Genomic DNA, 62607 nt, shown 5'->3' on the forward strand with positions numbered 1-62607 from the left:
GAATTATATATAAGGCATTTTGTGTCAGAGGACTGATTAGCTTGTTTCTATCAGCAGGAAACATCGAATGCTGAAATCAGTTATTTGACTTGTATTACAATTTTTAGGGAACGGTATTCATATCACAGCGTAAAATCACCCCATCTTAACTTATGTCTGCTTAATATGACGGTGAATCTGAAGATGGAAATGCAGAGGTTGGCAAAAAATTTTCATTTTCATTTCAATTACAAGAAACCATAAGGCGTATTGCCTTTCGATCAATTTTAAAAATAGCGGATTAGACTGATTTGTATTAACCAAATTTTAAATAATGATTTCAAAACAAAAGTCATTGGACTTTCATTTTTGGTGCCTATTCAAAAGTTTCACCTGATAAAGCTCAACTATTCATAAAAATTAGAAATGTGAATGGGAATACTGAGGATTTTAAACACATTATTTGTAATTATAATTATAGGGTTGTGGAGATTGTTATTTTTTTATTGAGATCGTGAACCAATAAAGTTTAGATATGAGACTTCTCAGACGTACTCATCCACTATCGCGCATGCGTGACTTAGACCCCAGACTTTCGGTAAACTTGTGACATATGTGCCAGTAATCACCGACACTCATTAAAAATAAAGAATACTTTTAAAATACAACATTTGAAAAGCCTGTTCTAAATACTATTTACTCTACAGTCGAAAGAATAAATTTATAACATGGTATTCAGTTTTCTCCAAGTTAAAATTGTCCATTGTTTTGTATATCACATTCGTTGACATTCTACCGTCATTATATAAGTAACTTTTATTTCATCTGATATGTTATTACATTTCTTGTATGAGACTGTATCGAAAACTCGACATTTCCAGTTACACAGTGTAATACAATACTCGACAATAAAACAATGTAGCGTGTCATGTATTGGGATTATAAATCGTCAAGCATTTGCACAATATGTAAGATCATAAATCAATTTACATGGTTAAAATGTTTGTGTTTTCACTGTATTTAAACGGAGGATGAATTAATAATTTTTTAAAAATTTCATTTGCAGAATATAGTCTTTGGTTAACCAATAATAGCTTATTTTAATTTATAATGTCATAGGGGTTTTAAAAACCAAGACTTACTGTACTGAAACAGTGACATTCCACTATTTAATCAATTTTATTTATGAGGAGGAAAAAAGCTGTAGGAGATTTGTAAACACAAGAGTAATTATACTAGACAAATCAATGGAAATTCTCGTAAGGAACATGCAAACTTCTATGGCGTATTCTTGATAATGTGTATAGTAATAATGCTTGAAATACTGGATCAAAACAGCATTAAAGAAGTGAGATTCAATGGTCTAGTGTACTAAGAATCGAAAAATACTTTTAAGTAAAATTGAAAATTAAAAAATCCTTTGAACAATAATAAAAAAGAGAAATAGAAAAACATAGTGCAATCGAATAAATTGCTTTTCGATGACCGATTGAAAGTTGACATTAAGGCTTCAAAATATTTGTTGAACTTAAATGGTTTAAATTGTTTATCTGGTTAGTTTTTTTTTCAACAAGATTGTTTTCTACGGGATGGAGATACTGATCCCATGCTGAACTCTCCTCTTTTACCAAGAGAGTTGTAACCAAGTATGTAGGTCAGAGCATATATTTAAAATCAAAAATGATATATCAGCAAAGTCAATGCAACACTAAAAATTGATATCGTTCCGTACATATAAATTTGAATTGAGAGTTACAATGAATATCAGTTTTACTAATGAATTCAATTCACTGATGCTTTGTCTGTTAACAACTCAATATGATTAAAGTAAATTGCATAACTCATATTATTATTATATGTCCGTTACAATGAAGGATTATTACATTTTTACCTGAAATTATATTGACTTTATGATTTAATATTGTGCTTGTTAACATGTTTAGTTATTTTGTTTTATATTTCAGTTTGATAATAATATTAAGCCAGTTTGAAAATTATATTGTTTATAGAATTTGAACAGTACGCTGAGATCAATATCAATTCTATGTCATTTCATAGTTTAATACTTTCCTTTTCTACCATTTTACCAGTATTACTTTATCTATCAACTTAATTAGAATAGCTTTTTTATCATGATAATTTGTTGAATTCTTTCAAGTCAAACATAATTTTACAAATTATAATAATTATGAAGCGAATTCATGAGGTACCGATGTAAATCAACAATTTAATCGGTTTTGCCAGTTAAAGCAAAAAAATATAAAAACAAAACGAACAAACAATACTATGTGAATTTAAACTTTACCTCAATGCACAATCTAGTGGCTATCAGAAATCAGTAGCTAAGTGGATAACGCAATAGCTTTTGGAGAGAATGGTACTAGGTTCGATTTTCAGATTAAACATCAACTCTGAGATGCAGGTACATCCAGCTGATGAGTCCAAAAAAGGACGAGACGTGCGTCCTGGATTCCACTGCTAGCCATTATCCATCTTTGCTTAAAACGAAAAAATCTCTGAAATGAATTAATTACATGATCTTTCAAATATGACTATAAAGTTACTATGCATAGTAAACCATTCATAATACTTTGAGATATATCGCTTGGTGATGGGTAATACTTGTAATTTTTTCTACATATAAATTAGCAAAGTAAAGTGAATTCTTTGTTGACCATATCTTTATTTTGTGCATGGAATACATAGTGAAGATTTAAAATTTCTTTATACAAACATAATCATGGAAGCAAAGATGGATAACGGCTAGCAGAGGAATCGAGGACGCACGTCTCGTCCTATTTCGGACTCGTCAGCTGGATGTGCCTGCATCTCAGAGTTGATGTTCACTCTGAAAATCGAACCCAGTACCATTCTCTTCAAAAGCCATCGCGTTATCCACTTAGCTACTGATTTCTGATAGCCACTTGCTTGTGCAATGGGGTGGAGTTTTAAATTCACATGGTATCGTTTAGTTGAAACATAGAAATAACATGAATCATCTATTTGCGTGTCTATAATCGAGAAAGTAGAAGAGACTAATAAAATGTAGGCGGTTGTTGTAAAAACGTCGTTACTTTTACCATTATCATAAATAGTTTTTTTAATTGCCGACAGTTGATCATATAACAACTAATTATTGCTCAATAGTATGTGAATAACTTATATATATGTAACATTGAACTTGAAAAAATGTTCAAATGTAACTAATTTTTTTCATGCTAGTTTCATACATCAGAATATATTTATCTAGAAAATGGATAACATTATCAATATTGTTCAATATATTGAATGCCAATGAATAATTAGTATAGTTCTTACCTTTTTTCTAATGCTAGAAAGTCTCATGCTTTGAGTATTTTTGTTATATCGAGTCAGTGCGTTCTTGCTCAGTTGATATATATGACGTTATAAGACCACCAATTAGAGAGGAGTAAATATGTTGATCGGATTAATGATACACAAAAGCCACATGAGCAGTCTTGAGTATTTATCAGTCCTGCTTTCTGCCTAGCCCAGACAGTTAAGTACAGAACACCAATAACAGCCTCTACAATATGAATCATTATTCTCAAACATACTGAGTTTATATATCAATCAAACAGACCACGTCGCACCATAAAGTAGAAAATAATATTTCCACAAGATTTGGCCAAATGTGGCTGTGAATTGAGGGAACAGTCATTAATAGACTGGGAATAACTCAGGAATGACAAATCGTACCGTAGTAGTCTATGGGTCAAAATAAAGCTCATGATAAAAAGAATACGAATATGAATAATTGAGTCACTTAACAATTATACAACAGGAAATGTACATGTCATATTTGTCCATAAATAGTTCTCAAACTTCCCATTCATAAATCTCCATGGGATATAACAGTTATATTTATTTATGCAATTATATACTTTAATAATAACAAATAAGTTACTTTTAAAAAGCACAGTATAATAAATAATATGTTTTTGAAGTTTTGTTCTCTGAGCTGGATAGTTTGGTCGTGAAGCTTTCATCGTCCATCTGAACGACATTTCCACCATCTCAAAAATAATATGTCTTTGATCTACACTTTCTATTCAACCTTCTTCAAAGTTTCTAGAATTTTCATAGTTGAATTTATGAATCAATTGAAGCTAGACCACAATGGAAAACCTGCAAGCACTAGACGGCCGTTTCGTCCTATTATGGGACTCCTCAGCAGTGCGCTTCCACAATCCAACACTCGCGAGATTCGAACTCAGGACTTATCGTTCTCGCGCGCGAGCACATAACCGATAGACCACTGAGCCGGCATCTGATGGTGTTAATGTCTAACTTCAACCAATCCACGATGTTTGAGCAATTAGAATGATCTTATTGATTTTGATAATCTTTCACAAATGAAAGTCAATCGTTTTCCGACGAAACTCTTGGATATAAATATATAATTTGTATTACAAAACCCAATAGATGTATGGTTTATTTTATTTATGTTGTTCATTGTGAAACAAAAAACGATGACTAATGATTTTAATTCTTTGACAGACTTTACATTCAATAGACACTTTCACTTTTTTTTCACTATTTATCCGGTAATTGTTTTGACAAAACAAAAAAGAAAAATAACATTTATTGACACTTTAATGAGTCAGCAGTCAATATTGAAAAGAACTAATTAAATTTACCACTCAACATTTTATATTATGTTACATAGTAACAATTAAACATGTTTTTGAAAGAAAAACAAAAAAAACGTTTATATATATATATATTACACTGTATAGTTTAACATTTAATTTTCACTAATGAGAACCATGATTAACATTGTTAAAGATAAGTCATTATTTGAAGTCGGTTATTATGGGTTATACATAATTCGGGAATCAATTTGTCTAAGTAAAGAACAAATCAATCAGATAGAAATAATATCAAAAAAGAATTTATGCTATAAATATTTTATTTTTATCTGTGAAGTATGGAAGTGTTTTTTTGCCTAAAGTTATCATATTACTATCATGAATACAAAGTAATCATTGAACTATTAGTAAGAAACGAATGATGTATAAGAGGGGAATAATTTAAATTCAAAGGTAAAATACTGATCATCCTGTATAGAAAAAACATCTCTTATTTATATAACTTGTTGAACAGCAACTTTAGAATAGTAATATTATGTTTGGGGAAAATAAGATGTGTTGTATGAACTCTTTCTTCATGAAAAGCAATCTATACGTTATCTAACAATCCTGTGACTAATATTTCCACAAACTATTAATATCCAATAAACAACTAAAACACTTCAGCCTAACACTATGTAGCATCTATCACTCTTTTGAAGTCTTTTTGTTCATTGTCTGTTGAATACTTTCATATTTATAATCATCAAAGTACTTTACTGAATAACTAATATTATACTATACAAATGTAGATTCGATTGATGAACTCTTTTTATTAGTTAGAACATAAAAAATTGATTTTTCGGCGCAGAATTATTTCCTCATCGTCAATGTGCAAAATCATAGATAGTTGAGAAAGGTATGATCGTTGGCTTACAGGACAAAATATCACGATAAGAAATTATTGAAGAGAAGCAGTTGACCAAGTTGAATGGAAATTCAAATAACAGTTATAATTACCAAGCTTCAGTACTAATTTAACTGATTAAATAGCGAAATTAGTTTCATTGAATTTTTTTAAACAGATTGTTTGCAACTCATATACCTCAAATTATCGCGAGACCATAAAGTCTTAAATTTGTTTACTTCAGACATCATAAATAGTTCGGATTAGGTTTCTCAGATAATGTCAAAAAGCCAACACTTTCAGCTTATCAATATTATATGTGTAAGCAAAGATGGATGGTGGCTGACAATGGAATCCAGGATGCGCGTTTCGTCCCATTTAGGACTCGTCAGCCGGAGTTGATGATCACTCGGGGACTTCATCTTTGCTTATAAGGCAAGTGAATTAAGGCAGTATCGAGGCAGTCTGCACAGGATGCACATTTGCCAACAACAGACCGATCGATTGCAGTCCTACACAACAATGGGAAGATACAAGCAAACAATACCAAGTGAATTAAATGTGTAATTTTCGTCACATTTTACTTACCTACATTATATGCTATTCGTTTTAACAGCTAGTCACCTAAGATTTGAATTTACAGGGTAATTTCATTAAATTGTATTACTTACTCACGCCTGTTAACCGCAATGGAGCATAGCCCGCCGACCAGCATTATCCAAACCACTCTATACACCGTGTTCATCAATGATGCTCTCCAGATATGTAAAGGTTTTCACATCCCCCAAAGCTTCTCCGTCAAGCGTAATTCGATTGGTGCATGTTGTATTGTATCGGAGAGTTTTGCTTTCCCTTTTGTTCATATTGAGACCTACTGCTACTAAGGCTGCTGCTACACTGGTCGTCTTCTCCTGCATTTGTTGTTGCGTGTGTGATATAAGAGCCATATCATCTCCGAAGTCTGGATAGTCCAGCTGCGTCTTAGCTGTCCACTGTATCTCGTGCTTTCCTCCAGATGTTGACGTCTTCATGATCCAGTCGATCACCAGGAGAAAGAGAAAGGATGAGAGTAAGCAACCTTGCCTAACACCGGTCTTTACTTTGAACGAGTCAGTGAGCTGTCCTCCATGTACGATTTTGAGGTTTAATCCATCATAGGAATTCCGTATGATATTGACTATCTTCTCAAATACGCCGTAGTGTCGAAGAAGCCTCTATAGAATCCACCGGATCTTTGTGTATATGAGGTGGTCTTTACTGAATCAGTTTGATCATAAATCACACACAAAAATAAGTAGATTCAATGGTCTTCATTTAGTTCATCTAAAGTTAATTTTAAGGTCTTATGAAAAACTACTGAAGATAGATAATTGCTTATGCTATTTTGTTCTATTTTTAGAATTCTTGTGTTTTATCGTGTGATTCAGGCACTAATACACGCTCCTATAAACTAATCAACAACTAGCTATGAAGACAGGGAACAAAAAATCTATGAAACAAGTTCTACTGAAAATGACCGAGCAATACTGTGTATGATTTATGTACACGTTACGGGATTATTTAAGTCAGGTAAACTTGTATGGTACACTTGTATAGGAGAATGATCCGTTTAGAAACAATAGCCCTCTCACCTGTTTTATTTTAAACCCAATTTGTAACCATATGAAAAGATTTAATCCTTTCAATTCTGTTCAGGATGTTAAGAATCAGGATATTTGGCCGATTAGGCACATTCGAAAAGAACCATAAATAAACATAGTAAAAGTTCGATCATAATTCATTAAGGATTGTGATCCGGGAAATAATAATTTTAATTTACTACTGAATATAATGATACAAGGGGCTATGTGACAAATCATTTATTGTTCTGTCAACTTAATTTAGAATTTATAAAAAAACTCTATGTTGTATGACATTTCTTGTATCTAAATTAATGCTGGCTGTGGTTGTCAGAAGGGCCATCAGCCTCATGACTTCCGAAGGAACCCGGCTTTCATCATGAGACGTTATAACTCTTCTAAATGAAGACCTTTTAACTCCCAGGGTAGAGTTTAAATGGTTCAAACTATTTTTTCTGGTTCGCGTTTTTTTGGCGAGTTAATTTTCCGCGGGATTAGGTAGCTAACTCTATGTACAACCCTCCTCCTTCATCCGGGCTTGCGACCAGCATTAGCCCCAGAGAAGCCCTAGGCTATTTATATGTCATTAATATTTTGGTTTATGTCAATCAATCATGACAATTAACTTCTAAATGTGCTTTTTTCTCCCTAATTTGTTTCATTTGATAATTACCAAAGAATAGATTAGAACAAGATATCATTTTGAAGTCAATATTTATGTGTATCACATTACTACAACTTATCCTAATACTGATCGAATGAATTGTACTGTACGTTAAACATCCGGTATGTCTAAAATCAACAGAACAATTTACAATATTACTAACTTTGCTACATTTTGTATTGTTAACTCGTCAGAAAGACAAATCCATAATATATATATATATATATCAGGTATTATCATCATAAGATGTAACTGACAATCAGTGACTCAGTCAAATTGACAAAGCATTCAGTAATGAGTAGATAAATCATTAAACAAAAATTTATATTCATGCTCTTAGCAAATTGATCAATAAGTTTAAATTAGTGTTAGCTGACTTATTCACTTAGACCTGTTGCCACTTGTGGAAGAGCATAGGTTGCTCATCATCATTCTCCATTGAACTCTATCCTGAACAATCCATTACAGTTGTTTCTCCATCTGTAGCTCTTCTAGGGTCACTGTCGGTCTCAATCCCGGGTAAAAGAGGATGATTGAACATGGGGCCAGTAACCCCATTCCGTAGAAAATGACCTTGCTAAAATAAACGCTAAGCGTTAGTTGAAGTACTATTAAAAATTATATAATTATTTAATCTTTATAATCGGATAGTCGATAATGCAAAGTTATATGAAAACTTCAAATATCTTGAACACGATGATACTGTTGAATTAGTGTGCTATTTCCAAAGACATCTATTTCACAATTTACTGTCAACTTTGCATTAAATAGCGGTAATAAATCTGCTTCATATACCTATATATTTATTTGTATTCATATTTTGCATTTCAGGTGATCTATAATTTGTGATATGAATTTAAGTTAATCCCTAATAACTATTTCATTAAATAGTATCGTTTCTTATTGCTTATTTACAGTTCCTAACTTATAAGACAATTTTTCAGAAATATAACATCTGTGCTTTTAGACTCTGTAGGACTTTGTAAGTTTTATAAACTGAGTGATAATGACCTCTGGAATATGGACGATGCCAACAAATTTAGCTGGTTGAAATATTTATTAAACAATAAGCTAGACAAAGGAGCTTAAAATTTCCCAAAATTTATTTCAAAACCTTTAGTAATCGAGCTAGTAGTCTAACGATATGTATTCGTGATCGATCAGTATGTCAAAACATTTTTTAAGTGCGAGTTTATGGAAATGGTTAATTTTTTTCATTGAGACAATGAACCGATGGATGTTAGACCATCATTGAAAACCTCGAAGCACTGGACTGCCCTTTCGTCATAGTGTGGGACCACTCAACAGTGAACACCTGAGATCCCGAACACAGAATTCAAATCCAGGACCCAAAGGTCTCGCGCGCGAACTCAACCTCAAACATTGTTGTATGCCGGTTCTTAGCACAAATTTTTATTCACCCTAATCTTTCCACATGTATAGAAGATTTACTTCAACAAATTATAAACAATTTGATCTCATTATAATCAGGAATTAATATCACTCAGTATCATTGTAGGTAATCGTCTAAAAACTACAGAAACTCAGAAATCACAAAACATTCATTTCTTGATTTATATTAGTATCTAGCATTTACTACAATTTAACCCTAAGTAAATACACTCTGTTTTTGTTCAAAGATCTGGATAATTTTAAGTTATACTGTATAAGTCCTATAGTACTATAGCCCCTAAATGCCCTGGTACGGCCGAGAATGGGAAGAGTCCACCCTCTCTCTAGAAATGCTCTCACATGACCACGTGCATACAACCACTGCCAAGGAAGTCCTACTCACTGCCTTCTCGTGGAGGGGATTTGTTTACGAAATTGAGAGGACGAAAAGCGAATATCCGATGCTTTAACTGGGTTGGTGGACACGGAAAATCCACCTAGGGGAGTTGGAAGACCCTGATTCCAAACCAATGGTGTACATGGGCTCCAGTATCCTGAGAGAACAAATGGCGTATGAATCAATCGTTGGTCACCGGCTACCGTAGAACTGCATCTCTTCACGATGCTCCACTGTCTTGTGGATCAGATCTTTAGGTCAAAGGCTTCGGGTGTGACCCCCTAAGAAAATCACCTGCTTCAGTTTGGGCACCTTGGCAGTATCACAGCCTTCACACAAATCAAATGAGATTTGTGCGGCGCATATATATCTGGTACCCCTTTGTACCATGTTTATATGTTTAAATAAATAAATCAATATCAAATTTTCGGCTTTTATTGAGTAAATAGTACTAAACTTACAATACGCTCTCATCATTAAAAGAAAGAATAGCTGACCAAAACAACCATAGTCCAAAATACAACTATGTACATAATATCTTACTATACATCTTATCTTTTATACCATTCAAATTATCATCAAAACATACCTAAATAAGACTCAATTTACTACTTTCATAAATATTCACTAAATAACAGACAACTACACTATGGTAAAGCTAAAAAAATAAACAGTTATAGAATGCTTGAAAACAATTTTTTTAAAACAAAAAAAACAAAAAAAAGGGAACGTTTTATTTAAACAAATAAATTATAATTATTATTCGATTTTAATTACCAAACAAATTTCTTTTTTTTTCTAATCAACGAAAAACAAAATAAAAATTTTTAAATTATTTTACTGCTATTATTTTGTTGAGTCATAATAGATCCATTATATATATATATATACAACGAGAATTCTAGTTTAAAAATAAAAATAAATAAATAAAAAAGAGAAGGCAAATATTTTTGTAAAACAATGAAAAGGGGAAAAGAATAAAAAATGGCAATTCGTAATTGTTGAAGCCTTTCTTTTTCTCTCTTTTTTTATTTCTCTTGCAAAAACAAAAAAAACGAATGAAAATGAACAATCTATTAAATTTTCTCTATCATCAAAATAGAAATATTGTAATGAAACTTGAATAGATTAAAAAAATAAAGCAAATCAAAATTCACAAATAAGAACAAAATTTGAAATTGTTTTAATGTAGATAAAATAAAATAAAATATTTATCTTATAAGCAAAGATGGATAATGGCTAGCAGTGGAATCCAGGATGCGCGTTTCGTCCATTTGGGACTCGTCAGCTGGATGTACCTATACCTCAGAGTTGATGTTCACGCTGGGACTCGAACTCAGTACCTTTCGCTTTAAACACCTTCGTGTTATCCACTTAGCTACTGAGTCTTGATAGTTACTTTCTTTTTATTGGTACTGTTTGTTCGAATATTTCCAGTAGCTGAGTAGATAAAGCGTTGGCGTTTGAAGAGAATGGTACTGGGTTTGATTCCCAGAGTAAACACCAGCTAGCCATTATCCATCTTTGCTTATAACACATGTGAATTAAGGTTATATCGAGGCAATACGCATAGTATGCACATATACCAATAAGAGGTTGATCAATTACAGTCCTAAACATCAGTGGGAATATTCAAACAAACAATACCAAGTGAATTTAAATATTTATATTAGCGAAAAATATTTTCCATTCAAAATGAATCAAACAACCAGAAAACACGAAAAAAACAGTCGGAATAACTTTATAGAATTTCAAACAAATTAAAAAACGCCGATCATTCAGTATGTCATATAGTTCTCAATAATGTTTCATTGAAAAAACTCAAAAAATTTGATACCGTTACAATATAGGTTATCATGCTAGTAATTACATACACAAACAGTGTGTATAGAAAAAAATGTTGTGGTTTCAATAAATAAACCGGATTAGTATGATATGATAAGTTATGAACTAAAAAGTAGATTTCTAATAGATTCAATTTTTGTTGGGTTCTTTTTTTAACCTTTTTTCAGTTATTTATATCTATTCGTTTACTAGGTACAATAGTGAACAACGATTTTATGATAAGAATTTTTGTGAGGTTTTCCAATTGAAATATAAAACTTATATAGAACTGACTTATTATGGAGAACAGTTGTGTGAACTGATGTGTGAAAAGTGGCCATCTGTGGGCACAAATCACTGCACTGTCTACACTTTTGACTTTCTATCTGTATCAGGATACAACTATTTTTATTTAATTGGTACCACTGATATTAACATTTTAACTGATTATTCAATGTATTGTGTTTCGTCACTGAGCGTCTAAATATCGACGGAGAATTAACCATTAGGTGCGAACGACATCCAATGCGTATGCGCTAACAATTACATCCATCGTCAAGAAGGTACAAGTATTTATAAACAGTTGTCTACGCAAAATACTCAACATTCACTGTCCGGATACTATCAGCAACAGCGTTTTATGGGAGAGCGCAAACCAGCTTCTAGCTGAAGAGGAAATTAGGTAAAGACGTTGGAAGTGGATAGGATATACATTAAGGAAATCACCAATGTGCATTACAAGGGAAGCCCTAACTTGAAATCCGGAAAGAAAGTTGAAAAGAGAAGGCCAAAGAACACATTACGCCGGGAAATAGAAGCAGATATGAAAAGGATGAATAACAACTGGACAGAACTGGAAAGGATTGCCCAGGACAGAGTTGGATTGAGGATACTAGTGGGGGGCCGATGCTTCTCTACGACGGATAACAGGTGTAAGTAAGTAAGTATGCGCTAACCAAAAGTATCTTGAGAGAATCAGATTAAACTCAATAGTTTTAATAAACCATCCTCCTTGAAAGTTAAGGTTATTGAAAATATATTTTAAATCTAACAGTTTTTAGGATTTAGATTAGACAATGATTTTATCAATACAGTTAATAAAATCAATACATTTGCTTTTGTTTACTTTGTCAAACATACTATACACTTGAGTTTCATTCATCTTTTGTATACATTTTCTAAAGAGAGGAATATAACAGTTGACTGAAAATCTATATAATATAACTATGCATATAAACGAAATAAATTTGATAAATAAATGATGATAACAAGTGAGATACTTAAGTATTTCTTTTACTTAAAAAAAAACTAATTACTATTACTTTCTAGATTGGGAATCTGTTTTCTATGGTTAAAAGAGAATAATGCACAACACTAAGTACATACAAGTGTACTGCTCTATTAGCCTATAGTATACTTAATCATATTTCCATAATCTACGATTTGTATGCCTAATAATAAGTAGAATCAATCGGTGGAAAAACGAAATTGATTATTGTTTCTTCTTAACTCTGGAAGGAACCATATTTTTCGAATAAATATTATTTATTTTCTCAATAAAGAAACATGATGCATTGATAATTGTACTTCACAAGATTGTCCATCTCTCTCTAAAGCTTCGTGTTGAAACGAAAGTCAGTTCGAAAACTGTGATAAATATTATTCACTTTAGATAATTTGTATAAATCAGATCAAGTTTAGAGATAATTTCTGTCAAAAAAGAAAACTGATATCAGCCTGAATACCAATATAAAATCATTAGAGCACTAGAGTAGTTTCATATTCTTTAAAAGCATATACTTAGGATGTAATAAGTGACTGAACAAATAATCTTTATGTCAAATGTTGAACATGATACTAACCAATAAGAGAGTTGAAATTTAATGTCCATCAGTGATGACTGACTTACTACAATCAAAACCAAACTTAATTATTTTCTGTTACTCTAAAATTTCTCACCTTTAAATCACTTTAATAATATACTTGACCTAAAACATACACAACACACGTATTCATATATTCATCTGCCATGCAATATCGTAGAAGGTAAACAGTTAAATATTAGTTTTACGTTTCATAACTAACCATCCTCTGTCACTGCTTGTCTGTCATGTTAATATTCTACTAAACATCCCTTTTTATACTGTTTGTTTATAGGTTCCTAGTAAATGTAATGATAAAACTCGAAATTTAAAAAGATTAAAAATATTAGCTACATTTAATAAGAAGACTTAAATGTATTCAGATTAAACAAACAAATCCATTAGAACTGGTTAGTGAATAAACTACAATTTATTCAATAAGAAGAGTGTGATGCTGTTGTTTTCAACACTTTTATCTTTTATAATTAAACTTGATTTTCAGCAGACATTTAGAAAAATTTAGTGTCAAAAAAACTAATTAAACATGCTTTAATTCTGATATATACTAAAGAGATTAAAATTCACCTGATCAAATTGACTGTTCATTGGTTCTGTTAGTATTCTATCGAGTAATGATTCCAGAAAATGTCAAGGTCAGTAATAAAGAAATACTATAACACAAAGCTTATGAAGTTCATGTAATGAACTAAACCAAAATATTAAGGAATTCATAGTGACTGGCTCCATGAGGTATTTCCTGGAGTTCTAGTGAGAAGCAGTAACCAGTAGAGTTAAACCAGGTCTGTTGGGAGATATCAACTCACTGAAGACAATGGTGAATGGTTGCTCAACTTCAAGGATTGGTTGAAGTTAGATATTAACACCATCGGATGCCGGCTCAGTGGTCTATCTGTTAAGTGCTAGCGCGCGAAACTGGTAGGTCCTGAGTTCGAATCTCGGGGGGGGATCATAAATGCGCACTGCTGAGGAGCCCTACAATAGAACGAAACGGCCATCTAGTGCTCTCAGGTTCCCCATGGTGGTCTAGCTTCAATTGACTTATCATCTCAACTATGTACAAAATTCATAGAAAACTTCGAATAATGAAATCTGTGGTTACTGATTTTAAAAAGTTCCCTTAAATAATCTGAACACCTTTTATCTAATTATTTCAGCATACCTTTGAATATCATAGATATACCATATTATCAAATGTATTAAAACATAATTTTGGTTCGATAAATAATCATGTTTATAGCTAAAAGAAAAGCATTTTAATATTTTGCAGACTGTACAAGAACATTCATTTAACTTGAGACAGAAATTCACATAAACAATTTATGGGTAAACTACTCATCTATAAGGTATATAATCATAAATACAATTTGATAATACCCTTTTTAATATCTTTAGTCAAATAGATTTAACTTTATATAAAGTAACATTTTATATTTTGTATATTTCTTTATTAGACCTAATAACTAGAATATAAAAATTAATCATAAGGAATTTAATGAATAAATTAATCTATATTATAAATATATCACTGAATGTCTCTAATGAATAACCCTTCTGTTTATTCTTTATGTAATTAAGCTGAAAATTAATAATGGTAATAATAACAATAATAATTGTAATTAAGTAGACTTGTTGTTCAATAAATCTTCTTTCAAATTTATTTCTCCTTCTTTTTTCTATCTTATTTATGCAGAGAAAGTTCTCTGTAATAATAATGAATTGTGGTTGTGATATATACCGTTTTTTTCTTATACTATTGCTATCTCCCCTATCTCTGCCTAACTATTATCTGATATATTGCCAAATGTTAAAGGCGAATTCTAATCTATGATAATGTTGTAAATCATTTGAAGATAGAAAAAAAAACATTTTCTCTAAGAATCTTTAGTATAATTACTCATCTAATCGAGATAGATAAAAACTTTATGCAATAAATAAAGTAAACATTATTATATATAGTGACCAATGAAGCATTGTATGAAGAAAAATTTACATATCTAAAAGCATTTCTTCGAAACATTTGTTCATTAACTAATAATTGAATATATACACTCAATGTCTATAGCACATGAATATTATCGGATTTAAGGTAAACTTTAGTCAGTAGATAAATAATATATTCCAATGAGTAGAAAAATTAGAGTTTCTGACGTTTCGTGACTCCATGTAAGCCACTTCTTCAGAGGATATTAGATTTTAAAATGCACAAAAATGAATGATCAACAATTGATTATTGATATAACGGGATGAAAAGGCAAAATTACATTCTTTTACTCAATGTAATTTATTGATCAACATTAGTTTCGTTTCTAATTCAATATGCTGATTATTTAACGTAATATTTGTTTTGTTTTTCCAGTGTGATATTTTATTCGTTATAAAATTAATTTATTTGAATGTGATGTTTATTTAAGATACACTTTTTTGTAACAAAAATAATGTGGACTATGCTAAACACATATTTGGGTCTGTTCTAATTAATATATATATATATATATATATACGAAGTGTATCTTCGACTAGGGTCGTTGTCTTTAGGGTTCAATAAACCCTCATATGTATCGGTCTTGATGTTCACACTACGCATCGTGGAAATTGCAGTGGTCCCTCGTTCTCTCAAGTATAAGAACAATTGATGCGGTTACAAGAATTTCCTAATATAATAATTAGATTTGAGTCATACATTAGTTACTGGAAATAAATGACATTTTAATAGAATACCTACAAGTAGAGTAAACTAAGTAACTATTACTTTAAGTATTGATAAGTAAAACTAATGAATACCCTTCTCTGTATCACAGACTGAACTCGATTTCTATGAGAAACAATTTTAATTTTGAAATATTGTCAAGATTTATACTTATGGTGGGTATCATTATTCGAATGTGGTACTATTTATTTTAACGTCAACCTAAATGTAAATTCTTAGTATGCCGTAGGAAACCTTTTTGGATTTCACTGAAATCCCGAATCAATCTAAGTCAAGCAACCTATAAGCACTGGACAGGTGCTTCATCCCAGTATGAGACCCCCCAACAACGTGCCTCACCATTCTTCGTGGACGGGATAATAGTTTGTCAATCACTTAATAAAATAAACTACAAGCTAATTCATTATCAGCTCTTCAGGTTTCATAATTTTCTTGTGTCACCTAATGTCCAAAACGTATTTTCATAAATTGCATTTCATCAAGTCATTCAGCATTAAAAATAGACTGTAATTTTGTGACTTTAATCTTTCAATTCAATGGATTAAAATACTAAATTTATTCTAATCAATAATTTAAACTTCCTCTTTCCTATTTTCCTTACATTTTCTCATTTTTAAAATGACCTCCCTTAATAATAAAACACGTTTAAACTCTCCAAATAGTTATCTACATAAGTGTTCTTGTGTTTATATCTATTTACCCAGTTATTTATACTTCATCTATCATACAAAAGCAGAGGACTCAAGTCGTTATGGTTACAAGATTTATTCAGAATGAAGAGTTCATTCTATATAAAATGTAATATCTAGGACCATATATATATAATGATGATTTTTCGGGAAGGGGAATAAAACATATCATATTGTGTATACATTCTGTAGTTACAATATAATTATCTAATCTAAGAATTTATGTAAATAGAAACATAGATATATATTGATATTCATAAATAATAGAATATAAATAATCCTATTGATAATACTATCAACATAATAGATGTACATGTCAATTTGATTATCTTATGAATATAACGACAAATGTAACTGACAAATCATTTTATTTGTATCATTTATTCATATACTATGTAAACACTTGAAACAAGTAAGATAGTTAAACAAAATTATCAGAAGGGGTTTTGTGAAGATTTCCATAGTTCATCCATAGTTGAAATCATGAGTCAATTGAAGCTAGACCAACATGTAAAATCTGAAAGCACTAGATGACCGTTTCGTCCTGTTGTGGGACTCCTCAGCATTGCGTATCCACGATACCGCCTCGCGAGATTCGAACTCAGGATAGAAATATGTCTCACTTTACTTAAAGTTTCAGTTAAATATGAATTAAATGAATAACAATTGGGTTATAATATATTTTCCGGCTTATATATTGATTAGCAAAGCAAGGACTGATCTGATTTAAGTAAGGAGCTACTACCAAACATGGTTACAACAGGATCAGCAAAGCAAGGACCGCATTCCTACAATTGTAGAACATATGGAACTCACAACAACTCTCAACTAATTTCAAAGTGAGAATATTCAATGAAAACGTCAAAACAGTCCTACTTACGGAGCTGAAACTTGAAGAACTACTACAACCATCGTCAAGGAAGTACAAGTATTTACAAACAGTTGTCTATGCAAAATACTCAACATTTACTGACCAAATACTATCAGCAACAGCCTTCTGTGGGAGAGGACAAACCAGCTTCTAGCTGAAGAAAAAATCAGGAAGAGAAGTTGGAATTGGATTGGACACACATTAAGGAAATCATCAAACTGCATCATGAGGCAAACCCTTACTCGGAATCCTGATAGGAAGTGAAAAAGAGGAAGGCCAAAAAACACATTACGCTAGGAAATAAAAGCATATATGAAAAGGATGAATAACAACTGGAGAGAACTGGGAAGAAATACCCAGGACAGGGTTGGATGTCGAATGCTGTTGAGCGGCTTATGCTCGTCCATGAGGGGTAATAGACGTAAGTAAGTAAGTAAGTATATATTGACTTTCTCAAACATGTGAAAATAATTTCATTTATTTATAGAGTAACTATTTAGTCAAGTAATAAATTAAATGCAGATTTTGTAAAGAACAAATATTATCTGAATAACTATTTAAATTGTGAGGATATTGTTAAACATTTCATTAGAATTCAGATTTACTTAATAGTGAACGACCTATGCACCTCCATGAGGGATAACAGGTGTACGTAAGTAAGAATGACCGTGACTATTTACGAAAGAAGGGTTTTCAATAATTGTAAATAATTACACACATTTTTATCTAGTTCGCAATAAGTAGGTCACAAAACACTATGAACTAGCTGTTTGTTGCTTTCCGGTCTCAAAAACTTTTCAAATCAATTTGTAGTGAAAAATATACTTCAATAATACAATCTTTACAAAATCGAATATATCAATCACTACTACTTCTATTTAAATTTATTATATTAGAAGAATATTTGCAAATCATACAAATTCTTTTCGTTCTATCACAGTTGACTATGCTGATGAAAATAAACTTGTATTACATTAGATTTCCATCTCATTAGTTAATTATACCTAGATAGTGGAGGATCTCAATAAGAGGATCTTATAGGTATTATATTCTCTGAGCTTAGCGATGAAGCTTTAATTATCCTACTAGCCAGCATCATCAATACATACTTCGATAAGAAGTAAGCTGTTATAATTTATGCACATATAACTAACAGATTGTTCTGTTGACTCGTATTTGGCGAGTTGTTTTCACAACTAAATGATTGTTGCTTATATGTCTATTTGGATTGCCTTCAACCCTGGCCCGGTCTCTGACATTGTTATTGTACATCCTTTTCCATATTTGCCGATAGATCAAGCTGTTTTAAGAATGTGTATTGGTTGATGTATGAACGGAGTACCAGGCTTCTGAAACTTTTTTGTATTCCTTTGTTTTGCCTTTGATCCAGCCAAAATAAAGTTCAAGGTCGTCCACAAAAATTGATTTGTTCAAAATATGTAGTAGCGTTTAACAATTACCTCGTGTTCAAGTAGACTAGGGAGAAGGCCATCACTTAGTCTTATGCAGCATTCCCTGACGTTTTATGGGATTTAACATGTAGATGATGTTTGTTTTGACTTTTTTGTGCTTAACTCCTTACGCATGCATAGCACCAATTTTAAATACTTTGTACGCTTGTGGTCTGAACCTCATCCTGGCGATAATAGCAATTTTTATATAATTTAGGAGATATTCTTCATGTAGACTACGATTATCTGTTTGATAAATTCTTCCGTTAATGTTGGACTTAGTGATTACTTTGATAAACACTTATTGATGCTGTTTCGCGGGTAGTTTTTTGTCAGAAACACATTCATGTAATTCCTCTTCACTTCTCCGTATATTGACAAGGCTGCAATTTGTCTTCATTCATTTGAACAGGATTTGCATGTACCTTGATTTCTGCCGCATTAAGTAGTTGCTATTGTATATGAGTATTTGGTTACTATAGGTTACTTTCCAACAAACTTGAGTCTCGATTTCGCCCGTATCAGGTTTCGTGAATAATACATTTGAGAATCCCAACTTAACAGAACAAGCTGCTAGTCAATTGTGAATGACTTATAGTATCTTCCTTTTGCAATATATCCAGATATTTTTTTCTGGAAAGACAATGGAAGCTTTACAATCAGGGCTTGATTGTGATCAGCGGTTTTCGAACTGGGTTCGACACATGATTTAAAATAAGCATCAGTTTATTCTTGAGATGCTTTTCCACTTCAGTGCGATTCAATGTTTCCACTTATTTAATGTCAATTAAAATTCATTACAATTAGAAAATCATCCTGACTTATAATTATGTAAATAATTAAATTTATCATTTCGACTGCTTCAGTGAATTCCTAGACCTAAGTAGAATAAAGTATGCCTGACTTTTGGTGATTGCTCAGACTTAATGTTTTAATGCCATTGATTTCCATGCTAATCATAATAGGTAGGATGACATTGACACCTGTATGACGAATACGGTATTTTATAAAAAATGAGTTTCACTGCTACATTTTAAAGAAACTCTTAAATATTTGCAGACACGTGACAGATCATTGAACTAAAAGTCAAATAATCTTTGGTTCAATTTAATTATGCTTATGTTGTTATTAATGATTTTTGGCTTATTACTTGCATTGTCAATATCCGTTATGTCATCATTGTTAACAAAACAAAATATTGTAAATTTGGTGTTATTCAGGTTTTACAGTAAATTATTTAGTGTGAGTACCTAATAGATCAACACTAACACTTTTCAAGTAACCATTCTTTGAAATCTTAATGAACAGTATGCTTTGCTATATCCTACTAGAAACAGAATACTTGAATATCGAAAAGCAACAATGGACACAAAGCACATTTAATTAATTTATCCTTTCAAAATCATAATTAATTTAATAATAAGTTAGCTAAAACAAAAACAACAGTAAACTTGCATATTTCAAATTACATAGTAATCTAATTGTATTTTTAGTCTGGATTAAAAAAAGAACTTTTTATTTAGCAGTCTCACATTCATATGAATTTATCGGTCTCATTTTGTTGTGATATAACACATGAGCTGTTTCAGTCTTATTTCAGTTATCCATACAAGCAACAATTTTTTAAAGATTTATTTCGGTATAAGTGCAGTCGGTATTTCTAAGATGAAAGTAAATAATTGACTCACTTATCTTAGTTTCTAGAATTTCAAGCTTTTATCAACTTCCTTTTAAAAAAATATTTGCGGATTGTCTCTATTTTTTCCTCACTCATGCCCATTTTAAAGAATTTTAATATCGTTTATTGTACGAAATCAATATTCAACATAAAAATAACATATAGTATAAAGGCGGTCTATTTTTTTTAGTGACATTGTGGGTGCATTCCCTTTTTCTTCATCCCTTTGATTACTCTATCTTGCAAAACAGATTTTAGTCAATTTATAAATCCGATTAATATGAATTTTCTCGTACAAAAACAATTCGCATAAAGCAAATGAAAAACTAATTAAATTTAGCAAGCTACTGAATATAAATTCAGTAGCTAAACTAAACAAACAAAATATACTAAAATGTCAAGGATCAGGACATAAGTAACAGACAGTTATTAAAAAGCTGAAAGGATAGTTGTTGAGGAGTGTAACTTAGTCCAGACAGAAATTAGTTTGCGGTCAAATATGAAACAACTAAATATATCGTAAAAAATTGACTCTTTTCGGTTAGAAGCAGATTATTAAACTTCCCACCCAACAACGATTTCGAAAGCTTCGAATATAAATTTAGACGACGATCACCGTGGATTTTCCTTACAATAAAGGCGATGATATGGCTAAACACACTGCTGAAGCAAGGTCAAGTAAAATAGCACAACATACTGTCAAAATATGGACGTGATCAAAAGAACAGAAAGCCCGTATTATTATTTCGTAAATCAAGTTAGAAATCCTTTTTTTATTGGTTATTTGAATCTTTTCACTGATGTTTAGGACCTAACTAATTAGTTTCTTTTGGGATATGTGTATCTTCTTTAGATTTACTCGAAATTGCCATTCACTTATGAGCACTATAACTAGAATTAGATGGTGACATAATGGAATCCAAGATGCGTGTTCTCTCCCTTTTGAGAATCGACAGCTGGAGCTATAAAGTTTGTAATCTAATTGCAATATCAAGGCAATCCGTTCGGCATGTATATATGCTAAGAGAAACTGAAAAAATCTAGTCTCAAACACTAACGATAAGATTCAAATGACCAGCATAAACAAGTTAAAATTCACCGCATTGTACAAGCTAGTAGCTATCTGGACTCAATGGCTATGTAGATAACGCGATGGTTTTTAAATCAAACGGTGCTGGCTCTGAGTCACAGATTTAACATCAACTCTGAGATGCAGCCACATCCATCTTATGAGTATCAAAATGGACGAAACGCGCGTTCTATATTCTGCTACTAGCCACCATCCAACTCTGCTTATAATGCAAATTAAAAATTACAATGACTTTTCCGATTTCATTGGGGATATCATAAAGCTGTCGTTATGGATTAGGAATGATTCGAATGATCGACATATAATTGTATTTGTGAATTTATTTATTCATAACTGTACTAAAAATTACTACTGAAGAATATTATGATTATCATACAGGATTTGTGAAGATTGTTAAATTTCATTTATTACATTGCTGATTGACCCTGGTTAGGTAATTCTTAAAAATTGTGAAGCTATTTCATCCTAGCTTGGGACTTGTTGATAGTGCACATCCACAACTTTACCGGCAATCTAACCCATGACCATTAAGCCTAGTGTCTTATACTGTAGACCACTGAGTTAGTATATGATTTTGTGTGGTGGAACGTATACGTGAAACCATCTGTTATTTTTACTAACTAGTAAGCCAAAACATACGCAGAAAGATGTTTGAGAACCTTTAAACTTTAAAGAAATCCAACTTCAACAATTGGTTGGTTGAATGGTTTGATTAACCCATCATGTTATTGAGAAAAATAAAGAGAATTCAGAGAAGACAAATTCCTTTTCGACGAAATCATTTATTGAAGCTATTCCTTCGTATTTATAGTTGTTTTGTAGTGGCCTTGCTTCAAGATAATTTCTTAGGTTTCGTTTATCAATCATCCTGATAATCATTACTAAATTAATCTCATCGGTCTATGAATTGAAAAGGCAATACGAAGCCTGGACTACAGTTTATTGTTGAATAGCACAGATAACAAAGTTACAAGCACCTTGAGCTAAATTGAGCAGAGAGGCTAATGCGCGCGAGAAAGCGAATACAGAGGCAGATTTAGAGTCAAATCGAATCGAGATGAAGCGAAGTAAGGCAAGGACAATTAATAAGATTCAAGCTCATGCATATATGCGGAAGAGAATGATACTTAGGCGACTAACATTTAAGTTAGAGATATGTGCGTAGGCTGTCACATGTGATCAAGCATACACGTTTATACAGACATGGTAGTGTTCATAATAATACAAAGAAATAAACGAATTGTTACTGTTCCGACAACATTGTCTGTTAAATAAATTAATTGAAGGACTCGATAAAATTAATCGTAAACAAAACTAGTTACAGAAGAGTTCCTATAGTTTGATAAATATATAAGTCCATCATAAAGTAATTCGAGGTTTAAAATATCAAAAGGAGGTTGTGTAATGATTAAGTGGTTAGAGAAGGATAGGGGATTAGAACTACGTGGGATTATTGTCCACTTGACAGATATGATAATTTTGTTTGAGGTTGTATTATTAACGAACAAACTTCTAGAGCTTAGTACAAATAATAATTCTAAACGTCTGTATTTGAAATATTGATTAAAATTCTTTATGTTTGTATGCTGATTTCGGATATGGATACTACGAAATCTGAATAAACTATGCCCATTTCATCGTAAACTTTATAGTAAGTTGAACTCCAATTCAAATTTGACACTGATAACACTTGAACAACACCGAGATCCCAAAGCAAGACAATTATTTAAACTACTGTTAATCGGTGTCAATTTAAAGTGATCGAGTTCTGCTTGAACCACACCATAATACAGCCGGATGAAACAAACTATCGATAAACTTACAAAAAAATTAATGTACTAACAATAATAAAGATGTATCCACCTAAAAAAGAAACATCAAATCATTTCCAAATGAATTTCCTAACTCTAGGTTGTTTTTGAAAGTGTAGTTGTGTCGGTTGCTATGTTAAGCCCACATAGCTTATTGTAGCTTCTCGGATAAGCCATTCTATTCATTCTTCTTGAGTCGCATTTTGACCTTGTTGATTGTTCGTTAATCAACCTTGACTGTTTGTATATGAGCGTATGTGTGTACACATCTTATCAAATTCATCACATGTCTATAACTTATTTTTGTGTGGCTATAAATATCGATTAACGCTTGATCGCTTGATTAAACTGAGTTGGCTCACTCTCCTCCTCATTTCGTCGTGCTTCGATATCCGATCAACAATCACATAAAATACACGTAATCGAAATTCATTATCGTATTTGATATATTCAATTCCTTTATATGCTAATGCGAGTTAAGTCAATGATTATATGCGAGGATTGATGACTGGTATATTTCAACAACAATCAATCATACGATCAACCTGGATCATTAAAGTGTACTTGAATAATACATTTATTATTGACACCTAATAAATAAAAATAAAATTCAAACAGTTAACAATATTCTACTTATATACTTAAATTATTATATTTAAGAATATTGTATTATATCATAACAAATTTTCACTAAATCATTACATTTTTCATTTAATAAAGATTGTAATAAATTTGAATGATTATCATATGAATAAAAATAATTTTCTGGTGCCGTTTTATTTGCTTTATTTAATATTTGTTGAAATAATGGTTCTATCATTGTAGATAAGTCACTAAAAAAAGAAAAAAAAAGCAAGAAATTATGTTACATAGGTCTCTAAGTAATTTTTTGTCTAATAATAATTTATTGAAGACAATGGTGGATGGTGATGCAATTTCATGGATTGATTGAAGTTAGACATTAATATCATTGGATGTCAATTCAGTGGTGTATAGGGTAAGTGTTCGTGTGCGAGATCAATAGGTTCTGGGTTCGAATCCCGCGAGCAGGATCGTGGATGCGCACTGCTGAGAAGTTCCATATTAGGATGAAACGGTCATCCAGTACCTTCAGGTTTTCCATGGTGGTCTAGTTTTAATTGATTCATGAATTCCACTATTAAATTACTAATAATTCAACCAGAGTAATGTAAGCATCATGTGATTTCTTTAATGTAAATCATATAAGTGTGATTTAATATAAAACTTATGTAAATTATTATCAGAAAACAGTTATATTTTTTCATTATTAACTATATTTAAGTTGTGAACAAGTATATGTTTCATATTTACAGTTGAAGATAAGACGGTGAATAATAGTAAGTGTAATATTATTCTAAGAGGTTTCACAGTAATTGGGCGCCGAGTTGATGTAAGACATTAAATAGGAATATTATATTTGTAAAATCTCAGCAAATGAATTTGAAGTAAATCCAACGTTTTGCCTGGCAATCTGGTCTAAGCTTGTTCAAGGAAATATAATCAAACATGAAAATTATCGAATAGACTAGGGGCCAAAATAAATGTTACAGTTTTACAAGCTTTGAATTAAATGAAATAACGTCCCCAAAAATAGCTTCCGTAGTTTGTTCAGGCTTCTTGTTTCGCGGTTCACATAAACCAGTTTACTTTTGACAAACAGTTCTCATTAACATATTATAATTAAAAAATCGTAGGACATACTTCTTATTATATTACAAGCAACAAAGGTTAGATCTAAATATTCACATCTATCTATAAGCATATTTGTTTTTTAATTCTAGAATTCAAGATATGATAAGACAAAAGATCACCTGTGGGTAACTAACAAAAATGTCTTACCCATAAACTAGGGTTTAAATACTGAATGGATGTTTCTATTTAAAACATGCTATATTAATAATAAAATTCAACCAATCAATACAAGATACCCAAGGTACTTACAGCCATTTGATCCTTCATTTATTTACCCAAAGATTCTAATATAACAAAACCCATCATTCTTCTTACTAAATACAACATGAAAGCTGTGCTTGTATATAAATAAGATCAATGTAGACCTATGATATGATAACCATATTGTACAAGACTAATTCAATATACATCAGCTTGAAAGCATTTGCTATTCTCAATAGTTTGATCAAATAAAACCTAAATTATCAGTACTACCTACAAAATACCTAATAAACGTTCAATGAATAATTATAAAAATTACAAAGAAGATTCACCATTGAAGCTCTTTACAGTCTTCATATTTTAATAATTTTCTTAAGAAATCATATAAATAATAAAGATTACATTGTAATTTTCGTAATTTAATCTGATTTCTTTCATTGTTCATAAAGATATCATCATTTGGTATAAATATTTTACGTATTAAATTAGAATGATGTTTATCCATATTAACATGGTCATTCTCATAGTTTAAAACATGTTCTATAACTTCATTTTCAATATCAAATAAAGCGTTAAAATCTATTGTCTTAGGTTTGAATGAGTTATATTCATTAAGGATTGATGTTTTAGCTAAAATATCAATTTCATTATCAATTAAATGTTCATTTGTATCGCAGGTTATAAAACGAGTTTGAATAAACCATAATAAAAGATGAAGTATTTTCCGTCGGACATAGGAATTTAATTCAGATTGAAGAGCATGACATAAAACATTTTGAACTTGTTCTGACTTCTTATTGTCTTTATTGTATCCAGATATTGTCTTCATAGCTGAATAAGAGTATTAAAACATAGACATTTTTCAGACAATCCAACAATACTATAAGTGAATGAAGAAGTCAGAAGGGAGAAACTAATGCGAAATTAGAGGGTGCTATGGTAAAAATATGATGACCATACATGAAATACATTATTTTAACATTTTCCTTCAGTTGTCCTGTAAGTGCTTCATGATTCTACTAATCCCGTTGTTATTTCAATGCTATCTATTTCCTTTCCCGTTCTCTTTCATTCAATCTCCCAATCTTCTGGCAAGCATTATACCTCCGATTGGTGCTACATACTAATTATATCCGTCAACAGTACAATACTTCATCCAGTAGTAGTTTGGCAAATATTTTTTACAATACTTATAACAAAATTATGATAGTTTAGGATCTGTCTAATATTGAAATCGACTACATCAGTAGAGGTTACAATTCTAAAGTAATATAATTCTAAAAAGAATATTATCTCTGTTCTCAACAAAATCTTTCCACATAACTAAGTAAAACTAATTTTTACTTCATGTGAGAGAAAAACCATCTTCATGATCGGCAAGAAAAGCTACAATTTTACATCCGTAACCGTTGTACAGGAAAGAAACATATCACGAACTAAAATGAGCTCAACAATTCCTTTTATTACTCAAGTAATAGGTTTGTTACTTCAACGCTTAATACTGCCTGTTTAGCTGATTTTTATAAACTCAGACTACTTCTACACATTAACTAGAACAATAGAAAAAAGACGCAAAATATGAGTAACAAGTTATTTTAAAGTTACAGAAAATCGAGCGTATTAATAGATTTTTGTATGACTATGAACTTGAGAAATTTCCAGAACTAATCTAGATATAGTAGCGGTATGGGTAGTTATCTAATCGAAAACGCGACACGTGATCCCAAATTATTTTTATGTTTCTGAGAAGTTGATATTCAATGATATTTAGATCAAACATTTTTTGATGTCTTTTGGCCTTCCAGAGATTTCGACAAAGAATATTTTTGGACTCCACAAAAAAAGCAGCTATTCTTAAAACTGGTAAATCAAAATACTGTAACTGAGTATTTATGCCCTCAATACATTAGGTAGCCTTTCCACTTACTCAGCTTCTTATTCATTCTGAAATTTTCTAAATTCCTTAAATTTCCTTCTTCTATGACACCAACCTTAGAAAATTTTATATAACTAACAACCTAAAGAAGAAACAGTTTCTTGATGATATATGAAATTTTCTTTACTGCATAGTGATTAATTCGTTATCAACGATTCAACGAGCTTCTTGAATTGCATCAATAACAAATTATACAAAATGCTAAATCTGGAGTAATAAAAGTTTCTTGAAAGAGGACCAAATAAATGAGATATGTGAAGAGAACATGAACAGCGATTTGAACAGAATGACATTTCGGTAAGTTTCAATCAGATAGTTAGAAGCTGGAACATTATCATCTCGAAATCTTAAATGTGATTTAGCATACTTTGTAAAAATGACATTAATCAAATGTTATCTTAAATACTTATCAGTCTAATGTTGCATAGTGGTATTTTAAAATTAATTTCATAAGATTAAGATGTAAAACGTAAAGACCAGACCTAAGAGAAGAGTTTAAAATCAGCTTTTGAGTCAATAACTAAATGAACACAAATTGAAGACATTTAAGGACGAAATATGTATTGATTTAAAATGGTATAATAGGATAAACTAAAGAACTGTTGAAAAGTGTTGTAGTCAAACAAGGGAGGAAAACAAGACGTTCCGTTTCGAGGGAAGAAAACTGATAAAAGCTTTTTCAGGAGCATATATCAGGTTTCAAGCTCTTATTGCTACCTCTTCCAATCTGAAGTAACTTGTGCTCGTTTATTTATCAATCCACTTAAAAGCACTCGTATTATCTACGAGAAATTCAGTCACCCAGATGATTTTCAATCTTAATGATGAACACCTCAACTCATAAAAAGATCAGATTTTTAAGAACAAGAATTTAAGTGTGACTATCTTCTCTGCCCTACCAATATAACTCCTCTTAAAACTTGATATATAGGACTGTTAGTATATTCAGGCAAAATCCGTCATCTAAATACCATCGAATAATATTTAACTAATTATGTTTGAAAAAGTTTCTTAATGGTATGGGCGCATATCCTATTATTACAAATGCTGTCATTGAAATCAAACACAACGTATCAGCGTAATTGCAAAGCTCGTTTTTCACTTCTATAAAACAGAAGAACTATATATTCATGAATCAGACACTTTAATCGGTTCAGCTGAAATAATTCATAACTCAAGGCTATGAATTTTTCAGTACAAAAAATAGGTAGGTTTTCATGTAATAAACGTGACGTTCACAATCTCAGTGATTCATTGCGAGGTTATTTGCAAATTCCATTGAATTCTACCAAGGACTACATTTGATCATTAGACATCATCGTGAGTACAAACTTCGTAAACGATTTTCATGTTCCAAAAATTTACGATTACTTTATTATGACCGATGTTTCGAGAAAACAGTGTAAAGAACTTATTATAACCCACCTCTTATAGCCATTATTTTAACTTTATCATTTATATCATTCTTTAAAATCTTAAGCAATTCATTGAAAATGACAGGTTCTGCAGCTAAGTTCTGTTGCTCAATGATAACACATGCCATTTCACGGACACAACTAAATTCATCCATTAAGGCGAAATGAAGCTGTTTGATTAAATCATCGTGTGTAAGACCTGAAAATTGAAGAAAATAATAATAATGACCAAAAGTAAGATAAAATCATACTAAAACTTCAGGTAGTTAATTTTAATTGATGTTTTTACTCTAAATATGACTATTTTGCTTGAAATTAGCATTTTCTTTAAAGTTAAAATGATTTATATTATAATTAATGATAGCGATTTGTTGACGAAAATCACTAATACATGGTCGGAGGTTAGAAGATAAAACTTGGCACTTATCTGTTTAGAATAAAAACCAGTATTAAGTGGCTATACACTGCAAACTCTGGTTGGAAGTTCATGGATGCGCAATACTGAAGAGTTGCATAGTAAGACGAAACATTTTCCCAGTTCTCCCTGGTTTTCAGTGGTTGCCTAACTGTGATTGGCTCGTGATTTCAGAGAAATCCAACACTCTCCGCAATCCCATACCGATAATAGTCAGCGTTTATGAAGTAGGAAATAAGCACATTCTTATGCAATCTGCTGCAAACCATACTTACTATTGTTAGGCCTTATTATATGGGTTTTTCAAACTGACGTACGTAGGAAAATGTATGGACTTCGGATCGTAAAACAGAAATTTTATGCTCTACATAACATGAACCAATTCCAGTTGAAGAGCTAGAATGTTACATATTTTAGGTAAAAAATAAGTATCACTGTCGACTATTTGAATGACTGGTGAAGAACCAACGCTAGCGTATCCAACCACCTCTTTGTCCAAAAAGCATTCATTTACGTATAGTACGCATTGAAATCTACCTGCAAACTAAACATTTCATTGAAATCACTGATTTAAATTCCACATAATATAACCAAATGTATAACTTATAATTTTTCTGTAGATTATAAAATTAGGATGGGGGTTTGCGAAAAATTTCAGTGATTTTAATAGTTGAATAAGTCGATGTAAGCTAGACCACCGCTAAAAACCTGGAAGCATTGGACGACCGTTTCGTCCTAATATGGGACTCCTCGACAGTGAGCATTTACGACCTTGAATGCAAGACTCGAGATAGGTATCTATCTCAGACAATGGGTGAATGTGTTATGACTTTATAAAAGAAGACCGTGCGCCAATTCGTTATGATTTTATGTCCGGCTTTTTATCACATGAATTATCCACCAATCGGAATAGGACTTTTCCAATGTTAAAACTTCACCAAATCAATAACATTCAACTGGTATAAGCAGTCCAGCGTCTTTATTGGTCCCTTATCCGCCTAGCCCTTCCATTTGAGTCCAGAACACCAATAATAGCTTCTGCTATGCGAATCATTAATTTCAAACATACTTGGTTAATATACCAGACAGACAGACCGCATCACACCATCAAATAGAAAATTATATTTGTACAAGATCAAGCCAAATGTGGCTGTGAATGTGGGGTACAATAATCAATAAACTGAATATAATTTAGGGACAGTAATTCATATAATAATAATCCATAGGTCAAAATGAAGCTTGTAGTAAGATGAATATAGATATACACAATCTAGCTACTCAATAGTTAAACCATAAGAATATGTATAGAATAATAGTCCATTAATAGGTCCTGGGAGTTACCAGTACTTACGTCTTCACTATGATATAACAGAATGGTTGAGCAAGATCATAGGTCGATTGAAGTTAGACATTAACACCGTTGTATGCCGGTTCAGTGTTCTAGGAGCTAGGCGTTCGCGCGCGAGACCGAGGGTCCTGGGTTAGAATCCCGCGTGCGGGATCGTGGATGAGTACTGCCGAGGAGTTTCAAACTAGGATAAAACGGTTGTTCAGTGCTTCCAGGACTTTAATGGTGCTCTAGCTTACATCGACTCATGAATTTAACTATTAAAATTATAAAATTAATTCATACATAAATGAAACATAACTATTAAATATCGTAAAAGTGTTGAACTTAATAAATTGTACGTAGAAAAGTTTTGAAAACATGTGGTGAAATCTTTAAAAAAGTGAAGTAATTCGAAGTGGTAAAACATTACCTTCCATAGCTGATTGGTAAAGTCTCTGAGCACGACGATAAGAAATTGACTTGGAGGTTATAGACGAGTCATGGACTATTTTATTCATTATAGTACTATTGTTATCATTTGACAAAAATGGGTCATGAAATAGATTATTTGACCATAATAAAGATACATTTGTCCCCTTCAAATTTGTCTCCAGAGTATGAAGTGCAGCTATCCGTAACATAGTACTCCAATCTAATAGTAAAAGACGATTTATTCTTGTAAGGGTATCCTATAAAAACCCATTCAAAAAAGACTGGATACTAAACAAATACACATGAATAATATCAAATTATATGAAATAATAACTTAACAAACGCTATAATTCTTTAGTTAATGTATGTAAATTATATTTCCCGATGGAAACAAGTTTTTACGACTTCCTTTCGAACATTGACAGTATTGAAAAATCGTTCATTCCACTATGTGTGTCATAACTTCTATCATGAAAAACACATTAAGAGGTCAATACGCTATCAATACAAACATGGATCAATCCTCAAAGATATAAAATATAACTTTTTGAAATGAGCAAGATATTTATACTCTCACTTTTCACCACATAATACTTTATTTTATTTCCACATCATTTAAATATAATACACCACAAACCAGAGCTAAATGTGTCATATAACAAATAGTTGAGCATCACTGTATCATAAAAAAACGGTTTTTTCAAAGTGATTAACTGAATTATTCACAAAACTCCGAAGCATCATACTTCCACTGAACTGAACGACCGAAATAACTTAATTCCTAAACTATAGACTAAAGAATGGTATATGAAACATGTGTATATAATATCTATATATAAATTCCATCTAAATACACTGTCATGGTTGGCAATATGGTTTGTAAAAACAACTAAGGAAACCAAATTCTAAAATTGATATAAGTTCATGAAATAATTAAATGCAATGATATGAACAATATCGAAGTTAGCATACTTTCATTGCTATGGTCTTAGGTAATAATTATCATCAATGATTATTTTAAACTACACGATTCAAGATCTGTTACATTGATACAGGTTTATTCATTGCAAAAATTCGTATATACTACTTACTTTGGTTAAATCACATAGTAAAATAGATAGAAACCAACATGAACATAATCTGATTCTCCAATTTGGTGAATTCAAAAATTCAGTAAAATAATGTTCAATTTGTGACTTGTTTGAAAAGTAAACAAAAAAGAATTAAAATTTATGATAAAGATTATTTCAATAGAAACAGTACAACTTATAAGAATAAAATTCATATAGGATACAAGTTTTCATTATATTATGGAAAAATATTTTACGATTTTCAGTTTACATCAGCATAAAAGTATTCCATTATGTACTGAAGATTTATTGAACTCTTCGTTTTATAGTAGTAACGATAATAATCGGTTATGGTTAATATATTCAATTCATATAACTTATTTAATCACAATAGGAAACGAATTTATCATAATTAAAATCAAAAAGAGTAATTTAACAGATTAGAAAGGATTTCTTATGTTATTTTCGGGGCCCATGTAATCGATTCTTAGTACTAGAGAGCAGTTGTATTGATTAATCCTTCTAAACTATGTATCTAGTATCAATGGCCTTTTGTTAATCATTAACATGTTGATAGCGAGAAAATAGACAAGATTTATACTCAACGACTTTAGGTTCAGAATAGAATTCTCCCACGCTCGCTTGCCCGATAGCCAGGATGTAAAGCAACATATAAAGCATAAAACTTCAATCTATAAATCCTCTATATAATAGTATAGGATAAAATCCTGGCCATACATCAACATAATTAAGCAAAAAGAATATGAGCATGTTACACGTACTTATTAATTATACAGTAAACATATTAACAACTTCAGATGTAACAGTCAGGAAAGTTCAACCGCTCTTCGTATTTCTCCCATTAGAGCAAAGAAAAGTAAAATATTATCAAATTCAGGGTAAAGCTGAACTTAATAAATATATTACAGATAAAGGAAGAACCAAATTATACGTAAGAAGAAGAACATTACCAATGAATGAAATTCGACTATTGTGACCGACTTTGAGTTGTGTCATTTTCCCGTTAACTAATTTGTTGAACGTCATCTTATTTGATGAGTATATGCCATTCTGTGCTAAAAAGACGTCAATAATTCTGCTCAGTATCTATTTCATGCTACACAGAGTACATAACAGCAAATGGGTTAAATTCCTTTTTCTACTCCACCGTTGATAATAGGTACTGATAAGACTATTCTCAATGAAAGTCACTGATAGATTCAGACTTCATACACAAACACTTATTTAGATTAAAAATTACGAGAAGTTACGTTACTCAAACTGACTCATGAGAATTGACGAATGGCAATATATAATAGCTATAATTAAATAGTTCATTAATCAAACTTCTTGTTCTTGTGTCAACAAATATTCAACCTGATTATATAGAAACAGTTCATCTAAAATGTGAGCGAAATTCAACATTATCTAGATAATCCTTAGACCATGAAAGCTATGTTATTTGAAGCCTTTATTTTATGTTGTATATGAACAATGAACAATTTTAAGAAACAATTTCCTAGAACATCAGAAAAGTATAAATCCTGTTTCACCGAATTCAAAATCTAAACTGTTTTGTGCTTTATGCATATTATCTAGTAGAGTACTTTCCTAAACTATTCAATAAAGAACTAATTATTTTTTGAAGGACTTTTTATAGACAAAAATACATGCAAACTAACTCACATGATTCCTACTAAGACGTAAAATCATTTTAATTTCAGAATAGTGGATAATTCTATTTAAGAAGATATTTGATTTGTTTATATCAAATTTTATAAGATTGGAAAGAATCGAAACAAATGAGTTCATATATTCATCTTCTAAATCTGATGATTTATTCAATGAACAGCTTAACTCTTTCATTTGAGTAAAATAAGATTTGTTTGGATATTGTTCGGGAATAAATTCAATTAACTGATCAAATAGAAGATCAGTTAAAATATCTAGTGCTTTTAAATTGCATTGATCTAATTTACATAAACAAATTGACGATGCCCATTTCAATAGATTCAAAGATGTAGATGATACTTTATTATTTGATGATTTCTTAAGTAATAAGCTTTGATCCATCATGATCAAGGTATTTAATTTTTCAATGCATGTTTGATTAGAATAACCTATTATATTAAGACACAAGCAAGTAGCTAAGATAATTTCTTGATTATTATGAAAAAGGAAACCACGGAGAATCGCAATCTGCTCACCTGTTAAAATGTGTAAATAAAATAAAACCTGAGAAAATATGGAGACTGTCATTTTTAATTAATTAATTCGAAACTGATTGTTCTGAATCGATGAAGACATCTCTAATAAGAAATGATTCACTACCACGATACCAATGAATTGTAGAGAAGTTGCTTGAATGAATATGGCCCAAAGCTTTGCATATATTGATGTGCGCATGTTCCGCGAATACATTATTTTTAGTCATTTTGTGCAATGAAAATTTGGAACACTAATTTTAATTCTGAAACACCAAACAATGTCATGTTTTCAGTTTTAAATAAATCAAGAAATAATTAACTCAAATAATAATCTTAGCTTGTTATCCAATGAATCAATCTAATTTCTTCAGAGTTAATACTAATTGTCGGAAATCTTTCGACGTCGAATACTGTTTGATTTAGGAACTTATTTAACATTACCATAATTAAGCTTCTGAAAATGGTTTTTTATCACAATATTATTGCCTACATCTATACTTACAAAGATAGCTAGTCCAAAGTTCATTTCTCTTAGGCTTTTTCTAACTGGATGGTGACTGAAACGAGGAATGAATCAGCGTTAATTAATTGACTGAGAAAGTAAGCCGTAGTGACAGATAAATATTATCTGGTCGCTGTTGGTTAAATGATTGTGTTCAACGATTGAAGAATGTAGGTGACATGGCTCAAAATCGGTTGCAATGATACAGTTACATTTAACGTTTAAATTTCCTTAAATCATACTGTGATGTGTGCTACTGATGTCGACAGATATAAGTAGTATGTATCATCAGTAGAAAGTGAAATGCCTGGTGACAGAAGGTTAAGAAGGTCAAAGAAAAGAGAACGAGAACAGAGAATGATTGGTGTGGAAATGAAGGGACAATGAAGTCTGAGGCAATTGATTGACATCTTGAAAATGAAGTATTTACTGCATGGTTCTCAAACTTTACTGAAAGATTCCGTAATTTCGTGCTCAAATACGTTTGGTTGTCCCTGCTATCTGTTCTCGTTCACTACAATACATTTGATTGATAATTCAAACTTATTTCTTTATTTCATCCCCTTCTTGAATTATATTCTCTATACTCAGTCTTCGTAACATCATCAATGACAGTTTTAATACAACTTCTTTGTTATTCCCCACAATAACCTCAAATAAGCGAGATGATTTGATGTGATAACTTTGGCAGATCCACATTTGTGCCAGATTCTACTTTGGTTGTGACTGACAAACTGGCTGTCAGATGAATTTTAAAGTAAAAATAACGATAAATCTGTGGATTCCTTAATTTGGATTCTGTTTCAACAAAACATACATGAAAATGCAACATTTTCATCAGAATAACATTTACAAAACAGTTAATAATCAGTGTAGTTGTATATTTTCTAAACATACATATAGACTTGTAAATAAAATAATATCTTTTTCCAAAACTCACTGCTTGGATTTACTTCAAAAACTCCTATGGAGACAATTGTTTGTAACTGAATCTTTGCATCCATTATATTTAAACGGTGGAAGACATTATCGATTTCATTTGATGAAAATCTTATGATTTTAATTCCACATTCAGTAGCCCAGTGAAACACTGAAAGAAAAATATTCAAACAAAATGACAATAAGTCAGTAAAACAAGTCCCCATGTTGTTCCGAAGAACGGACAATAAGTACTAGTGAATTGACTTTTGACAAAATCAATTACATTACAACAGAACCAATCACAACAACGCAAATAATTTCTCAAGGGCACAATTGAAAATTAACTGGTACATTTTTCATATAATTCATTTGCAAAGAACATTTTTCAAATCCACGTAACTAAGGGAAATTAACCAAACATCAAATCAGAGAATATCTATCTAATATCTGTAGGACTAGTGGTATTACTAAAGTTTATAGAGCAACAAATATACGCAAATGCTTCCCTGATAATGAGTAGACAGTCTTTTGAAATCAACTTGGAATCAACAGAACATATCAAACATCCTAAACCTAACTCAAGGCATTCTAGGAAAGGTCCATCGTTAACCTCTTTATTTGGGCTGTATTCAATAAGGTTAGCTAGTAGTCACCGTATTTACTAATCCGTCCAGTAATTAGAAACTCTCGTTGAAATATTTCAGCCACTTGAGAGATCAGAAGGTCCTGGATTTTACCCAACACAATAATAAAAGTTCATGCCATTACATAAACTCTAGCTATGGTGAAATAAATATCTCATGTTTTCAGGTTTTCGTTTATTCTGTTGCAGTCAAATAAAACTAAAAATTTCACTAATGTATTCAGCTTATTTTCAAAATTAAAAAAATCGAGATATCTAAAGTAATTAGGCCCACACAAAAGAGAATTTCTCGATCTGTAGCGCGATGTAAATGAACAACAGTTGACTCATGAAGAACATTAAATTTATTTGAAAACATCTGAATTCTAATCCGATAATGAAACTTGGATAAACTGATGTTTAGTTAACATTTTTCTATAGAATAAATATTCTGTTGTAGTGATATAACCTAGAATATTAGTTGGTAGATTAGTATGGACAATTAAATGCAAATATCAGAGTGACATACAACATAGCCTATATTATTATTTGTTTCAATTCTTCAGAACACAAAACATAAGCTTTGTTTTTGATGGAGTTTTGTTCTCTGAGCTGGATGGTTTGGTCGGGGAGCTTTCATCAGGAGCACAAACTTCGGGAAGAAGTTCACGACTAAACCATCCAGCTCATAGAACAAAACTCCATCAAAATCATCCACTTGAGCTACAAATCTTCTCCACCACATAAGTTTTGTCTACATTAGAATTCACTTACTGTAGAACAATAAAATAAAATACGGAGTAAAATTAACATAGGCTTACAAGCGTTCTTTAATTCTGATTTCATAGCTGTTTGATCAAAAAGATCACTATATAACTCTTCCTTCAAAACTTTCCTAAACTTCAATAAATCTTCAAAGTTCAAGCACTAAAATTAATATGATAATGCGATAAGTATCTGTGAATATTCGATAGTGAAATCGCAAAGCGACCCAAGTTAGACAAACATTGGAAACTTGAAGGCATTGGACAGATGTTTAGTCTTAGTATAGGACCTCTGGTCAGTGTGTGTCAACAACCTTCTAGAGAATCGAACCAAGGACTTTCAGGTCATCTCATACCACCACTATAGATTTCTTCAACCTCTCAATAAGTGCAAAACGTAAAGTACAAACCACATATATGAGCTAACTAAATAAACTATTTTAAAGCTGCTAAGGATTGTGTTTTTTTTCAAAAATGCTCAATACGTTTATCAAAACTTAGAATCTTTGAGCAGCTAACTGACTTCAAACATCCAATCCAAACACAGAAACTTTAAGAACATTTTATTCAGATACCTAACTTGTTACAAAAATTTTTGTATCACCACTACTTATCGAATTCGCTTAAAATCTAGTAAATTATTATATAAAGTTCTTTCTATAGAGCTTTGTATGATCAATCATTCACAGTACTCATATAGTAGTGAATAATGGTTCGATATCAAAGTAAACTAACAACTACTTAATTTGAATTGGTTGAAAATTCACTCACATTCAGTTTATTTTAAGCCTTAAATTACTTCAAGCTTTCAAGTTTTCTTCTCAAGCTTACTTACCTGAAGATGCACTTACTTCTGATTTATAGTTTTTCGATGTTTTGTCAAAAGTATCCACAAAATAGCGATCAGATTGATTCTTACAGTTCATCAATGTGGGGATATTTAAGAAATCAAAATGAAACTCCGATAGTCTTGTTTGTGAATTAAGTTTTGATATTACCTTTTTGCAATTCATATTGGCTACAAAATATTTTAAAAGATGAATTTATGCCCAGCACACAAATGTTAAAATAATCAAACCTATTTGGTAAATATCTTGAAATCGTGAGTAAAGTTATTCAAAAGTTTAAAAACTTTGCATATGGTGAAATCACTAAGTTAATGATAGCAGGGTTAAATTTAGGTTTATAGGCGGAATTGCCGAAAGGATAAGTAATGCAGTAAATCTTCATTGACTTATTGCGCTAAGGTGTGTTTTATGGATACCAAGTCATCGCTCTGTATAAGAGGATTTTGAAAAAAATACAAGGGATAAAGAGACCATGATATGGTATAGGTTAATGAAGTCATTGACTTTCCCAGATAAGCTGCAAAATTCTAAGTTTTGACCAGCTCAGTGATTGCAATCAAAGGTGAATACCTTGAGCAAAAGTCTATAACAGATGTACTTATTCTCCATCGTCTTCTAGATTTTCAGGCCATTATTACTCAACGTTAATATTTCTGCAATAGTATCTGCTTCTCTTTATGTTCGACTAGCTTTTCATTCTACTTTTCTTCATATTAGTTGCTCTTGTTTCCGTGTCGATTCTGAGCTGAGAGAGTTAAAACTATATATATTTGGCGTTGTTAGTTAGTGACTAGAATTCTGAAAGCAATCGGCGCCGATTCAGCTACTGTTAGTTGAAACGAACAATGAAAACTGTTGTGTGTTCACTTTTACGATTCGTCTCATACTAAGATCACTTAGAGACTTATCCGTTTACACTGTAGCACGAAGACTCCTCCCAAATCGTTTGCCCAAATCTCAGCAAAAGACTAAAATGTACAGATCATGATTGAAATAATTTACATCACCACTATGGTCGTTATGGTAACAAGGTGAATACGTTAGTATTACACAAATAATATTAACTGAAATTTTTCCTTCTTATTATTTGATATTTGGACGTTCCTCAATCTTCTCATCAATGTACTGCTTGCTAATTCTTACTAGTTTTCATAACACATGGTTCGAAAAGCATCAATATCGATACATCTTCCTCTATTAAAAGTTCCCTTACGTGTACTAAGGCTAATTAGTAAAGTTTCTTTGTCATATTAAATACATACATTTGGAATACTATTAATAACGTCGTAAAGTGTAATTTGAATCTCCACTTCATAAGATAAAATAGCCAACTTCGAATATTTAACACCCTATTTTTATTCATAGTTATAAATTCAATTGCTTTTTTAGTTATTTATCTTTCGCTTCATCTATTGTACTAATAATAAAGGGGGAAAATCAACAGAGAGGAACCAACCTTTTAGGCCAAACTTTTCCAATTCCTGGCTACATGATTTTGGTTTACTGTGAATTTTTCTTTTATTGTAGGTCTTAGGCCTAAATGAAATTTATTAAATATAAAAAGAATACTGTTTTATAGAGAATCTACTAAACTAATTAAAAACCCATTGAATTTTGAATTTATCATCATTATTATTTTTGATTACATTTGGTGAACGCATGAGCATATTAACGAATAATTTGAACATCTAAACACCCTAATGAATTAAAACCCAAAATTTAGATTAAAACCCATTTACGCTTGTTTATGCTTTAGAGTGCACTCTATTACAATGCACTATTATGCTTATTGACAGTAAAATATAACAACGTTATAAAGTGAAACTATGTTTGGCAAAATTTATTCTGCATAAGTGTAAAACATTGATATACTACTACTACTACTACTAATAATAATAATAATAATAATAATAATAAACCTATACCTCAAATATCCAAAACTTCTAAATTGTCATTTAATAAATTATATATTAAAAATTCAACTCTTTTGAGAACATTAAAACTGGTTTGTTGGCATTAGTCAATGTTTTTAGATTTCTAAGGAAATATTTGTTGAAACACTAGAATGACTTTATTATAAGCTGCTTTTATAAAACGAACATAGCTCAATTTGGTTGTTTTTTTACTAAGACCAATTTAAAATCAACTGATTTAGTTTGAGCAAAAGATATTATTGGTGATCAGCGCTTGGTAAGATTGCCAGTTATAAGACATTGACAGAAAATGCAACCATTAAAGAATTATTTCAAATCAATAGATTGAACACAAACTATGGTGTATTTGGGTTTTCAAATCATTCATTAAAGGAAAACAATTAACTTCAACATTTTGACAAACTCCTTCAATTATAACAATCAGTCGTTTCAACCTAATTCAGAGACAAAGAGCTATAAACTCACGCTGCTATTTGTGCTACGTTTCCTTTCTGATAAAAACCATGCCCGGCGTTGACCTAAAGTTGTGAAACAGATACATACGTTCATCTCAACTCAAATAAAAATGATAGTACGACCTTCAAACATTTAAGATGTATGGAGAAACTTTAAAACTGTTGGGGTAATCCAGAAAATTCCTCGCAATAGACAAGAAAGGCTCAGGAAACATTAAGAAGTATTTTATCCAATCAGCGTCGACTAAACGTTTTGCTAGAAACATCAAGAAAGTGAAAAGTCACATGTGGAGTTTCTGTTTGGCGGATTACTACACTTTTACCATGTTTAGTAGCATTCCAGAATTTTCGGGAAAACCCAAAGACTTCTAAAATAATATAAAAACCCTATATTTTCTGTACATTAAATAAACTTTTTGAGTAAAGTGCTTCTCGAACATTTTGCGCCCTTTCTCTCGTGTTCAAGTCGCTGTGTAGATTTAGCTTGGGGGTTACGAGACAAGCTTAGGATCCGAGTATAGCGTTCAATTAGAAAGACTTATCAAAAACGACAAAATTACACTACGCAACTATTGAATTTATCTATGTTTGGTTCTCGGAAAACAAACAGATAGGAGGATGTTGAGCGTTGACAGGAACAATAGACTTGAAGAGAACCAAAGACGAGTGAGCATGAGATTAATCAGCACTTCTCCTAGACTGAGTAGAACTGTGGTCAGGACACTTGGCTTGGCACTTCCACGCAGTAGTGTTTGTTAAAACCAATGGGGTCATAATCACTGGTAAGCTTATACAAACTTTATCAATAACTTTTAATATCCAGTCATTAAACACTAGATCTGTGAACCTTTAGAAATGTTTTTCTCATTCAATAGTTCGAGTCACCAGGAAATGTTGAGCAGGAAAATATTTTGATTAAGCGAATGAAAAGCATTCAAAATAACACACTTGATTAAACGTCACGATTTTTGAGTTTTCTTTATCCGATTTGTTTGGAAAAAAAATTCTAGAACACCCATATTTTATTCCGGATCCAGTTTTCTTTATATACTGAACCTAAAGATAGTCAACTGTGCATATAAAAACAACAGCATACTTTGTTTAACGGTTTATAAAATTTCCAAAATTTATCTTGTGATGATATTAACGATACTGGCAATATTTCGTCATACACTGATTCATCAAACCTCAAGCCCAATAGAAACTCCATGTTATGTTCATCAACTTGACGATCACTGTATTGTTCCCCATTTAATCTCTTCTGGAAGTTACACATCATAATACAGTATAATATTCAGGAAAATAGTATGTTGAAACCTCTGCTGTATTCTGGACAAAGTTAAATTACTTAAGTCTGTTTTTAACATTCATTCGCTTATTTGTCTAACCATCAGAAATAAGTTAGTTACAAATCACAAAAAGCGATCAATTACTAAATGGAAAAAACTCTATTATTACAGTCACAATCTAAAAATGTTCATTAAATACATGGTTCCAGCCCTACTCCTGACAACTCTTGGTGAAGCAGCTAATTGTGTCGCAGCTCAAAAAACTTTGGACCCTTTAAATTACATGATCTCGGGTTTTCCTAAGATTGCCAACTCCAGAAGGCAAAAGGGACAGTATATAACGTCTGAAAAATTAGGAATTTCCCCATAACTGATGGAAGAAAAACTCTTCCACAACAAATCGAATAGATAACAAAATACTCAAGTCAGTCCATATTAAAAGAGGCTTGCGCATAGAAATACTGTCTTAAAAGTCAGCCTATGAAAACGAATGGCAAAATGTTTGGTTCCACAAACCGAATTTAACACTTTTCTCCAGACCTTACATAAATACTAATTAAGTGGTGTTCAGTGTATCCTACAATATCTATCTATTTGGTTACAACCTTATAGACGCCTTTATATCCCGGTTGTTTAGTAACCTTGGATTCGACGAGTTCAATCTCTGGTCTAATAAGTGTCAGGAGGGGAAAGATTTATAAGAGTTGTCCATAGCTTCAAACAAAATGTGAAAATAAGGTGTTAGAAAATGAACACTCCCAGTTTTCAGTCGTAAAGTAATAAAGATAGCCTATTTGTGAAAATAAATACGCGTTTCTCGATAACAATAAGAAAAAGAAATTTCTGAACAAAACCTAGTTCAGTCATGACGAAACTATAATTTATGACCGAACCAATCAGGTTTAGGATAACAGGTCTTGGATTTTAACGCAAAACTCATTCATTCATTTGGTTGAAGAGCGTTTTGGGATTTTAGCTGATATCAGTTCGTCGAGAAAACTTTAAGTCTAACTTCTAACCCTAACCATTAACTGTAAATCATTATCCATATTCTTTACACAGGTTTATAACTTCCATCTAGCCCTAGCAAGTAAGTGAACATTCTCTAGGCCACTTTAACGTCGCTCAAAAATCGTTCATAAATTATGCTCTCACCGAGGGAGGTTTGAATACATTTTGAAAAGTTTTAGGAAGACATTATTGTGATGGAATAAATAGTTCCCATTAACTTCCACCCTGAACTTTCCACAGTGATATTAAAACACATGTGGTTGAAAATCATCTAAGTTAACTTATTGTATATGGAGGATTTCTCTCAGTCTTCAGTAATAAGGACAGGATGTCTATTGACCTATATTAATCCTTGCAGTTTGTTACACTGTGGAGGTCCAATCTCGTTTCGAATTTATCGACAGAAGGTGCTGATATTACGTGTTCTGGTAAAGATTTCCAGTAAAAACCACTCGGTGCGAGAAACAAGACTTCAGACGTAAACTACTTGATCTCGGTTTTTGAACTTTCTTCGAATGTCCTATCAAATAATTAGTCCTAGATGGAAAGAAAACATAAGACATTATTACCAAGGTTATCGTTAAGCTAACGATAAGCTAATATTAGATCATCCTGCATGCTGCGGTAAGATGACGTAAATAAGTTGAGGTGTCTTGGTCTGTCTTCATAAGGTAGGCCAGATAGACATTTTACCACTTTAGTTCCTCAACATTGGACTCGTTCCAGCATATCCGCCTCATATTTGAAACAAGTACTTACTGCTTGAATCCCATATTCCAAATGTGGTCGCACGAAAGTTGAGTATAATAATCTAAAGATTTCCTCATCCAAATACTGGTAAGATCTAAGAATAGACCATAATACCCCATAGCCTTTTGCAGAAGCAGCCTTGCAGTAACTGGTGGTTTTGAGATCATTGCTTAGTATGACTCCTAATTCTCCATAGTTCCTTACCTTGGGTAACACGAACCCACATATTTTGTAGTGATACGAATCATCATAGTTATTTAATTGCATCACCACACTCTTGTTAGGATTCACGTCTAGCGACCACCCGTCCATCCATGCCACCAATGAGTTGAGATCATGCTGTAATACTATTCTATCTGACGTGCTGTGTATAAGTCTCTTAATCTTTATGTCATCGGCGAATAGTAGAACGGATGATTTAGCTACAGTTGGTAATCCATCTACATAAAGTAAAAAGAGAAGAGGACCGAGGATTGTGCCCTTGGAAACCCCACATTTTACGCGTTGCCAGGATGAAAGAGCTCCATTTACTCTTACCCTTTGTCTCCTGTCACATAGAAAGCCACTTATCCAGTCTATGACCGTATAATGAATCCCAAAATTTTCCAGTCTTAAATTAAGACCAGAATGGGAGAGCTTATCAAAGGCTTTACTTAGATCTATGAAAATTACATCTACAGGAATATTCTGATCTTTTGCCTCAGCCTGATCTTCTCTTGCAATAAGAAGATTTGTCAAACCTGACAGGTCTTTCCAAAAACCATGTTGTTTCGTGGATAAAAGATTATGTCCTTCCACATAATTTATAACAGCCACCCGAAAAATTTTCTCCATCAGTTTTACAACTGCACTAGTTAAGCTAACAGGTCGATAGTTACTAACTATATCTCTACTCCCAGTCTTATACACCGGACTAATTATCGCGTCTTTCCAGTCTCTGAGCAATCCAGAATGCTGCAGGGACATATCAAACAGTATGGCTGAAGGTTCAGTAATTACATCTGATAGGGCTTTCAGAACCCTAGAATGAATATCATCAGGACCACTGGACTTATAAGATTTGAGATGCTGAAGAAGTCCTAAGACAGTACCTTTCTCAATAACTGCAGTGTCCATCATCAAGCCGCCACAATAGTTGGTCGTTTCTTATTACTGATAAAAAATACTTGACAGAAATATTCCGATAAAGCTTCAGCTGTTTCGGCGTCGTTCCTTGCCAACATTAACGGATTTTCTTGTACCAAAAGTGATGGGATTCCGTCACTTGGTAGTATATTGTGTGACTCAGAATGCGAGTTAACCAACGACTTCCCAAACAAGTACGTATTACTTTTGGCTTTTTCCACTTCTTTTTCTCCGCACTGCCGTCCATTTTTCATCACTCAGGACAACCACACCGGGACCTATTGGGATGGTGACGGTTTTATCCGGGTCATCAATTTCCACTAGAGATGCATGACTACCCATGTCAATATCAAGTGGCTCTTCAATCCCCGTTAGCTTGAACGGAATTTTCACTTCTCCGTCAATCACAGTAGGGTGTTTAACGCATCCTGTAACGGCACGTACAATACTGACACATTCATCACTGTCAGTACTTTGCTGCCAGCGCAACCACTATCTTTCTTTTTACAGGTCAAAGCTAATAGACTTATAGCCTCCTGTATTATTAACGTCCTATTTGTACAGCAAAACATGCAAAGCCAATGCGAGTTAGGCTTCGAGCATCTTTTGTATGCGGTGGGACTTAAACGGGTACATATCTTATGGAACCTTTCTTTACACTGATCATACTGCATTCCTTCATCCACGAGGAGTGAGCGAATTCGGCTGTCCGCAGTTATAAGTACTTACAACCATTGTAATCAGATTAGGGTTTAAAACACAATATGATCACAATAAGAACATAAGTGTCAGAGTTAATGGGAAAGAAGGTACTACAAGATAAAGTTTAGCGAAATTTCAGACCTTAACCGAATTACTTCGAGTTAAAGTAGACCAAGAATGTTTTTGATGCAACAAGTACACAAAAGCAACGATAATCGCAACAAGTACGAAGTCATTGCCCTTTTTGAGTGTCAGTAAATTCACGATGAGTAATTGGCGTAATATTTCCCTGACCATAGTCAACTCAATCTGATTGTGACGAAATAATTGGTAAACAGTTGGTTAATCAGATTTTTCACAATAATTTATCACGACTGAACCAATATTCATAAACTCAGTTGATAGAGCAAGAATTTAAACGCGTCACAGTCTAGCAACTCAAAAGTGTTCACTACTCGTTACTATTATTGTAATATTTTCAAGTAGTTAAAACAAATCTCTGTGTGAAATCAGTCCGAGTTAAATTTGCAATGCCTCGACTTCATAAAGGAGAGGCAATTTTATGTTTCTTCCGTGAACATCTGTCCCTAATAAAATATGAAATAACAAGCGACTAATCACACTATTCTGCGGAACCCATGTAGCTGAATTTACAGGTATATCCAATATCTTTGTCGCAAACTTTGATAATCCGATCCACTTCTTTCCCTTTTTTCTTGTTGTTTCGGTACGGTTACGGGTATTTGGTAATGTCCAATGGGTGTTAGTCTAGTCACTCGACTGCGCCAATTCTAACCAGTTTGGTAGCCTTTATGAATTTAAATGTCCTGTAGTTTGGGTGAACACGTTTGCTTTATGGTAGTAGGGTTTCTGAATGACAGTACTCATCACATTACTAGACAGGAGGCTGGATGATTTCATTATGAAAATAATAAATTGGTAATTCAAACGCTAATAGCAGACTATCTTTTCAATAAATAAATGAATAACTTCGTAATTTGCAGAATAGAATAAGAAGATAGAATAAGAGGAGGAACGGAGATGATAATAAGAGAGATAGAAAGGAGTTAATGATGGGTGGTGATGATAACCATCGTAGTTTATTGGACATGAATCAGACAGAGCTGGTTCAAGAGGGAAATGGTAATCCATGGGTGAATACGTGTTTGTCAAATCTCTTCTTAAAGCTATACAGTGAGAAGCATGTAATCACTTCGACTAAAAGGACATTTCAAGTGAAGCAATCGGTAATGAGAAAAAGTCGAAGCGTAGGTGGGTGTTTTCTCTCTGATGTACAAACCTTCATGGGTTGCCTCGCAGAGCGCGGTGATGATGCCTCGTAATATGCTCGTGTTGAGATGGATTGACATACGTTTTGAGCCATCATCAGGTCACCCTTTATTCTCCGGTGGCTCAACAAGAATAATCTGAGGTGATAGAGTTTGTTCTTGTAAGAATATGTTTTAAACAGTCCTTACACTTGGTCTAAGCGATGTATCTTTTTTGAAAAGAGGGGACGCAACGCCACTGCAGACTTGAAAGTGAGGCTGAATGTACGTCCGAAACAGTGCTAGGAGCAACTCTGTGGTGACCGCGCTAAGTTGTACACGCATAAAAAGGATAGTTGCGTTAGCTTTGTCTTCATCTAAGTATTTTGAGCTGGGATCCAAATTAACCAGATACAAAAAGGACTGAGGCAGTGAATAAACGCACAAAACAGTTCATTCCGTAGGTCTTCGACAGTGATACTGGCCTTATTACTTTTGCTAGACACATCATAATCGAAGGCGCATAGTGGCACATCCTCACTAGATAAATATTGGGTTAGCCGTGCAACGCGTTCCTCACAATATGTTAACCTTCAAAAAAGTACATGCGAACCTGCCAGAATCTCTGAACCAAGTATACTTCTTAGGGTCAATGACATAGTCGAACTCTTACAGAATAATTATTTGATCGGATTGTTGATAACATGCATGTTATAGTAAGACTATATTTCCTAAGGTCACCTAGGAACTGAGTTGGTTCGGACCTTACACAGGTGGATTTCATTTACTGAACTAGTAAAACTCGCCAGGATAAATTTCGGAATAGGTCGTTTTTGCGAGGATTCGCTTTTTGCGTTTATAGTAAGTGTTCGCAGGGATTTGGTTCAATAATTCCATTCAACTTTCTCATTATCTCCTTTCAGCGGAAAAATCTAGGGAAATGATTAATTTCAGAGGTTTGGGCTGCTCACATCACTCACATCACCGGAAGGTCCTCCCCTCCTTTATGACTTACTCATGATGAAATGGTGTGGTCGATTCGTATTTCTCGGTGAATTGTTCACGGATAAATCGCTTATGTACTGAGTTTGGAAAATCAATCTGATGCTCATGAATCAAATTAAACATCTGAGGAAGGATTGGTAAGATATTACTCAAGACTAGTACTATTTTGGTGCGTTTTTAAAAAAATTGATGAAACGGTAAGAGAAAAACCTTATTGTTTTTATTATTTGAATAAACATTTATTGAACCAAAATGTTTGAAGGTACATGGTAAAACTTCATGCTCAGTCCAAGACTGTAGATATCCCTATTTGAATAATCGATTCTTCCCATCTAACCCTTTTGGTCACCTGAGGAGAATTCTCATTGTCACTTGTCAGTTTAGCGATTATTTTGATAGGTGAATGGCCTAGAAACACGTATGGTGATTCATTATCTGTATTAGCAGGTTCTAGTCTATTCGTATTCTTTTGGAGACTAGAAGTTTAGATAAGTTTTTGAGTGGCTCAGATTCAAATTGAGCTCCTCTATCAGTCGTCATTGTAAGAGGTGCACACAAATGGTCACTCAGTTCTGAGTGAAAGCGCCGGCCACTGTTTTAGCTGTGATGTCGGTTATCCGCGTGGCTATTGGGAACCTCGTGAATTTGCCAGTGAATGCAAACAGATAATCGAAACCATCGGAAGGCGATGAAGGACCTCCCAATTCGATACAAACATGAGTAAAACGTGCATCTGGTTGCTGGAAAACTCCGATAGGTGGATCTGCATGGCAATCAAACTTTGATTGTTGACAGGCCGAACATTCTCTAACGTACCTCAGTGGATCTCCTTGTATATTTGGCGATACATACCTGGTATTGATTGGGTAGGTAATCACTTTCATACCAGAATGAGACAAAGTGGCAAAGTTATTAAATATCAACCTTGGCATACTTTGGAAACGAAAGGTCCAGGCATCACCTTGATCGTGTCACAGTAAATCAAAACACATTTGATAGTCCCTGGTATCTTTCTTGGTTTGAGACTGGAGTTCTTTGCTGTTAGTAGGTTTTGCAATTGTGGATTCTATTTCTGGTTGTCTCTCAACGCCTCAAAATGACTGGACGTTGCTGTATCATGTTCATTTCTAGCCGAAATAATGCATCCGCTGTCTGACTGTCCTGACTTTTGACATGTCAGCTATCAATGGTTCACTGTGACATATAGTCAAGGTGTCAGACCTCTTGAGTATAGTATTCATCGCTAAGAGGTTTATGCTACGTATAAATTATGGATTTCCTGCCTTCCAAAATGCGTCGGAAATACCTAATGGTCAGGTGGATTGCGAGAATCTAGGTAGAATATCTGGTCTCTGTTCGAGCGGGTCTTTTCGGTTTCTAGGCGCTTCCAACAAGTTGGTCAACGATACCGCCTACTACTTTGTCCGAAAGATCCACCATCAAAGCGATTGAGGAGTGGGAGTTCGGATACATGAACGTAGATGATTGAAGGGGTTTTGTGGAGATTTAGTATTTTTCATAGTAGAAAGCATGAGTCAATTGAAGCTAGACCACCATGGAAAACCTGGAAACACTGGACGGCCGTTTCGTCTTATTATGGGACTCCTCAGCAGTGCGCATCCAGTGGTCTATCGGTTAAGGGCTTCGGCTCGAGACTGGTAGGTCCTGGGTTCGAATCTCGCGAGAGCGGGTTCGTGGATGCGCACTGCTGAGGAGTCCCATAGTAGATGATTGGGCTAATTTATCCTTTAGATGTTTAACAGCCTCGACAGCCTAAGAAGTTAGCTTAAATTTTTATGAATTTTCTCCAAAGAATTTGTCAAAGGTTGCATTATTTGTGCACAACTAAGTATGAATCAACGATAAAAGTTAGCTTGACCTAGGAAACTTTGAAGCTGCATAAAAGAACTTGGTTTGGGATATTGTATGATGGTGTCCACTTCGCTTTTGGTCGGTGTAACCCCTTACTAACTTATTCTTTGCCCGAGAAATTTTGGAGTTTGAACACCGAAAACATACTTACTTTGATGTATGTCCATTCCATTTAAATCAAGTCCTTTTAACACTGCTATCATATGCTGTTCGCGTGGTTGTAAATCGGGACTTTCAATGAACAAGTCATCTATATTACCCCTGCGCAAATGGCATATCCCAAGGAAGATTATTCATGAATGTTTAAAATGTTTGTGCCGCGTTCCTCAGGCTGAATGGTGTGGGTATGAATTCGAACAAACCAAAAGGTGTAGTAATAGCTGTCCTATGGATATCATCAGCTACTGGGATATTATGATATTTATTATGACAATTCTAATAAATCCGCTACCTAAATTTCGTTAGTGAATAACGGTACTTAATAAGCCTCAAGGTGCCACAAATATTTGGACTTTGATAACACTTTAACCAGTAACACCTATAATTGAGTCGTACCCACCCAGTGAAATCAGAAGTGAGGAGGCTCGAAGATATTTTTGATAGGCTATTAATATATTCAGAAGTGACTGATCTAAAATGGCTAGTGATAGCAGGAGAAGTTGAGCATGGCGTTAGCACTAGTGATCTGGTGCGGATGCATGACCGAGCGCCTTTATCTAGGTGAGTCCATTAAAACTAATGTGGTCAGCATCAAACGTCGAACACTTACAGAGCTATTGGTTTTGGGAATTTATTTACCACTACAAGTCAAATACGAGAACGAATTTCGAGTAGTATATCTCATGCAATCGTTGACAAAGACAGACGATCAACGAAACCAAGCGAAGAAGGCAAAGAGGAGAGGGAACGAAGCGAGACGAGATGACACTCCATGGAGGCGAGTGGGTGTTATGTTTAAAAGTATTTTAATTGTAGTATAAACTAGCAATCCCAGAAACAACGCAATTTATTCAAAAAGTATTAAATGAGCACGAACGAATGTACTGTATTTGGGATTGAAAATCAATACGGTCATCAATACAAAAAAAATCATTGGTTCATATAAACACCACAGTGGGTCAACTCAATTTCAACAAGTGACTCAATATTCATATTTACACAAAAATAAGTTACAGACATATGATAAATAGGGTAAGCAATTAACACGCATGCTATCGTATAAAACAGCGTTAGTAAGCTGATAAACGACAGGGTAAAAATATTATTTGAGAAGAATAATTAGATTGATCTGTCCACAGGCTAGAATAACCTATGTGGGCTTGACACAGTACCAGCCCCTTAAATTTGTTTACTCCATAGAAAGGCCTTAAGAAATATTTTGTCGGACGTAATAATATTGTTTCCATACCTGGCTACATATGATAATTAGAAGTAACTGAATTTATTATGTTATTTAGTAATACCCAGAACTGTGCGACTCGTACTTTAGTAGTCACCTGTGGACCTAAATTTAGGTCAGAAAGAAATCTATGAGGACAGTAGGAAGTAATGTATTTGGGACTTAAATCAGCTGCGAAATAATATACAGAGGTATCATTGTTGTGTACAAACATCACACCACACTCATTCATGAATCACACTAAGATAATGCAACATAGTCGACATCAATAAACTAGTTTTAAACTAGTCAGCTGTATACTTACAACATTTATAGGATATAGGCTCAATAATAGTGGACTAATTTAAAGGATTCAAACTACGGTTCCATATTCTCATACTTCTTCAGCAATGTGAAGCTGATCTTCTTCCGAGTTCGAGGAATAAAGCAGTACAAATCAGAATGCGAATAGTATAGTAGCCAGTCCCTTAACAATAGCAAATATATGAAAGCTAAGTAGAAATTATAACAGTCCTACAGAACTTAATGGGACATAGTTTTTCCAATGGGAAGGATTATCAAGAAAGCCAAATTTTCACCATATTATGCTCCATAATAATCAAAGTAATGGAAGTAGTACAATCTGAAGGACATCTAGAAGTTATTGAGATTGAAATTTAACCACCGTTGGAAACTATCATTGGGATAAATTAAAATTTTTCTCATGATATTTATCTGAGCCTATAAAGAACTCCAAAATTTACTTTGATTTATCAATCAAAATCAACATTTGATGCTGACCACATTAGTTTTAATGGACTCACCTAGATAAAGGCGCTCGGTCATGCATCCGCACCAGATCACTAGTGCTAACGCCATGCTCAACTTCTCCTGCTATCACTAGCCATTTTAGATCAGTCACTTCTGAATATATTAATAGCCTATCAAAAATATCTTCGAGCCTCCTCACTTCTGATTTCACTGGGTGGGTACGATTCAATTATAAAATATGTTGCTGATAGTGTTGTGGCGTCTTCAAAGTCTTAGAAATTAATCCATTTCTTATGAATGTTTGATTTAATATTTTTCGGTTAATAAATAAAGTATTGCACGAAAACAACTTGATTCTAAGTAATTACATATGTGTTAGCTGGTTTTCTGTTTTCTTCCCACATGTAAATAATAATGCATCAAAGTGTTGTGTTTGAATTTACATGATTAGAATACCAATAAGAACATGTTTTTAATGAGAAAATGTACCTTACATGAACTGTCCTATATCGTCTACCTCACTTCAAAAAATAAAGATCAGTTTATGCATTACGATTAATGAACAAGATGATTATGCGTCGTATTTTATGCACAAAAAATCAAAATAAATGTAGGCTTATTAAAAAGATATGAGAATAATCATTAATTGACTTATAAAGTATGTCCAATAGTGCCATCAAAAGTCATATGATCATTTACTTTATAAGATGATACACAATCAGCGGGGAATTTAATTTCAGAGTTGTGCATGACTGACCAACTAACTTTATTATGATAAAACCTAATTCATAAGTTTACCCTCTATGTATGCTCAGTGTGTGGTAGTTTATATACTACATTCCTTTGACCATTGTCACTTATTTTCAATATAAAAGTTACTAAAATGAATTTACTTTACTGCCAATAAATAGGTTTTTACTTTGTAGACACATAATTAACAATCGTCATCTCAACCCTTCAAATGTAATTTATCTAATTCACAGACCAAAACTCAAATGCATGTGATTGCTGAAAATAAAAATCAAATCCAAGTTTATAATGTTCACATTAGTTCAGATACTGTGAAATTGTTTTCAATTATTGGTTTGGCAGTTTCTCAACCACATAAACATAAATAGCAAGACAACTATTATATCAAAAAAATCTAATTGAACTGGACCAGTAGTCCAATTAAATTCGCAATTCAAGGTAGATAGAACTCGGTGAGCATAACTGAACGTAGTATGTTTGAAATCCGAACTAGCCGTGACCATGTAAAAAGGAATCGTCAATTAGTACAAATAAGACGGCCAGACTATAAAGTTGACTAGATAGAAGTGCAGTAAATGGTTATCACTACAGAGAAAAATAGTCCCAGATAATTTTTAATAGAAGGAACAATGATTAATTCCAATAAAACGTTCATGTTATTAATTTAAATAACTTGTCGTATAACAGGATTATTTATTTTGAAATCTAGAAATTTATTAAAATTAGTTAAACTGTAGTAAAGGCACGAAGTAGTCAGAATCGAGAAAATTCCTTGACTTTATGAGCAGAATTTTGAAAAAAATGACTGTTATCCTTCACATTAAAAGCATAACAGAAATACTTCTTTATAATCTTTGAAATTACTAAGAAAATCCCTTTCATACGATGATAGAATGAAAATGAATGTAAGACGTGTCAAATATTCACTTTTATATATGTACTGTACACAACAAAGCGGTCACTTTACTAGCGGTAGCTGAATTATGCTAGCTGGTAATGTATGGATAGTAAAATAGATAAAAATTTCCACGAATAGCTTCTGTATATCGGAATCACAATCGTTGTCTTATGGACCCATCCTTCTGAGAAGTTAGCAAACTCTTTAATAATGATGTTTTAGGCTGTGACGAACTTAAAATTAAATCCTTTATGGTTATGATGAGAATTCTGAAACGAACCACTAAGCGTGAACACTTTCCTATTCAAATAGATGAGGTTACTTACATACCTTCGCCAGTCACCCTAAAGGTTGGTTGAATAAGGCGCAAGATGAGTAGAAATATGTGTGCAATAACCAGGAGAGTAGGGCAAAAAACTAATGAACTAAAGGAATTACTAATCAATAGGGAAACATCTTTAATTACAGCAAAGATGAAACCGTCTCCGTAAGGAATTTCGGATTAGAAAAGGTAATTTAAAACTACAAAGTAACCAATAAGTGGCCTTTTGGGGGATTTAACAGCCTCAAAATTTTTCCTGTCGTGCGAGTCCATAGAAATTCAAAAAATAATTGTCCATATCTCTACATTTTAATCCAGTTAGTCATGTATATCATAACTGAAAATGTAGAATGAAGTAGTGTACTTTCTTACTGTAATTAATATATCAAAAACTAATCCTAGACAAGAAGAAAGACAATAATCTTATTGACACATGTGCATCTTGTGAGGATTGTCTCGAAATAGCCTTAAGTCACAAGTATTGTAAACAAAGATGAATGGTGGCCAACAGTGAGATTCGGCTGACGAGTCCCAAACAGGACGAAACGCTATTTCCGGATTCGACATTTTTCGATTATTTCTTTTTGAGAAATTCAGACCAGATTACTGAGGGAAACGTTAGATTTAAGTTCAAACACGGAAATTTTTACAAATATAATTTTCATTTCAATGTCTTATATTAACTTGACGCCCAAATACTGTGAAACTATTCGTTCAATTTTAGGTGAATGTTCTTATAAATGATCGATTTTAAGCTAAACAAACAACTATGTTATGTTGATTAGGAACTTAGAATCAACTAACACATAAAATTTCCGTAGAATCTCCAGACATAATAAAAATCAATCGAACAGACAAAAACAATGAAAATATCTGCTAACTGTGAACGAGTTTAGAAAAAAAATAACATCAGAAAATTACGCGTAAACATGATGCACACAAAAAGTAAAACCAGTAGGGATGTAAAAATATTTTCAAAACAAACAAAATGTGAACATAATACACTAATTATAAACAAAAATTAGAATGTGACATTTTCAATCAATCATAAAACAAAACTACTGTAAGTTCTGCTTGTCGATATATATATATATATATATATATATATATATATATATATATAGGGAGAAAGATTCTGAAAACTTATCTTTATACAATGTACTACATGAGAGATAAATAGTGTTACTTTACCACATAGGTATCACTGAGTGAAACAAACGGTGATTGTAGTAACTCAATACGAAATCAAGATAATAAAGGTTCAGAGTAGTACGGAAAAACCACCAAAACAAAGAGAGACATGTTTGAACGAACTAAGTGATCAGAAACAAAAAACAAATGGAAAAAAACGATAGACAGAAGTGTATGTATGCTTAAGAAAAGTTTAAAGCAAAGGAACGATGAAACAAAAAGCAGTAACGACAAAAACAAACACAATCATTATGATAAGAAACTTTTTAAATGGTGAAATAATCATTTACAAATTAAAGAAAACTAAAAGGACATTATTTATCACAAAGAAAATGGAATACAGCAAATTAAGAATAAAGCAAATAAACAAGCTTAGAGAACCAACATATCTAGGACATGTTCAGGTCAGATATATAAATTAGTAAAACAACTGTAGATTTACATGTTGGACAATGAGCATTTCAATGTTTCTTGCTTAAATCATAACAATAGAAAAGCAAACAATCCAATGATTTTAGAAAAAATAAGTAGATAGTATTCATCAAATTAATTTTCCATTTAAATGAGGTAACCCATAACAGATAGAGTAATTAATTATACAAGAGTATAACGCAATAATATAAAAAGTAACGTTTAAATCATATCATGATGTACAAGGGTTGAGAAAAGAACAAAAAGAAAATTGAGAACCACATAAAAGCTAATGAAACATTAACAGATTACATTACAGAGCGACAAAAAGTCACTTTGTGTAGGATTATTTGATTTGTCTAATATTGAGTGAAGTAACGATTGATGAGAGCTTATATATACAATGTTGTGATAGTAAAATACTAATCTAAGAACGAATTTGTTAAATGAACAGAAATGCAGATTGTCAATATTTTGTTGTGAAAAGTAAATGACTAACTACTACTACTAAGAGATAATAGCTTCCACTACAGAACTAGTTGCAGATCTATTCCCTTGTTTCCACAAACATTCAGGATCGAATGGTGAGTGTACAATAACTTGGATAACAAAACCTGATGGTATATGACAGTCTTTAATCAAAAGTCGATTCGAAAGAGAACGACCACATACAAACCAACGCTGCCTAAGCTCATGCCAACCGCACAGCGAAGTAAATAAACGTTTGGCTTCCAAAACTGTGATATTTTGATCACTGATTTCTAATTTATACTGCTCACCAGTAGATAATCTTAAATTAAGACAAGATGATGGTGGAGATGATGAATTATGATTTGTAGGATCGATTTTGTCACGTACTGATTGATTACAATCGCGTCTGCACGAATTAAAATTCCATTGTAACCAATGAGGTGGTCCGTCTCTGTTCCTGCGATTTCTATGACAAAATACATTGAACAATGATAAGCATCCACATACATCGTTACTTGATGGATCATTATTACTGTCGGTGCATTGTTGACGAGAACGTACTCTTGTGTTATTAAAGCCAGAAGTATAGGTATTTGAATTTCTGAGTACAGAGAATATATTTGGTTGAGAGTGTAAGCTTTGTGAATCAGGAGTAGATGGATCTGGAACAAGATTGCTTGGCTGACTGAGAACGTATAATGGAAGTTGATAATGAGCACCAAGTTCATCATAGCAGTCATACAATGTTCCTAACGTTAAAAATAAGTTAACGCACCCAATGTACATAATATAATCATATAGTTTTAATTATTTAAATATATGAGCTATACCTTTTATACAATAAAATAAAGCTGCATGCGATAATATAATAATCACTGGATATAAACACATACCTATTATAATTAATCACCAAAAGAATTAAGTAAGTATACCAAGAAGAGCACTGCAAATGAAGTGAAGGAGTTTGATTACGGAAGTCAACTTACTTGAATAAGATCAGACTGAACACATTATTAACCAAATTTTCAAAGTGAAGATATCACACACCTTTATATCTAACTTTCGCTTACTACTTTTTTTCGGTATCTTACGGATTTCCGCAGATGGAAGCAGTGTATAATTGCATTATTTTGGTCAGCTTCGAACTGTAACATTACACTATATTATTAGTTAGAAGTCTTAAGATTTACATGCTTAACTTAAATTAACTGGCTCAAATACACAAATATTTTAGATAATATGATTGCTTATATACACAAATTGTTGTACCTTAAATATCCGAATCAGCCATCCAGATATTTTATGACACAAATGTTAAATTATTACATTCCCTGACGACATCTAACACCATCATAACGAATCTTTTCGCAAGAGTAAAATTTAAAGCCATTTTTTTCACATGACACAGCTTCTTCAAGCACAATTACTTCAGACTCCAAGGTACATTTTCATAGTGAATGGAGTGGGGTTACAATCGGTTATTAAATAGCGGCCAAATCAATGAGACAGAGTTACAAACATATTGGTTCGGAGAGTCAGATTTGACTACTACTAAAATCAGCTTTCAGAAGTTTCTATAGTTCATTTACACGTCAATAGGACTAACCAAACATATCCAGTCTAGTTTACCTAAATGCACATTGAGCTGTTTTTTATTCATGGTAACTGTTTATACACCAATGAAGCAATGAAGGTGTAAAAAAGTTCGGCAAAGATCTGAAAATTGCTAACAAACATGACGAGAATATATATACAAAACTAACTACTATATAGTACGATTCCCGTGTAAATTGCGTATTACACTGTGATTTATACCGAGTTGATGCCTTAACACATATGGACAAACTTTTTGACTAATCTTTATAGTACGTGAAATTCTACAGAAAGAGAATCCAACAGTTTAGAGGATAACAAAAAAAATTAGCTATCTATCTGACCATCTGCGGTTTCCCAAAACTTTTATTTTATTATTTATTTATTTAAACACATAAATATTGGTACAAGGAAGCACCAGATACATATGCACCACACAAATCTCATTCGATTTGTGTGAGGGCTGTGATACTGCCCAGGTGCCCAAACTGAAGAAGGTGGTTTTCTTAGAACGGCCATACCCGAAGCCTTTGACCTAAAGGTCTAGTCCACAAGGCAATGGAGCATCGTAAGAAGATGCAGTCCCATGGTAGCCGGTGACCAACGATTGATTTATACGCCATTCGTTCCCTCAAGATACTGGAGCCCATGTGCACCATTGGTTTGGAATCAGGGTTTTCCAACTCCCCTAGGTGGATCCTCCACATCCACCAACCCGGTTAAAGAGCCGGACATTCGCTTTTCGTCCTCTCACTTTTGTGAACAACACCCGCGCCACGAGAAGGCAGTGAGTAGGATTTCCCTGGCAGAGGCTATATACGCGTGGTCATGTGAGAGCATTTCCAGAGGGAGAGCGGACCCTCCCCACTTTCGGCCGTACCAGGGCATTTGGGGGTAAAACTTTAGTTTACTGTGCATACCAAGCATAAAAGCATTGCCAGGGAATACATCAAAATCTTTACCTGATGGGAGGGTGATACATGCTCCATCTAAAATCGCTTGAGCCATATCATAATCTTGTTTTTGAAAAAAATCAGCAACCACTTTTAGAGCATTCCAAATCTCAACTCTACCTTCAGCTGCCGGAGCTGTATCCCAGAATTCATCACGTTTCCGTTGTAGCTGACTTAATGAAATAGGAAAAGTACTACGCCAACGAGGAGAGACTCGTTTAAGTGGTCTATTTTTGCCTAAATAACAGAAACCAGAGAATTAAACAGAAGAAAATATAATGTCAACTGTCATTACGAAGTAATTGAAAATTTTAAGGGCTGTAGTAAGGTTTATAAAGTTACAAAACATCTTGGAATCCAAATTTCAAAATATGACTAGAGATAAATTAGAATATATCTGAAAGTAAAGTTTGCTTGAAAAATGATGATAGATATTTAATTGGCTTTAACCTTTATGTTTTTAATAACTTGAATTAAATGTATCTGAACTTCTTAACATGCAGCAGTTTAACGGTATATGAACGAAAAGTGGGGTTCTTGTGAGCAGGATCAATCATCACCTATAGTTCTGAGCTCTTTTTTAGTTTATTTCTATACAATGTGGTAATTGATCAAAGGATACGGTTTTTTTACGTTAGAAGAGACTTTATTACTAATCAGTAGCTTGGCCATGAATTTGATTTATGTATGCGCTAGGAGCAGCTCCATATAACATATTCGTTGTTAATGTCTGTCCAAAAATGCAGAAATGTTTTATGGAAGAATAGTTCATAGAGTTTTATGGTCAACAAATTTTTAAAATTTTTTATTTATTTAAACATATAAATATTGGTACAAGGGGGCACAAGATATATATGCGCCAGACATCAACCAATTAATGTTACTCCACACTGCAAAAGAGCCTGATGTTAAACCTACTAGGTTTACCAATCACACATATCGCCAAACTAATTTGTGGCTCAATAAAGGGATTAACGCATACTTCAAACTAGTAAAGGATATTTATGTAATGTACAATAAAAGAATGAAACTAGGAAAGATTGATGTAATTACTGAACCATTTAAACTAAAAGTTTATCACCACCACACGCTCGCAGCGTAAACTCCTTGTTATGCAAAGATAGCAGAGCTTGTTGAATACATATTATTCATATGCAAAGGGTGAGTGAATCAAATAACAGGCGGAAGACTTGTTAGTTTATCTCAGGCACTAGCAACAACAAGACCGGCATTCAAAGACAATCTGTGAGATTAGTGACACACCCATTACTAAGGTCTGAATATGAAGAAGCCGAATGAAGAGGGTAACTTATTCAGGAGTCTGAATGGATTATATGAAGTGTACTTTAATCAGTGTCTTGTCAATTCGGGCCATTGTCAAAACCACTGTACAGACATGAAAAGCGCATTTAAAAACTTCAGGATATAACTCAATTTCTAAGTGGTTGATTGCAAGAATGCTTGAGAGGATATTTCGGCCACAAGGAAGACCGAATTGCAAGCACTAAACTGTATTATCTAATGGCTTGTGGTTATTCCAACAAAATTAACAAACTCATTGACGAGTTACCATTTAGAGAGGTATGTATGACGTATGGCTGTGCCTAAAAACTTTCTACATATCATTATTTATTACCTGGCATATATATTCCACATATAGGATGTGGTGCACTACATGTCTTTGTAGACATATTGTACCAAAAATATAATATTGAATAAAGCTAATAAAAATAAAAATAATAATAAGCTAATAATAGTAGACAAGTTTCGTGGTTTGTTACTATATCGATATTTAGAACTGACAAACTAATAATATATTAATGAATACGTAGTAATTTTACTCACGGCTTTGTGGATTACTGCTAGAATACTTTGGCATTGTTGAGATACTGAAATTCAAACTGAAAAGTTATTCGCGACAAAATATCAGCTGTATCAAAAACAAGCGCGCCTCATATCACTTGGAGAAAACAAACTGTGAAAAAGTTGACGTCAAGTAATCTATTTCATTAAGTTTACAAATTACTTCTTGTCACAGAGACAATCAAGTACCATACTATCCAGACATTTAGCGCGCTATTTGCTATGAACTCTTCGTATAATGTAGTTCTCGATATGTTGTTCTCAAAAATGTTCTTCGAATGACTGCTTTTTCGTACTGACAATATAGCTTCATCGGCGTTATGGATATTAGCGATTTTAATCGGCAAGTCTGCTTTTGTTTTCGCTTATATCATTGGTATTATTTATTGAATTTATGAAGACTATTTGAAATTATGGAGCGTAACATAATTAATGTATCCATGAGGAAGTATCGCACGAAGTTGAATACCTCTTACTTCTCATACTATCTAGCAGGGTGTAGGAACCATGCAGTAATACTGATCACGTCTAAATGAAAACAGATGTAATTTTATACGTTAAGTAATATTATGATAGATGTTATCCGCATTATTCATTTGTTACTATTACATGATATCATTTTGTTGACCTATTGTTAGTTCGTTGATTCGCTTTTGAATCTTGATGTTGACGATGGTTTCAGATGTCGGTAGCACTATATTTTTTCAGTAATTTCGACATATTTTTGGACTTTGATATCCTTAAAGTGATGGTGAGTCCATTTCATTGGGATGGGTTTGTTTAAAACACTTAATGAGACGGTTGTTCAACTGTCTTATCAATGGCGAAGGTGCATCCACTCTTTGTGTTCTCCCAATTTATAATCTGAATTCTTCATGTCTTTTTTCTCTTTCCAAATTTATTTCACTGGATTATACTCCTTCAATAACATCTTCAAACCCTTATCTTTCACATAATACTTATACTCTTACAACTTCTACCACTATGGGATTTGAATCGACAACTTCATCTCTGTGCTGATGTGGTATGGCAACTCGAACTGATGTACGTACGTACAAAGTTTTACGTTATGACTGACTGACTGGTCTCATCAATAGTTATTTAATAAGTCAAAATAGTACGTTCTTTGAGATGGAGAAGCCAGTAATTATGTTAATACCTTGCCCTAATCGTCTTTCAATGCTTGAGCTTGGGAACGGCCGTTCAACGGTTAATAAGTAGCAGTTTGACATATTAAACTAGCCCAGTGAAGAGTCCGTAGTTACATCAGCTAGCAAAGCATCTTAGAAATCATGAATGAGTAGTACGAAAAAAGAGATTATTTCTGACAATGATAGTTCTCCCATATGGAAAGATCATTTGAATTTTTCTAATGTCACAACTCGACTTTTAATATTAATTAGTCAGTAATTTAACGCTTGTTGTTAACATGGTTTTCTAAATAAAAGTGACCCATATCTTTGTACGAAATTAGTATGCTGCAGTAGATGAAATTTATCCATAATTATATCTGGGTTATATCCATTTATGAAGCACATCGCTTCCCATCGCTAATCAACAATCATATCTAAACAGCAGAATTGAAGCCTGTCTAGCCGTTTAGAGCCATGTCACCCAGAGTCTCCAACCATTGGTTACTATAGTCATGCCCCCAAATGCTCTGATACGGCCAAGAGTAAGGAGAGTTTTCTCTCCTTATAAGACTATCGTAACCAATGGTTGGAGACTCTGGGTGACATGGCTCTGAATCGATCACAATGGCGTAGGTGTATACACTCTTTATCTTCCCTTAAACCATGAGGTTAGAATTGCTTTATATTTGTCTTTCTTCCTGTACTATATCCTTATATGCAACCTTTCTGTTATATATTACCACCACTAAATTAACTACTATGAATTCGGTGTTCATCTTGTTTTGCTAATGAGGTATGGCAACTTGGACCGATGCATATATGCACCTGGTCCTATGTTGTAGCTGACTAACTGACCGAGTCAAAACACCTTTCTTTTCACCCAGCAATGTGCACTGATCATTTAGCACTCTACAGACAGGAGTTTTAGCCCCCAAATGCCCTGGTACGGCCGAAAGTGGGGAGGGTCCGCTCTCCCTCTGGAAATGCTCTCACATGACCACGCGTATATAGCCTCTGCCAGGGAAATCCTACTCACTGCCTTCTCGTGGCGCGGGTGTTGTTCACAAAAGTGAGAAGACGAAAAGCGAATGTCCGGCTCTTTAACCGGGTTGGTGGATGTGGAGGATCCACCTAGGGGAGTTGGAAAACCCTGATTCCAAACCAATGGTGCACATGGGCTCCAGTATCTTGAGGGAACGAATGGCGTATAAATCAATCGTTGGTCACCGGCTACCATGGGACTGCATCTTCTTACGATGCTCCATTGCCTTGTGGACTAGACCTTTAGGTCAAAGGCTTCGGGTATGGCCGTTCTAAGAAAACCACCTTCTTCAGTTTGGGCACCTGGGCAGTATCACAGCCCTCACACAAATCGAATGAGATTTGTGTGGTGCATATGTATCTGGTGCTTCCTTGTACCAATATTTATGTGTTTAAATAAATAAATATATAATTTACAGTACTGCATCGCTCTGATAGTAAATGTAACTGTGAATGCTTATGTTGATCTTTTTATTCCTTGCTATTATTCA

General features: G+C 32.9%; 2 protein-coding genes across 2 annotated transcripts; both read right to left on the bottom strand.

The window, feature by feature from the left end:
* Positions 1 to 20383: 20383 nt before the first annotated feature.
* Positions 20384 to 41595, bottom strand: Smp_126820 (hypothetical protein; the record flags this gene model as incomplete). The annotated part of the gene is made up of 12 exons (XM_018796730.1): positions 20384 to 20403; positions 24257 to 24387; positions 25801 to 26261; positions 28852 to 29018; positions 30995 to 31253; positions 33753 to 34273; positions 35716 to 35865; positions 37140 to 37245; positions 37934 to 38100; positions 39387 to 39466; positions 40330 to 40382; positions 41416 to 41595. 12 exons carry the CDS (start codon positions 41593 to 41595, stop codon positions 20384 to 20386), a joined length of 2295 nt encoding a protein of 764 aa, XP_018651843.1.
* A 13974-nt stretch (positions 41596 to 55569) lies between these two features.
* Positions 55570 to 60038, bottom strand: Smp_126810 (hypothetical protein; the record flags this gene model as incomplete). The annotated part of the gene is made up of 4 exons (XM_018796732.1): positions 59925 to 60038; positions 58089 to 58316; positions 56091 to 56282; positions 55570 to 55823 (listed from the first exon to the last, which is right to left on the bottom strand). Exons 1-4 carry the CDS (start codon positions 59956 to 59958, stop codon positions 55570 to 55572), a joined length of 708 nt encoding a protein of 235 aa, XP_018651844.1. The 5' UTR covers positions 59959 to 60038.
* Positions 60039 to 62607: the final 2569 nt, after the last annotated feature.

The sequence above is a fragment of the Schistosoma mansoni genome, chromosome 4 (genome assembly GCF_000237925.1).
Source record: "Schistosoma mansoni strain Puerto Rico chromosome 4, complete genome".
Lineage (NCBI taxonomy): Eukaryota > Metazoa > Platyhelminthes > Trematoda > Strigeidida > Schistosomatidae > Schistosoma > Schistosoma mansoni.